Below are 72,089 nucleotides of genomic sequence, written 5' to 3' on the forward strand. Positions count from 1 at the left end.
CTATCAGGCTCAAAGTGGTAGGATTAATGTTGATGTCTTTAATCTATTTGGACCTGAGTTTTGTGCATGGTGATAGATATGGATCTATTTTCATTCTTCTACAGGTTGACATCCAGTTGTGCCAGCACCATTTGTTAAAGATGCTATCCTTCTTCCATTGTATACCTTTAGCTCCCTTGTCAAAAGTCAGGTGTTCATGTTTGTGGGTTAAAACCTGGGTCTTCTATTCGATTCCATAGGTCGACTTCTCTGTTGTTATGCCAATACTAAGCTGTTTTCAATACTGTTGCTCTGTAATAGAGTTTGAAGTCAGGGATAGAAATGCCTCCAGAAGTTCCGTTATTGTATAAGATTGTTTTGGCTATCCTAGGTTTTTTGTTTTTCCATATAAACTTGATTATTGTTCTCTCAAGGTCTGTGAAGAGTTTTGATGGGATTTTGATGAAGATTACATTGAATCTATAGATTGCTTTGGGTAGAATTGCCATTTTTACTATGTTGATCCTCCCAATCCAAGAGCAGGGGAGATCTTTCCATTTTCTGGTATCGTCTTCAATTTCTTTCTTCAAAGACTTAAAGTTCTTGTCAAATAGGTCTTTCACTTCCTTGGTTAGAGTTATCCCACGATATTTTATACTGAACCCTGCCCCCACCAAATATCCCATCACAGTTCCCAAAGCCTGGTTTGTGAGGTCAGAAGGATTGCACCTCTACCTCATCCCATGTCAGTCCTCTATCCATCTACAATCCTGCCACTGCCATGTGTCTCTAATCTGAGCTAAAGCAAGACACAAATGAGCCAAGAAGAACCCATCTGGGAACACCAAACAGCAATCCAAAACTTCATGAACACAAAGGTGTCAGAAACACTTCACCAGCAAACTAAATCCAGATGAATAAGCCCCATCACAAAAAGGACATTACATGGAAAACTCGGGAAAACAAAGTTCCCCCCAACATGGTCAATCTCACAGTAGTGGCAAACAGTAAGAGTGACATAAATAAAATTCAACACAAAAAATTCAAAAGAATGATTTTGAATATGTTCAGTAAATTCACCAGTGAATTTATCAGGGCAAAATAATTTTGGGATACACATAATTTTATGAAACAATTCAGAAAACAAAAACTTAAATAAAGAAATTCAAGACATAAAAACAGAACTTATTAGACAGACATAAAGAATTAAACAATCCTAGAATCTAGAGACACAACCCAAGAAATAAAAAATACATAAAGCTAACTAAAAACAGAATAAGAGCAACAAAATTAGAATGTGTTGTAGAGAAAACTGGGCTATAAGTTAAGAGAAATTCAATCATTCAAATAAAAGGCTTGTGATGATTTAATTTTTTTAGTGTGAAGAAAGCATGTGAGCTTTTTGGAAACCATGAAAAATATGCAACTACGAATTATGAGACCAGAAGAATGAGAAGAATCCTTCATGGAAAATATGCTCAGCAAAAAGCATAGAAGAAAATTTCCACAGACAAGGGAAAGAGATGTACATGCTCATGAGTGGCATACAAGAACACCAAAAAGAAAAGGACAGAAAAGCCACTTCCCCAATTACCTGTTTACAGGCCATTCCCCCAAATCACAGGACTGTCCTTAACTTAACCCAAGAAAGAGGCCCTTGTCTCTCATGCATGGAGACCTGATGTATATCATGCCCTCTTAAGGGCATGGTACTCCCCAAGGCAAGAACAGGAAACAAGGATACACAGAACTCATTTTGTCCCATGTGGCAGGACAGTCCCTCAGAATTACCTTAGCGTACCCCGCACATTCCTGTTTTTTTTTGTAAGGATCACAGTTGGAGTTTCCCTGTGGTGCCCCAATTCTTCCCTTGTGGGTGCTCATGGCTGAATTCTCATGGCTCCCATAAGGTACTATGGAGTGGCACTATTAGGAGGTGTGCTTTGTTGGAATAGAAATGTCCTTGTTGGACGAAATGTGTCACTGTGGAATATGGTTTTGAAATCTTATATATGCTCAAGCCACACCAGTGAGACAGACCACTTCCTGTTGGCTACACAAGATGTAGAACTCTCAGCTACCTCTCCAACACCATTTCTGCCTGCATGTTGCCATGTTCCACCATGAGAACAAGGGACTGAACCTCTGAAACTGGAAAGCCAGCCCATGAAATACTTTTCTTTACAAGGGTTGCTATAGTCATGGTATCTCTTCACAGCAAAAGAAACCCTAAGACAAAATGTAATAATATGCTTTTCCCACCAAACATGAAACAGCCCAATCGGTATTTTAAGAGTTTCTGGAGGACCCCTTTTCCAGGTGTGGCACCCCCATTCCTATTAGTTCAGACAATGGACCAGTTTCTACAGCATGGGTAATTCAGGGGCTAGCCCCCTCGGGGCAGATTGGAAATTACAGGCCCCAGAGTTCTGGCCAGGTAAAACATATTAATCAGACCCTAAAAGAGATCCTTACTAGATTGACTATAGAAACTGGCAGTGGACCTCTCTCCAAACTGGTGCATGGAGCAGAGCAGAACTTGGGGAAGCAGACTTGCTACTCTGGAATCACTGAGGGGTCCCCACTTGAACAATCTTTTAGGGGATTTGGGCATAGTCAACCTGTTTGGCTACTCCCTGCTGAGTGGGGGTGCTGCATTCATGGGGGTATTTTACAGCAACATTTCAGGAGGTCTCGCTGAATCAAACCACATGAATCTGGAATGATTCCACAGGTTCTCATCCTCTGTGGAGAAAAAAGCAGAACCTCTTTTCCAAAGCATCAAATCCTTAGGCCCATATTTTAAAGTCATAATACCTTTTTTAGCAGTTCCCAGAATCAAGTGTCTTTCTCCAGTCCAGGACACAAAAGACAACACAATCAACACAATAATATACATCTGTATACATTCTATCTTTTTGAGGTCCTCAATTCACCTTCCTGCCTCATCTTCATTTCTTTCCTACTGGCCAGTCTTCCAGAGGGCATCCCTCAGAACATCTCTGGGGATGAAAAAACACATACATAATCCAAGTTCTCTACACACATTCCATCTTTTCATGGCTTACTATGTCTTTATTCCTTTCAATCTGACTGTCTATACTCTGTCTCTTTTAAACTTACTCTTTCTCTTTTATTCTTTTTGAGGCCTTCAATTCACACTCCCACCTCCTGCTTATTACTTTCCTGTGAGCCAGTTATCATCTCATAGCACCCATGATAGGTGGCACACAACCACATGCAACTCCAGATCTAGAGGATCCAATGACATCTTCTGCCTTCCACAGGCAGGTACACATACAGGCATATCTTTTTCAAATAAGTAAATGCCAGGCATAGCAGCATTCACCTTTAATTCTAACAATCATGAGGCAGAGGTAGGCAGATCTCTGTGAGACAACTCTGGTTTTCCTAACAAGTTCCAGGCCAGTCAGCATTATATAGCAAGACACTGGCTCAAAAATCAATCAGTCCTTTTTTACAGGGTTTCTTTGTGTAGCCCTGTCTGCTGTCCTAGAACTCAATTAGTAGATCGGGCTGCCTCAAAGTCACAAACAGCCACCTTCCTTTGCCTCCCAAGTGCTGGAATTAAAGGCATGAGCCATGATGACCTGGATCATTTAGTCCTCTTAGTCGCCCCACTAACATTAAGTTTGAGTGGCAAGAGACTGGCTGGGGCTCCTCTGAGGAGCTCTGAATGTCTCTTCCTGACTCAACACCAAGGGACAACAGTTCCATTCATCAGATCATGGTGATCAATGCCCACAACGTAGCCCTCTGGAGATGAAGGATGATGAGACGAATGCTAGCCTGGGCTATGTAATGAGACTGTAATCTAAATTGGTTTTTATTTTAAAACAATTGCTAAACTCTTATAGACTTCCATGACACCTGAGACCCTTTCTCCAAAAACAAACAGCCTGACAAGCAAAACATAATTCCATTAAAAGAGATTAGATTAACATTTCCTTCATACTTTAGAACAATTAGTTGCCTACTTTATTTAAAAATTACATAGTTTGCTGGGTAGTAGTGGTCCATTCCTTTAATCCCAGCACTCAGGAGCCAGAGGCAGGGAGATGATGGAAATTTTTGTCCTGCCTGGTACTGCAGCAGTTCATTCCCAAAGAAACACAAACAAGCTTATATTAAATCATAAACTCTTTGGCCTATTAGCTCAGGTTTATTATTAACTAGCTCTTTACAATTTAAACTAGCCCATAATTTTTATTCATGTTTAGCCATGTGTCTTGTTACCTTTTGTCATTAAGGCACTCTCATCTTGTTTCCTCTGCATCGGGCTGGTGATTGACTCTCTGCCTTTCCTCTTCCCAGAATTCTTCTACTCCAGTCACTCCACCTATACTTCCTGACTGGCTACTGAACAATCAGCATATCATTAAAACAATACAAGCGACAAATCTTTATAGTGTACAAGGTGGAACTCTCTGAATTCAAAGAAAGCCTGGTCTACAGAATGAGTTCCAGGAGAACCACGGCTACACAGAGAAACCCTGTCTTAAAAAACTAAAATCTTGACAAACAAACAAAAATAAACCATACAGCTTAAGCCAGGGCTGATGTTAAAAGCTTGTAACTCCACCTCTTGAGAAGCAGAGGCAGGTGGATCACTGCAAATTGGAGATTAGCCTGTTACTATAGCAAATTATGGCTTTTGTTCTTTTTTTAAAGATATATGATGATGGGATGTCCCAGGCAGCTCGGGGAGCAGCTGCTAGTGGCTGTGAGTCCCCGGGCGGTGGCAGAGTCAGGTGGCGGCGGCAGAGTAAATGGACATAAGGCCATACATAAAGCTAGACATTTATTACTTAGAAAGGGAGACATAGACAAACACATACACCATACACACACATACACACACATACACACGCACACACACGCACGCATACACACAAGAGAGAGGAGAGAGGGAAGATGGCAGCAGGGGAGGGCCGAAGTGGCTAAGGTGGGCATGGTTAGTTCTTAAAGTGACCCAAAGTAATAACAACGGCAACCAGGCTAAGTAGGGAAACCACATCTAAAGGAGAAAAAAGATGGGGTTGGAGAATAAGATGGCTCAGGAGATAATAGTACTCACCATGTAAGCCTGGTGACCTTAGTTAGGTCCTGGAACCCCATAAAGGAGGAAGCAGAGAACCAACTACACACATACACAATAAAATTTTAAAAATATAGACAAGATATTCATCAGTGTGGCTATTAGGATAGGGACAGTTCAGGCTCCCTCTCCTCAGCTGTTCAAGGAACTAGCTAGCGACATGTCCATGGACACCTGGGAACTCCTCTAGAGTCAAGTCTCTTGCCAACCCTAAAATGGCTCCCTTAATTAAGATATCTTCTTCCCTGTTCCCGTATCCACCCTTCCTCCATCCCAACCATCCCATTCCCCCAGGGTCTCCCCATTCTCCCCTCCTCACTATTCTCTCCCCTTTCCCCCCACCCCAGCCCCACCCCCAAGATCTCATTTTTTTTCTGGCAATCTCGTCTATTTCCAATATCCACAAGGATAACTATATGTTTTTCTTTGGGTTCACCTTCTTATCTAGTTTCCCTAGTACCACGAATTATAGGCTCACTGACCTTTATTTATGGCTAGAATCCACTTATGAGTGAGTATATACCATATTCATCTTTTTGGGTCTGGGTTACCTCACTCAGGACAGTGTTTTCTATTTCTATCCATTTGCATGCAAAATTTAAGATGTCATTGTTATTTTACCACTGAGTAGTACTCTAATGTGTATATATTACACACTTTCTTCCATTGAAGGGCATCTAGGATATTTCTGGCTATTATGAATAATGCTGCTATTAACATAGTTGAACAAATATTTTTGTATTATGAATGGGCATCTCTTGGATATATTCCCAAGAGTGGTATTGCTGGATCCTGGGGTAAGTTGATCCCTAACTTCCTGAGAAACCATCACTCTGATTTCCAAAGTGGTTGCACAAGTTTTTATTCCCACCAGCAATGGATGTGTGCAGGCAATGGATGGAGATAGAGACAGAGACCCCCATTGGAACACTGAACTGAACTCCAAAGGCCCAAATGAGGAGCAGAAGGAGGGAGACCATGAGCAAGGAAGTCAGGACCGTGAGGGTTGCACCCACCCACTGAGACGGTTGGGCTGATCTAATGGGAGCTCAGCAAGGCCAGCTGGACTGGGACTAAAAAAGCATGGGATCAAACCGGACTCTCTGAACTTGACAGACAGTGAGGGCTGACTGAGAAGCCAAGGACAATGGCACTGGGATTTGATCCTACTGCATGTACTGGTTTTGTGGGAGCCTAGTTTGTTTGGTTGTGCACCTTCCTAGACCTGGATGAAGGGGGGAGGACCTTGGACTTCCCACAGGGCAGGGAACACTGACTGCTTTTTGGACTGGGGAGGGAGGATGAGGGGAGGGGAGAGGGGTAGGAAAATGGGAGGTAGGAAGGAGACGGAATTTTTTAATAATAAAATAATAACAATAATACTAAAAGAGAGAAAGTAAAATAAATAAAAGTAAAGACAAAAATGTAGTCTACTGACAGAGTCAGGTCTTCTTTCCCTTTCTTATTGACTTTGGAGAAGTAGTTCATTCATGACTCTCAGCACTCCTGCCTAGTGAAAGACAGCAGAGGCAAATACAGGCACCACCATGGAGAATACAACTCCATTTAGAGAACAGGGAAGACAAATCTATGGGGATAAAAACACAAATCAAGTTTTGCCATAAACTTGCGACCCCAGGAAAAAAACCAATTGCAAATGGCCACGAAGCTTTAGGGGGACAGAAACCATCTATAAATTAATGGGGGGACTGGAAGCAATGGTCAGTTCAAGGACACATGCACAGAAAATACATTATTTCTATGTAATAACAAAAATGCAGTGGGGAGAGAGCTCAGTGGCTAAAGTGCTTCCCATGCAAGGTAATCAGGTTAAATTGCCAGAACCTACATAAACTCTGGGTGAACACAGCAGCAGTAATTCGACCCTTGAAAGTTAGAGGACCCTGAGCAGGGTGCTGACAGGACTAACCATACAATGAGCTCTAGGTTTGACTTTAGAGAACTCGCCTCAAAAAGAAGGTAGAGAATGATCTAGGAAGATTTCTGACACCAACCCCTATTCTCTACAAACACACACACACACATACACACACACACACACACACACACACACACACACACATGTGCATGCATTTATAAACACACATATACACAGGTGCATCACATACTCACAAATACACACTTACCCAAACCACACACATACACATGAATAAAAAAAAAAAGGTAATCAAGTCCAGGAAGTTACCTGGTAAATTCTGATGATAAAAGCTAAAAATGACAACATTTTGATCTGTGTGGCAATGAAGTCAGCAATATGTATGTTGCCAGGGGAGGAACTGAGTAAAAGTCCAACATCAGTCCTTTAGTGACTTGAAATTAAGCACCTACAGAGACTACTGTGCCTTGAAGCTCCTTTATTTCCAAACAGACCAAAGCACATAAATACATCTACTTTTATGCAGTTTCTAGTCATAAGAAGGGGACTGGAGAAACGGCTCAGTGGTTAAGAGCAGGTGCTTTTTACAGTGAACCCACTTCCTGTGCCCAGCATCCATGATAGACAGCTAGGCACCTCCTGAAATCATAGCTCCAGGGGAACCTGATGCCCTCTTTTGTCCTCCATGGACACTGATCTCCTATGCACATACCCACACATAGACATGCTTTTTAAAAATGAAATAAAAAGCACATAATATAGAAGTTCTAAAGGCCCCAATATACCATATTCTTGTATATTGATACAAATTTAAATTATATTGAATATTGTATGTGCATATATATCAATACATAAACATTTAAAACATTTTATGTATTGACATATATGTTGTATTGATATATATATTTACCATATTGCAATGTATATTTCTACCTCTGATTAAGTAACATATATTATTTATGTAATGATATACATTGTTTACATTCGGAGGTCATTGTCCTCATTTTTTGCATGGTTGTTTATCCTCTTAGTCTTCAAGTTAGATAGGTATCAAGAATTATAAATCAATAGTCATATATGTTTGTCATATTGATATATAGGCTATTCAGGTTCTTTAGATACATAGTAAATTATATTTGGTATAGATAGTATAATCTTCAGCCTCTTCAAAGAGCTGTAGAAAATGGCCTTTAATCTAACCTAGAATTCTGTGGTGGTGAAACACAATCACTCCTAGCAACACTGCTCTACTCCTGAGAGAATATTGAGCACCAAAGATGCTCCAATTTGAGCTTGTCTTCTTCTTGGCAGAACTGGCCTGTGGGCAAAGAAAAGACCTGGACCACTGATAGAGATACAAAGTATCCATAAATGAATAAAAACAGGATTGTCTTATCCTGACAAGACAGGAAAGATAGTTCTAAAAAGTTTCTTGCCTTCGAAAATGGTATGTCAATTACGTTAGGCCTTAGCCAAAGTTGGTTGCCTCAACATTGCAAATGAGACTTTGGGTGATTGCCCAGGTAGTCAGCTGTCTCTCTCATTTATTATACATTTTGGAAGTTTCTCATTGATATTTCCTGGCTGCTCAAGTAATATTACTTCCCCTCTCAGATTTTTGATGGAATTGAAGATTAGATAATTGTAGTTACCCTCCTCATAATTTAGCTAAACTTAATTTCAATACATTATTTAGATTCCTTGAAATAGAATGCTTAGTAAAACTTTTGTTATTTGTTTCTTGCTTAATATTGTTTGTTGCTTGTAATTTGTATTTGGTATCTGTTTCTCTTGTATATAGTTGTATTGGGTTTGATTCAATCTTGTTTAGACATAAGGGGGAGATGATGGGGAAGATCTGCCAATCACATTTGGCTAGGGTGTGGCCGCCTGGGGATCCAGGTGCACTTGCTCTCTCTCTTACTCTCTCAGCTACATGTGGTGCTCTCTGGACCCCAGTCATGTAAGTTTCTCCATTTTCCAATTATTAAACTATATTCATTGTTTTTGAACTGGTCTGGTTAATTCTAACTACTGGGCAACCACAGCCATCACCATATCACAGCACTCCTAATGTGGACTACTTATCACCCATGCTGCATGATCTATGTTCCTCAGCCATAACATAAGCTGGTGTGCTTAACACAAGCTCTGGAAATGGCTGAAGAGGGTCATAACTCAGATTCTCCTCAAGGACCTCACAGCCATAGAGGTTGCTTGTCAACAGAGTGTGTCCTTTAGGAATGCTATTTGGTTTAAGACAAGGATGGATCAGTAGGTCTGTTCCTCCTCAGCAAGGAGCCCTGAAAGCCAAGCACACTGCCATTATTCTCAAGGAACAGTCAGAACAAGCAATGTTTAGGGACACTGGGGAACTTCTAAGATAGGAGAAAACAACCTACCAGAGGCCCATGACAAGGCTCAGCAGCTAAAGGTACCTGCTGCCAAGACTGACAAGCTGAGTTCAATGGCTGTGACTCACGAGATAGAAGAGGGGAACTGACTTCTGCAAGTTATCCTCTGACCTCCACAGCACAGCATGAGCATGCACACACTACATCCACAAAACAAAGATGGATAAAAACTTCACAAAAAATGGATAAAAAGCAACTAGAAAAATCATAGCCACCATTATATCAATAGGAGTTTAAAATTAGTCAGAGTGCACAGAGTTTGTCTGAGCACATTATAACACTCACAATTGTCACATCTCAAGGATGAGGCAATGGCAGTCACTGGTTGGAGAAAGCCCTGTGCCATCAGCTCTGTCTCTGCCTGAGGAATGCTTACACAACTTGTGCAGAGACCTGGGTGGCAATGGCCTTCATGATCAAGGGCAGAAACATGACTTTGTCTCTGAGTATGATGAGCAAGTGTTAGAATTAGAAGGAGAGATCAACAGGAGCATGTAGGTGAATGTGAAGAACTTAAGGCTTTACTCAGAGACTCTGAGCAGGAGAGAATTCTCTTAAGGAAAGAATTAGAAGAAGCTACTTCTACAAAGGGGCCCTGCAAGTTGATCCTCGAGATAATGTAGCGTGCTAATGAAACAGCAAGCCTTGAAAATCATACTCATCTAACTCCAGTTGGAGAATGATCTCAGATATTACACAGCAAAAATGAAGTCCATAATGAAAAGCTTCTTGTATTAGAACATAAAGACCTTAAGCTGTTGCTTGAACAAAGAGAATCTGAGCTATGTGATGTGAGGGCAGAGTTGACGCTGCTAAAGGTGGCACTACTTTGAGTTTTATTTGATTTGGTTTGATAGCTCTGGTTTGATGGCTTGGTTGTAGTGGGCTTCTAGAAAATCATGGAGAAGAGAAGTAAGAGATTATATGTCAGGGACCATTGCCCTAAGAATGATAGCAGGTACCATTGTCCTAAGAATGATAACAGATATATCAGGGACCATTGTCCTAAGGATGTTTGCAGAGAGCCCCACATCCCAACTATCTTCAGAACTGTTTGTTAATGGGACCACAAAAGAATGTTTCTGCTTACACAAAAAACACCAGGCGTGCTAACTGGTGACCTTTGCTACCCCAACAAGTTCCATCTTACCCCTACCCCCTCAGTCAAGGGCTATATAAGCTGTAACCATTACCCTAATAAATGAAGACCTTGACAATTGAATTCTGCTTGGTCTCATTCTTTTCTCTCATCCATGATATTTACAGGTAGAACCCCTTCAGGGTCCTGAATAACTGGACCTGCTGGACAGATCAATTATATGCAGGCAACTCTTTGAAGGTTTTACTGTTTCGTGAGTTACTGGGTGGGGGGGATCGCATTATCCTGAGGCTTGAGGGAGAGTCTTCCAATATCAGGGGTCTTTCAGACTACACTTTGACTTCTATAAACTGAGACTGGAGCCCACAATTTGGGGCCCATGGGCAGCTTAAAAACCCACTTTTCAGCAGGGAAGTAGGCAGCCACTTCTACTACAACACCATGGGAAATAGATTCTGTGCTATCCCCTTGAAGTTACAGCTGGAAGGAAGAAATGGTTTGTCTGTCTGTCTTGAATACATGAATTTGGCCACTGCATGTTTGTGTCTGATTGATCTTGAATATATGAGTTGGCTGTGTTCTGTGTCTTGGTTACAGCTCAACTGTTACTTTTGCAACTGTCAGAGCCCATAGGCCCCAACATAGAAACTATCTTTCCCTATCTTGACAAGTACGGAGGCCTGAGAAATTAGCAAGACACAGTTTACACAGTCATTATAGAAGGGCATTTTAGGCTTCTTCTATCCAGAAGATCTACCTGCATTTACTTTACAAAACGCCTTTTATCCCCCAGGTAAACCAAGGTGGAAGCTCATTAATATTCTCTTTCCAGGGGATCCAGGGCTAGGGAAACACCTGCAACTTAGTCACCAGCATTGGCAAACACCTCTCCCCAGGCAATCTTCATGTCTAACAAAGAAGAAAGGAGCAATACATCCCGGCCTTTGTTAGGTGACTGTCTTACTTGTTTGGCAGGGTTGCATCTGCCTAGTGGCCAGTGAGCCTGCCTGTAAATTATTTTATGTGAAATATGGGTACACAGCACCCAGATGCCCAGGCTCAGAATTTATATCTGGATATTCTGGCCACTGAAACTAATGTAATAGGAACTGAAATGTCAACTGGGTTTGAGTAATATTATAGTTGTTTTATTCTGTTCAGTTTAATTGAAAATCTGGGATTGGGTTATGGTCCACCCTTTTTCAGACCCAGACTTGCTTTTAATGTTTCTATGTGTGGGTCAAATATTGGCAGGCAGAAGAGGCAAGAGCACAGCAGCTGAGAAATGATTGGCTTATAAATTACTGGGTATGGTTAAAAATCTGCAGTATTTGTGACAAAAGTTAATTTAAAATTTGAACACGAAATTAATAATCAGAAGGCTACACAAGCAACTCTTAAAGCAAAGACATAATTCATCATCGTCTATAGATCTGGGCAATTATTCAAATGTGCTAACCTTTTATTAACCCCTTTAGTTCTGCTTATGACTAACCATACAAGTTAAATGAAATATGTCAGCTCACAACATGGCTTTGATGCTTAAAAGCTGACACTGAGGAAGGCTCAAAACTATACTGCAATGCCAGAGGCTCAGTGTAGTCACTGGCCAACTAAAGTTAGGGGCACAACAAATAAGCAACAGGAACTGGGATGTTTCTATCTTACGATGCAATAAGAAGTTGACCTGAAACAGTCTGACAAAGAACCTGGTGTTATGGATTAAGTCAAACTGCTACAGGTCCCCAAGTGGCTGCAGCTGACAACTGGACCTGAGACCATGTTGCATGTCCCAAAGTAACAGCTGGCAGTGGGTTGCTGGTCCAAAGAGCGGCCAGTCCCATGCAGGGATGGAGCAGTTCCTTTAGTAACAGTATGCATTTAATGGTGGTTAATGCTAAAAGAGGAGACAACCTGGCCCAGATTTTGCATTCCACATATGCTGTCATCCTTATGTCTTTTTTTTAGGTTCAGGCCTGAGGTTATACATTGAACAATTTAAATAGCGACAGGAGGATGCAAGTCTAGCCACTCAGGCAGATGGAGATTTACAGATCAAAACTCTCTTTTAGATTATGCATTAGAATTGAAATAAAAATATATCAGTACCTTATTGGAGATAAACCCATTCTTGTGGCTATAGTTAAATAGTCAACCATCATTAAAAGACTTTTATTGTCAGTCCTCTCCTGATCATTCACTGTACTTTCCCCTCATTTTTTGGAGATTTTGGCTTGAAAAAATTCTTTAAGCACCAAGTCTAAGTTAGTTTCTGATGCTATCAATCTTCTGAGTCATCAAGGCTGAGGTAAAGATGAACTTAGAACAACCAATCACACCTTACTGCTATTAATGACATTTTCATGGGGCTATGATAAAAAATAAATGAATGAAATATTTTTTTCTTGAAGCTAAAGACAACTGTGATGTCTAAAGTCTTTACAAAATCATTTTCAGATATAGAGTTCTCATCTGTGTGAGTTTCTCCCTAGTTCCTGACTTTGAATTGAAACACATAGGCTTTAAGATATTTAGAGCACTAGAAACATGGCTGGGCAGTTAAGAAATGCACAATCCCAGGACCAAGGTTTAATTGTTGACAACTTCCTGTAACTTCTGCTAGAAAATCCTAGGGTCTAACATTATCAGAAACCAGTATGCACACTCACAGAAAAACACTCTGATATCACATAATCACAATTAAAACAACTCCTTAAACATATTTTCACTCATGAATGTTTTTCTCTTGTAAGAATTCATTCCTATAATACAGGTGTTAAGGTATCCAATGGCTTACAGAGTTTTTCTTCACCATGAAGCAATCAGGTAGGCTTGAAGTCTGAGAACCTTCTAAGATAATGGAATAAATCATTTGGGAAAACTTATGAAATGAGTCTGGTTTCAGGGTCAGGTGTTTCTCTCATTGGCTCTGGATTCAGAAACAAAGTGTGTTTCTTGGTCTCAGTTTTAGAATCAGAATGTATTTCTTTGGCTCCAGTTTCACAGTCAAAAATCACGTAAATCACTGGCTCTGGTTTCAGGGTCTGGATGTGTTTTTTTGACTGGCCCATTTGCCCTACACATAGGGCTTCATAAATTCACAAATTCATTTTACCATGAGTTTGTAAGTACAAACAGTATAAAAAGGAAATGATAATGCTTGAAAAGATTGTTAACACTGTCAAATTTATTTCTACAGAAGAAATAATCTTGTGTTATAGGCAGAGGACTCTTGTTCATTCCTAGCTGCCCAGACCAGAAATAATCACAAAGAGACTATATTAATTAATTAAAACACTGCTTGCCCTAGAATTAGCTCAGGATTCTTTTTAGCTAACTCTAACATCTTAAATTAACCCATTCCTATTATTTTGTATTTTACCACAAAATTTGTGATTTACAAGTAAGGGCATCTGTCTCCTTCAGCAGATACATGGAGTCTGACTCCACTTTCTTTTCTGCACTATCTCTGCTTGGAATTCCTGCCTTTCTCTATGCTGCCCTGCCATAGCCCCAAAGCACCTTCTTTATTAAACAATGGTAACAAAATACATTCACAGCATACAGAAGAGAATCGCAAATCATTGTGCAGCTGATTATAAGTGTTTTGGCTAAAGATCTTACCAAATACTTTCTAATAAGAAGTCCTCAGTATCTTTTTCATGTAGTCAATGTCTATTGTAATATGCAAAGATTTTAACAGATTATTGCACACAAAAGTTTTACTCCTATATAAAGTAAAAAACTTTATCACACTGAATATATTCATAGGATTTCTCTGCAGTATGATTCTTTGCTCATGATTTAGATTATTCATACATGCAAATGCTTTACCACACTGATTACATTCATAGAGTTTATCTCCAGTGTGTAATCTTTTTTTATGCATTTGAAGAGAAATGTGAAGTGCAAAGCCTTTACCACACTCATTACATTCATAGTGCTTTTCTCCAGCATGTGTTAGTTTGTCTTTGAAGATGAGTATGATAAAAAAGACTTTACTACACTAATTACACACATAATGTTTCTCTCCAGTATGTGTTTTTGCATGCCTGTGAAGATGACTTTGCCATGCAAAGGCTTTAGCACACTAAATACGTTCATAGGGTTTCCCCCCAGTATGGGTTCTTTCATGACTTTGTAGAGTACTGTTACGTGCAAAGACTTTAGCACATTGATTACATTCATAGGGTTTCTCTCCAGTATGGATTCTTTCATGACTTTGAAGATGAATGTGCTGTGCGAAGGATTTACCACACTGATTGCATTCATAGGGTTTCTCTCCAGTATGGATTCTTTCATGACTTTGTAGAGTACTGTTACGTGCAAAGGCTTTACCACACTGATTACATTCATAGGGATTCTCACCAGTATGGATTCTTTATGTTTTCGAAGACTACTGTGAAATGCAAAGGCTTTAGCACACTGATTACATTCATAGGGTTTCTCTCCAGTATGAATTCTTTTATGTTTTCGAAGACTACTGTGACATGCAAAGGCTTTACCACACTGATTACATTCATAGGGTTTCTCTCCAGTATGGATTCTTTCATGACTTTGAAGATGACTGTGCTGTGCGAAGGCTTTACCACACTGATTACATTCATAGGGTTTCTCTCCAGTATGGCTTCTTTCATGCTTTTGTAGACTACTGTGATATGCAAAAGCTTTACCACACTGATTACATTCATAGGGTTTCTCCCCAGTATGGGTTCTTTCATGACTTTGTAGAGTACTGTTACATACAAAGGCTTTACCACACTGATTACATTCATAGGGTTTCTCTCCAGTATGAATTCTTTTATGTTTTCGAAGACTACTGTGACATGCAAAGGCTTTACCACACTGATTACATTCATAGGGTTTCTCTCCTGTATGAATTCTTTTATGTTTTCGAAGACTACTGTGACATGCAAAGGCTTTACCACACTGATTACACTCATAGGATTTCTCTCCAGTGCATGTTCTTTTATGCATTTGAAGATGACTGCGATGTGAAAAGGCATTATTAAACTCATTTCCTTCATAGGGTTTTAATGTAGTATGTGTTTTTTCATAACTGTGAAGATGACTGTCACGTGCAAAGGTTTTAACACATTGAGAATATGCAGAACTTTTCTTTCTAGTTTGACTTTTTTCATGCCTACAATGATAATGGTACATGTGAAAGCATTACTACATTTAATACATTGTTGAATATTTTTATCTGAATAAATTAATTTTAAAATTTAGTCCTATTTTAAAGAGGAATTATACGTTAAGGTTTTATCACCATATTTACAATCTTGTTTTTCCCTTTCATTAAGGTTTGCTTTGCATCTTTGAAGATAACTGATAACAGCCTTTAATACATGGTTCACATTTACAGAATCTTTTTTTTTGTATGAGAACATTGATGTATTTAAGAGAACTGAAAAAAACCAGAGCTTTACCACTCTTATTGTATTCATAACGTTTCCTATACTGTGAGTGATGCTACAATTGCTAAGTGAACTAGGACAACCAGAAGTATTTACACAGTCCTAGTACTCATTGTGGTTTTCTGAAATGTTACTTTGTTGATATATTAACAATGAGACTAGAAATCCAATTAACTTGTATATGTGTATATCAGATTCAACAAGTATACTCAACATGGGAACTACTACATATTTTCTATTTGTTCTGAGAGAGAGGTAAGTTATATCTTTTCACATCCTTTGCTCATGTGTCTTGTATCCAGAGTAATATATGATGTACCCAGTAAAGGAAATAACAAATATAAGGTTTCCACATTGAGTTCACCCAGTTTGACTTTCTGTCCTCATAGACTTGTGGTATATGGATTAAGTCCACTCCATAACGGCTGCCCCTTGATTCATAACCCTAAATGCCCCCTCACTAAGCTTAACACAGCCACAAGTATATGGGTTAAACTACCTTTTCTATGGACTATTAGTATAATAGATAGTTTTAGACATCAACATGTATATCTTTTATAATGTGAATAATATGAGATAAATGGATTGACAACTTTACAGTATAGCTCTCATTGTATTATGATTCAACTGGTAATATAGATTAAGATATTGTTTTCTTTCTTAAAAGAATGACTTGCAAATGTAGTTCACCTATCTGAAATTAAGGGATATGATTTTGTGAGAATTTAATATACATCAATACACTTTATTATTTACACTGTTGCTTTTGTTTAAAACATATAGGATTAATTACAAATTCTTCAGAGGTACATTTGTATCAGCTTATACATGAAAATTACCTGTCATGTCTTCTAGAATTTTGACAATGTTCTTTAATATTATGGTCTTCCCAACTGTATCCTAAAATATAATGCCAGAAATTGTATGTTTTATATTAAAAATTGTAAAAAATTTAGTTACCATTTGAAGCAAACCTTACAACCATGCCTGATTTATTTACCCCATTCTTCTTTCTCAATCATATTACAAAAGAGCATCAATAACCAATGAATAGTTGTCCCCTTATATAAAACATGAAAGATAATACAGTCTTACCTATAGTAGTGAGGTTTCTTTAGGTCTCTACCATTACATCTTTGTAGAGATTCTTCTGGGAAGGATTCAGCAAAGTCCATTCTTCCCAAGTGAATTCGACATGCACGTCATCATAGGTCACTGAATTCTAAAATATCCCATACAGGTGTACAACAGAAAGTATGATTTTGACAACACTGTAAATGTATACTTCTTTGACAGTATAGTCATAGAATTCTGGTACTCCCCAAACGTATTCCATGACAAAGACATCATAATTTAATCACCAAGTCACTTCAGAAGCAAACTGAATAGGAGGTTCACCTCTGTCATTTCTGAACCCTGTGATTGGGATATCACCTTGCAAGAGAAATGCCTACTAACCAACAATGAAAGATACATAAACAGATCAACAGTACAGAGTACAGATAAGAGAAATTGTGTGAATGATTAATTCCTAACTATAAAAAGAAAATAAAATGAAAAAGTTGGATGCATTGAATCATTCCTCTAATCTTTGTACTCAGCAGACAGACGCATGTATATCTATCTGCCTCTGAGTTGAATACCAGCCTAGTCCATACAATCACTTTTAGGGCAGCCAGAAATACATGTTAAATACCTGTTTCACATGGAAAAAAAAATCAATCAAACAAACATAAAAGCTAGAAATAACTCATAGGATTTGCTGAAGTTTCTACAAAGAGTTACACATTCACTTCAACTCTTTATTCATCTATAAGAAACCTACGATGCCCAATTCAAACTGCAACAAAAATTATATTTTACTAAAAGGCATTGTGTGTTTAAAAAATTACAAATGGACAGATGAAAACAATAGAAATTAATATGCTGATTACAAATAATCAACACAGAGCAGGAAATATGGCTCAACAGCAAAGAGTCCTCCTAGTCTTGCATACAGGTGGGCTCAAGGACTAACATGGGGGAATCATAACTATCTATTATTCCAAGTTCAAGGTTTCTAATACCATCTTTTGATCAATGTAAGGACCAGGTACTCACATGGTGCATATCCATGCATTCAGGTATAATACTCTTTTTAAAATAAAAATTCAAAACAAACAAAACAGGCAGGAAGTAGGTTATGCACCTACAATCCAATAACACAGAAGGCCAAGGCAGTATTAATGTCATGAGTACATGCTATCCTGGGAAACAATGATACCCTCTTTCAAATTTTAAAATTCAAGATATGGGTGAAGCTCAGTACAACAGCATATGCTTGATAGGAACAAAACCATCATACAGCAATATAAAAACAAAAAAGCCCACCTTTTACCCCAGCCCTTGGGAGTCAGAGTCAGAAGTTCTCTGAGTTTGAAGCCAGCCTGATATATAGAGCTACTGTAAGGACAGCTAGGGCTACACAGGCAAACCTTGTCTTCAAAATATAACAAACAAAAATGAAAACAGTAGGCTACCAAACCACCTTAGCACTACATAGCAGTTAATTCTACTGAGTCCTGTGTGATTTAGTGATAGAATTTCTGATGGTGGAAAGTTATAACAGCAAAAGAAAAAAGCTGACTGATTAGTTTCAACCACAACACAGCGGGCACAAAGAACAGGAAATGGGTTGAGGCTATAGAAACTCAAATTGTGGAATTCCTTTTTGTATGCTGTGATTATCATTAGTTAATAAAGAAACTGCTTTGGGCCTATAACAGAGCTATAGGACAGAACTTTGGTAGCTGGGGAAAACTAAACTGAATGCTAGAAGGAAGAAAGCTGAGTCAGAGAGAAGTCATGTAGCCCCACCAGAGACAGACACTGAGAAATTTATCTGGTAAGACAGAGCCACATGGCAATACACAGATTAATAGAAATTGATTAAATTAATATGTAAGAGTTACCCGCTGTATGCTGTGAATATGTTTTATTCTCATTCGATAATAAGGAAACAGCTTTGGGCCTATGGCAGCACAGAATAGTACAAGGTGGGAATGCCAAATGGAGATAGAGGAGAAAAGAAGGCAGAATCAGGGAGATGGCATGCAGCCACTGAAGGAGACAGATTCTGGATGGAACCTTACCAGTAGGTCACAGCCATGTGGTGATACAAAGATTAATATAAAATGGGTTAATTTAAGATGTAAAAGTTACTTAATAAGAAGTCTAAGCTATTGGGCATGCAGTCTTATAATTAATAAAAATTCTGTATAATTATTATGAGTCTGGGCAGTGGGGAAATGACCAAGCACCCTAGGTCTATACAAGGATATAATGAAGTTTGCAAGCTATACAGCACACACAAGATTAATATCTAAGTTCAATTGTCCTGTTAAGCATTCATGATTCCTTGACTACTAAGGGATCATACAAAGAAGCACAAATCAGCCTGAATGCTTCACTGCCTGAGGGAATGCAGCAGTCTGTCAGGAACTGGGAGGTATATAGTGACCCAGGAACCATGGACTTTCACCTGGTCTCTAAAGGGAGTTTGGCTGGGCCAGCACCATAATTCCTTGCAGAGCTTACTGCCCAGTAAAATCCTCTGACCTTGACCTCCACTGTCTGCCATTACTGGCAACATTCCCATCTTCTGGGTCCTACAAGAACAGATGATTAAGCTTTCTGTCCAGTTTTCTAATTTCTTAAGCATTCTTCTAAGAGTCAACATTCCCTGATCCTTTGCAGCAACAAAATCCTCTTTGAGTCCCATTTTTGTTCCAACTTTCTTCTCTGTGGCTGTTGTTAAATTATGCAATCAAAAGCAACTCAGGTAATGAACATGTTTATTTGGTTGTTAAGCCTATTTCACAATTCCTCCTTATGACAGTGTAGGATAGATACTCAAGCTAATAACTAAAGGCAAAACATGTGGAACCATTGTTTTCTGGCTTTCCCTTTTGCTTTGTCACTGCCTTGTGCTCAACTAGCTCTCCTATCTATCCCAGGGCTGCTTGCTCTCAGAGATATTGCCAACTCAACGGAAGAGCCTTCCTATATCAATCAAAATCAACAAATCTCTCTCAGATACTTTAATCAGGAATTCTGATCTAGGCATACTCTCAATTGGTATTTTCTCAGATGAGTCTAAGCTATGTCATGCTGATAGCTGAGGCTATCTAGAAAGAGACAATAGTATACAAGAAGGTTTTAAAGATCCAAAGGTAATGTATTAATCATATCAATCACTTAAGCAGCAAAAACACAAAGAAAGATAGATATGCCAGGAAATAGAAAGAGGCAAACATCTAAGACAAAGAAGAGAAAACTAAAACTGTCTCTCCACAGAAACTTCCCAAACCAACAAAAACTCAAGGAACTCGTAACATGAGAAATCTTCTGAATACAAAATTGGTGAGACCATTATTTTCCAAAAAATAAACAGTATACTTAGATAATAATGAATAAAATCAACAACATGGATGGGTAGCACTGACAAGGACATATTTTGCTCCTTTAAATTAAAACAAGATTCTAACCAAAATAAAAATCTAAGAATTACTAACAAGCACTCATCCTATACACTTCAGTTCTTTATCCTTTACCAAAAATAGAAAATGGCTTGAGTGTAGAAAGCTGTTTTACCAGTATTGGAGAGATTCACTTGAAACCTTCTTGTGTCTTAACTTCATAAAAAATAGTTTTGACTACTGAAAAAAATTTCATTAGCTTAGAGTAAAGAAAAGTATGTCTGTTAGGATCACTTAGACACCATTTTGCTCCCCCTGATTGATGATTGCCTGTAAGTCTGCAATCAGAGTGAGGAAATGAAAACATTTTAAAAGAAAATGCAAAATAACAGATTTTTAAAGAATCAGTGCACACCTAAAGCAACTTGTTTTACTCTGCTGCTTTATAAGTCACAAGCACTTTTGAAAATAAGTTTATTGCCATTTTTTGCATATGTTTGTGCAAGAGTGAAAATTTCTTCCACATATACAAGTAACAGAGAAAAGAGGGATTCAGATGCCATCAATCTGAAATGGTAGAATTATGAGCCTCACAACTTGATGGTAGGTATCTGAACTTAGGTCACCTCCAAAACTAATATGTGCTGAGCTACCTGCCAACATTCATAATACCCTTTATCCAATAAACCAAAAGTCTCTCACAGATTAACAAGAGCAACAAAACCTAAATAAATAAGGAAGTAAATAAATAATCCTTGGAAACAGGATGCATCAAAATTAAGATGATGTGTATGTTAAATTTGCACCATAAATGACTACAGTAAAATGATAATTCCCAACAATTTATAACAGGAAAGCTGGTTACAAAGCTACATTCATATTGGAAGCACAAAGAGTACTCAATGTGACTATGAAAAATAGTACACAGACTGACATAATATGACTTATTTCTGGGTGGTGGTGGCACATATTTTAAATTCCAACACTCAGGAAGCAGAGACAGGAGGACCTCTGTGAGTTTGAAGCCAGCCTGGTCTACAGAGAGAGTTCCAGAACAGGCTCCAAAACCGAGAGAGAAACCCTGTCTCGGGGGAAAAAATTACTACAAAGCTGATCAATCAAGAATGTGTATAATATTTGGGAAAGAATAAAGAGAATGGAGAGAAAAAGCCAAGAACAAAGGTAGAAAAATATAGTCAGCTTTTAATCAAAAGACCAAAGGAAACTTAGTCAGGAAACATGTGATCTTGACCAAAGTTATCCAGATACCCATGATTTTATGTGTATAGAAATTGAATAAAGACTTCACAATTTTAACAAAATTAACTCCAAGTGACCCTTAAACTGTTGTTACTGATGCCTCTGGTCTGTGGACAGCAAGAAATGACCATCAGGACATTTATGGAGCACCTAAAATTGATTACCTACTTTCACATTGCTAATCTCAACTACTGTTGATATAGAAAAGTTCTCAGCCACTTTCCTGTCTCTCCGTTCCTGCACTGTGAATCTACCAGCTTCAAGCTTGACCTATGTACTCATGCTTTTCATCTATAATCATACAGTGAAAGTCAGAGAGACTGGAGGTCACTCCTTAGCTGGTTTATTTTTCCTTCCCACTGAACTGTCACGGCCCAGTCCTGAAGAAATTGAAGGACTATCTACCCAGCACTGGGCAGCAGAGGCAGGATTAGGTTTTTAAAGCAATTCTCCATTGCATAGTGTGAGGCAACAATATTACAAGCTCATAGTCTCCCATGCCAGGATGGCAGAGCCTCCCCCACACTCAACAAAGATCAAAGGCCAAGGGCCACTACCCAGGTAACCACAAAGAACAATAGAACCTGTTTGGCTCATGGTTCATTCCTCTCCATGCAGCTCTGACAGCTCAGCCAACCTGTTCTTCCTGGTCTGAGGACAGTTACTTCTACATTCACCAAGGCATGGCTTGTGGTCCTCCTTACAGCTCTGTACAGCAGAATAAGAGAATCCTGGAAAGAACCTGTAAACTATCTCTGGTGCTCCTAATTGCCAACCAGAGTCCCTCTAGGAACACCCAGCTGGGCTTCAAGACATTAGCAGTTACCCTACTGGGTGAGCAGTGATCAAATGTCTCAGACAGCAAACATCCTCCAGTTTTGTCCTTACATGCTATAGTCAGACAAAACCCTAATCTGGGAAATTTATAGTTTAATAAAATCTCCCATTCTCCCAGAGCACTTCCTGTTCCTCCTCTAAGACACTAGGTCCTGTGTGTGGTGTGTGGACCCATGAAATTGCCAGACGGGACATTTATGGAACATCTAAAATTGATCACCTCACTACTCACAGCTAATGTCAACTACAGTCACAGCAGGAAAGATTTTACTCTCCTTCTTGCCCATCCTTTGTTGTGACTACACTGGCTTTACAGTTGGTCAGTGAACTCATTTCTTACACAGGTCCCACTTCACTTTTACATTCACAATAAAATCTACAGAAATTGGAAGATGCTCACTCACTGATCTTTCTCCATGACACAGACCAGTCAAGGTCTAGCCTGGTAGGATTTGCAGGACTGTCTTTCCAGCACTAGGTAGCAGAGGCACGATTAGGTGTTCACAACAATTCTCAGTTACATAGTATGATGCAAGCTTGAGCTACAGGAAACATTCATCTAAACCAGTTGTTCTCAATCTTCCTAGTGCTATGACCCTTTAATACAGTTACTCATGATGTAGTGACACCCCCCCACCTATAAAATTATTTTTACAACTACTCCATAACTATGTTTTTGCTACTGATATAAATTATTATATAAATATCTCTACTTTCTGAGGGTCTTAAGCCAGTGGTATGATAGGCTCATTTAATCGCCCAAAAGGAATCATGGCCCACAAGTTTGAGAATTATTGCTCTAAACTGATATAAATAAATAGACAAAGAAACAGCACTTAAAATATGGAATGAAATGCAAAAACTGGGAAACATTGGAAAATAGAAACAAAGAGATTATAGCACTTATGCCATTGGAGAAAATGAAATCTAAAAAATGATAACCAATAATTGACTTCTTAAAATTATAAAAAATAAGAGAACACTCAATTATACTGACTTTGAAACAGAGTAGGCACTTCACTGGTAGGGAGAATACCATTAATAATTTGTCCTATGTAAAATGTTAGCTGCTGAGTGCTGTAAGCTGACACCTGGAGTTACAGCCAATGGCCTATGTCTCAAACGTCTGAGCTGACTTCACTGTGTAAACCAGCATTGAACATATCTGCATGGGAGAGTTCACTAATTGGAAACTAAATACTTAGGAGTTCAAGCTCTCCTCCATAACTGTACACCCACCAGTGTCTGTCTTCATTCACAAGGAAAAAATTAATGTATGATGGGAATTACACAATAAGTCACTCACTGTGTCCCATCAGGTCCTTCTTTGTAATGGAGACCCCTGCAGCCCACGGCCTTAAACGTCAGACTAAGATCTAGCGATTCTCCAGTGTGTTTACCACCTCCAATGTACACAGTACACGGTTCCTACTTTTCTGTTCTGAAGGGAGAAGCCATGTTCCACATGCAAATCCTTTTATTGTTACTGCAATGGACAGTCCCACTGTATGACTCAAATTTGTACTTTTAGAGCTCCATGGTGCAGCATACATGTAATCCAAGAATTTATGGTGGTCAGCCAGGAGAATAGCAAGGGCAATGCCCTGTGGGGCTGCAGACAGGATTCAAGTCCACCTCAATCAGCACAGGGGACACTGAGTCACATCTCCTTTCCCAAGAGCTGAAAAAAACCAGCTGTTCTAGAATTATTATACTCTCCTGGCACACAAGGTTGTGACACCTTAACGGGCCCTGAGCAGCAGGTCAGAGGCCTTTGATGGGGAAGTGGGTCTTCTGGCTGCTTGTAAATCATGTTTGTCTCATTTGTTATAGGAATGTACCTTAATGGTTGATTAATCCTGCTAAACAAACATTTGCATCTCATCATACTAATTTCTAACAGGCATGGTGTGCATGCTACTCATCTTTGGATATTTGGGATGCAGCCCTCCCTCACTTTAATTCTACTTTGTGTGACTTAATGTCTCCTAAGTACTGGTAAATCCTTATACCATTAATTCTATTATCAACTATACTCGTCTACATCACAGTTTAGTAGCAGAGCGCTACTCTACACAGGAGACATCATATACAAGCCACACGAAATTAACTACAGACGGATCCCAAACCTAAATGTTAGAAGTGCAGAACTTCTAAAGACCCAGGAGAGACCAGGAGTCTCCGCGTTTGGAGAATGTGCTGATATCTCTCCACATGCGACGATATATGTACGACAGACACCACCATCTGTGGCTCCCAATGCTCTGCTCTGTGCATACACAGCCCAGGCAGTGAAGGGATTCAGAGGCTACCAACAGAAACCTGCAAATTTAGGACTACTGAAGCAGAAAACGCTAAACTCTGTGTCTGTCCGCTGGCTCCCACCCGGCCACCACACCGGCCGCGAGTCTCAGCGCCACTCCACATACTTTGGGGATAGCAACCCCTTACTCACCAAGCCCAGCCACTCCTCCCATCCTTGGTGAGCAACCCCTCACTCACCATGGTGTAGCTGCCAAGCTGACATGCTATCTGCCCCCACAAGAGAACCGAAGCTGCGGAAGTGGATCGGAAGTCTGGCTACCGTTAGGACCCTCCCATCTGACTGGCAGGTCTGCTGAAGGTTCTGATTGGCTGGTGCGGTCTGAGTGACAGAGCTGGGTGAGCAGAAGGGATTCAACACCCTGGTCCAAAACTGGCTTCTAATCTACAGACAGACCTATCCGAGATTGGCTGGAAATTTATGCCAAAATCAACAGCAAGTCTCTTGCTAATGTAAATCAATGGGTTCGGTTTTCAAAGGAAGCATACAATTTCAAAATTTTAACTAAAATTAAACTAAATAACCTGGCATTAAAAAAAAATAAATGAACTGGTTGTTGGAGTCTCAGGGATATAACCCCAAAACTACACAAAGAAGGCAGGCAGGTCTCTGTGTGTTCATGGCCAGACACCTAGGAATGCTACACAAAGAAACACTGTCTCGAGAAAAAAAAAAACCAAAAACATTTTTAGAAGTTGCTTTCAAGCTTCTGCTGGTGAGTATTTATGTATCTGACATATGTGAGTGGTGGGGAAGGGATTTCTAAAAGAAATGGTCTGTGTCCTGAAGGGGCTGCAGTATCTGAGAATGAATTCCAATGGCTGCCAGCAGAAGTGAACCTGGGTGTGGCTTCAGGTCCCTGGAGGAGGAGTGGAGCTAGCAATGACCTTGCCAATAGGCCCCAGTCAAATGTTAAAGTCAAGGCCTGAAATTCCTCAAGAGGGAGTGAATGGAGACCCTTTCTTATCTAAATGCCTGACTTTGGGGAAAGGACTTATGAGAAGCAGGCAGTGCTTGAAATTAAGGTTTCTTATCTTACTCTTGCCTTTCTGACCTGTTCCCCTCAGAATGCTCCCCCTCTATGAGGAAGGTCATGATGTCTTACCCTTTCTCCAGGATAACTTCCTACCTAGCATTCTGATGGATTGTTCTGTACTGATTCCTAACCCTAACAGAACTCTTCCACTGTAAATAAATAGAGCAAATATGTGAACAGATGAATGAATGAACAGACAAACAAACCAATAAACAAACAAATAAAAAGTTCACAGATGCTTATTGACTTTTGTTTTCATAATGAAAACTTTTGACATATGACCTAGAAAGCGTCTGGATTATAACTTTATACTAACCCCCCCTCTGTCTCTCTGTCTCTCTCTCTGTTTCTCTCTCTCTCTCTCTCTCTCTCTCTGTCTCTCACCATCTCTCTCTCTCTCTCTCTTTCTCACACACACACAGAAACACATGAATAAATTTAAAATTAAACTAAATATAGAAGAAAAGGAAGCAAACACCTTTACTATCATCATCCCATCACTTAGAAGGCAGAGTGAACTCTGTGAACTCTGAAAGTCATGGAGAATAGCACAAGTTCCTGCTGCATTTTGTCAAGTTTTTCCTCTTAAGATTTTCATCTTTTATGATCATATGAGAGTCTAGCTCTTTTTAATTTGATAGATGGGCACATGTTCCTTCTAGTTCTTCTGGCTGTACAGCTTTGACAATGGAAGCAGGTTGGATTTCATCAAAGAAATTTTTTGCCTTTTTTATTTCACCTTTGATTGCTATTAAGTGCAATCTAGTTGGTTCGTGGTGTTTCATGAGCACTTTTCTAACTCTTTTGTTTTTGTGTCTTGTTTTGTTTTGTTTTTTGAGGCAGGGTTTCTCTATGTACCATTCCTGGAACTTGCTTGGTAAATGAGGCAGGCCTTGAACTCACTGATATCCTCCTGCCTCAGCATCCCAAGTGCTAGGATTACAAGTATTATGTCACCACTGCTTGGCTTTTCCTAATTCTTTTTTGTTGTTGTGTTGGGTCCAGGGCGGTCATGCAAAGATGAGAACACCATCAAGTCTAATAAACCAGAAGCAAACTTTATTCCAGAAACCAGATCCTAGGAAAACTAGAAGCAAACTTAAAAATAAAAAATAAAAATAAAACACCGCGGGGCACAGAAGCTTATCAGCTAGCTGGAACCACAGCCAGAGATGGTGTTTGTTAGGCTGTGGCAAAAGGCTGGTTTCTGAACACACTTTTTATAGTAAGGGCACCAGGCATTATCTCTGAACAAAAATGAAGGGTCTGAAAACAAGAACAAAAATATAGAAATAGAAATATAGACACTAAAGATTAGAATGTAGAAGTTTAGGATATAGGAAGAAGGACACATAAAGCTGTGAACCTAAGTAAACTAATGAAGAGTCCAGGCATAAGAAAATAAAAATGTAGATTCCAAAAATAAGACTGTAGAAATAAAGAAATATAAAGTTATAAGTCTAGGAGAATGAGAACAGACTGTCAGCAGCTTTCTCAGCAGATCAAGGATCGTTCATTCACAGTGAGCTATTTTCTCAGATGCTTGGGAAGCATAGGTCATTTTACAGCTGGCTGTTTTATTTACGAGGCCAGAGTGTCTCTCTACAAATTGAGAGCACTGTCCTGACCATCCTTGATAAACAGCAGATGTGAACTGAGTTAACCTTTAGGAGACAGAGATATGTGACCTCTGGGTCAGACACTGTCTCTGTTATGGGAAACTGGCGCCACCAGAGGAGAGGCATAAGACCCCAGTTTATACCTGGAGGTACCAGTAGACAGTGGATAAATACAAAGGTTTAATTAATGAGCTCTGATAATGGAGGTTGTAATGTATGGCAGTCAGTATCTGAAGATTTACCTGGAAACAGTGTGAAAGGCTTTTCTTCTAAATTCTCAGCCCAGGAACCAGTTAATCCTAATTCCCCCTTGACATTAGCACTCACTCACCTCCCTAGGGTCTCAGCTGATCAACCCAAGGGTCAGGGCAAGGTTGTAAAAATTCCTTTACCCAGACCTAATGCTTGGTGTCCTAACTATAAAAGGTGGGGTCAGAAACTAGTGGATGCCACAGTGTCAGAAGCCTGAACTCTGCCTGTGGTCTCAGCTAGCTGATAAGTTTCCGCGCCCCACGGTGTTTTATTTTTTACTTTTTATTTTTGAGCTTGCTTCTGGTTTTCCTGGGATCCGGTTTCTGGAATAAAGTTTGCTTCTTGTTTACTAAACTTGGTGGTTTTCTCATCTTTGCACGACCCTACTGGACCCAACAAAAAGAATTTTTACAACCATGTCCTGACCCTTGGGTTGGTCAGCAGAGACCCTAAAGAGGGGAGTGAGTGCTAATGTCAATGGGTAATTAGGCAGGCATCATGAAATATGTTTTAGGGGAGATTACAACGAAAGCCAGTAATTGTGAGAAAACAGATATCTTTAGCAATTAGTCAGAAAAGGGGCTGCTTGTAATACTAGAAGGTTAATAAATTAAGATTAACTGGTTCTTAGACTGAGAACTTAGGAGATAGCAGAAAGCTTTTCACATTATCTCAACGTAAAATTCAGATACTGACTGCCATATTTTATAAACTCCATTATCAGAGCTCATTAATTAAACCATTGTATTTGTCCACTGTCTCCTCGTACCTCTGGGTGTAAAGTCTTATATTGTATGTCTTATGTCTTATGGAGTCTTATGTCTCTCCTCTGGTGGTGCCAGTTTTCCATAATGGAGACAGTGTCTAACCCAGAGGTCACATATCTCTGTCTCCTAAAGGTTAACTCAGTTCATATCTGTCATTTATCAGGGATGGCCAGGACACTACTCTCAATTTGTAGAGAGAGACGCTCTGGCCTTGTAAAAAAAACAGCCACTTGTAAATTGACCTAAGCTTTCCAAACATCTGAGAAAATAACTCACTGTGAGTGAATGATCCTTGATCTGCTGAGAAAGCTGCTGACAGTCTGTTCTCATTCTCCTAGACTTATAACTTTATATTTCTTTATTTCTACATTCTTATTTTTGGAATCTACATTTTTATTTTCGTATTCCTGGACTCTTCAATTGTTGGTGGTGGTATTTTGTTTTCTTGTTTTTAGAGACAGGGTTTCTCTGTAGCTTTAAAACCTGTCCTGGAACTAGCTCTTTTTTTGGTTTTTCAAGACATGGTTTCTCTCTAGCTTTAGAGCCTGTCCTGGAAATAGACCTTGTAGACCAGGCTGGTCTTGAACTCACAAAGATCCACCTGTCTCTGCCTCCCAAGTGCTAGGATTAAAGGTGTGTGCCACCAGCACCAGGCAGAACTAGCTCTTGTAGACCAGGCTGGCCTCAAACTTACAGAGATCTGCTTGCCTCAGCCTCCAAAATTCTGGGAAAATAGGTCCAGGCAAGAATTTTTCCTAATTCTTAAATGGGGTAACTATCAAAGGCATTTCTTCCTACTTGGTTTGTGTTTGATTGCTTGCTGTTTTGAGTTTTTAGATCATCTGTTCCCTGGGCCCTAAACTCCACACCTGTCCCCTGAGGGCACCCGGTAGGAGTGAGACTCAGACTACAAAGGTTCAAGGTCACCACCCCTTGCTACTGTCTTGAACTCTTGCTTGAACCATTAAAGGGTGAGGCTACAACTTGACTGGTCTGCTTAGATATGCTGGGTTTTTGGCACCTCCTATAAGTGCCACACCCTGTGGTTGTCAATTTCTATCAGACCACCACAATGACCAATCAATATGTCTAGAAGAATTTTGAGGAATTGGCAGAATGTTTTTAGAGCTGGTAATTTAACAAAATCACAAAAACAGGCCAACACAGGTCACATAGAAGGAACTCACCACACAGCTGCACACCAGCCATGCACAGGGAGGAATCCAGATGAGAGCATCAACTGGAAAGCACATCAACAGGAAAATACGCAGATACAGCCATTCAAACAGTCATCATTCTGTTACATGCCTTGTCCCTGCTCTCCACAGTGTACCTTATCTTTTCTCCAGAGAATTTTAAGGAAACATCTGCAATAGGTAAGACAGATAGCAGAAATCATAACATGTAGCTAAAAATGACAAGGGAAGTCAGTTGATGTAGAAATGGCAGGTTTGTGGATAAAGGACCAGACTTTTGAAATTGTCCACACAGGACTCAATCATCACATCCATTTTATTGCTACAGGCAGCAGTGGGAATGCTCATGTCACTGTCCCTATGCAGGTTTGATGGACCCTGAAAACAGTACAGATCAAAGGTAAGGAGATGGCCATCTGTGTGCTGCCTGCTGAGAAAGCATGGGGACCTAAAATGGAAACCCCGCATTCATATTTTTAAAAAATGGCACAGTTGAATGCATCTGTTACCCTATATGCTAGAAGTTTCTATCTTCCTTTCTTCCTCCCTCTATTCTTTTCATTCCTTTTTTCTTTCTCTCTTTCTTTCATTGTCTTCAGCTCAATACAAAGATCAGTTGAGAAGAGGGAACCTTAGTTGAGAAAATGTCTCCATCAGAGTGGCCTGAAGGGAAATATGTGGCGCGTTTTCTTGATCAGTGCTTGGTTTGGAAAGGACAGCCCTCTGTGGGTGGTGCCTACCTGCAATGGTCATTTTGGGTGATATAAGTAAGCAACCTGGGCAAGCCATGAGGAGCAATCCAGTATGCAGTGTTCCTCCATGACCTCTGCTGCTGTTCCTACTTCCAGTTTTCTTTCTGAGTTTCTGTCCTGGCTTCCCTTTATGGTAGACATTTATCTGCAATTTAAAAGAAATGTCTGCTTTTCTGAAGTCAGTATTCTATCACAGCAAGTAGAATGCAGGCAAAGACACCTGACAAGACAGCAGGGCACCAGAGTTCACTGGTCAGTTTTCCCAATTGGTGAGCTGTTCAGTGACAGAATGTGGTTCATTGAAAACTAAGAGCAGACAAAACAGCCAATTTTAGTCAGTGCTCACCACGGACAGAGCTACTGGAAATAATACCCATGCATAGACACAGAAACACATACAGACACCAACACAACGTGCATGCATACACATAGCCTACATCCACAAATGCAGAAACATATATATTAAGGGCTGTTTATATTAGTCGTTCACAAGCAGAGGTCCAGCTTACCATACACATGTGGTCTCCTGATGGAAAGGACAAGCACATTGCAGATCGTCAGTCTAGGAACCTGAATGTCTCAGCAGTCCTTGTCAGCTGCAGGACTCCCAAGAGAGTCCCAGAGAGCTACTGGAATTCAGTGTGCATTGAAATCCCAAAGCAGGGTCTAACACCAGTGAGGGAATGCCTCAGGAGAGATGGATTTGCTGAAGAGAGTGAGGACAAATAGACAAAAATTCAGAAGCTTCCCTCTTCCATGTTCTTTTCTGTGGGCTGACTCCAGAAGGTGTGTTCAAGATTTAGGGTGGGTCTTACCACATCAAGTCACCCAATCAATAAAATCCCTCACCAGTACCTGAATGCATGCATTAGAGATGTAGTGGAAATGACAACCAAGAATAGCCTCCACAAACCCACACATATGAAATAATAAGGAAATTTTAAATACAACTTCAAGGTTAAGCAAGAACTCTCCATCTAGGTGGAGACTTGCCCTGTCTCTGCCCTTAAGGATTGCTCCAGGGTGGCAGGTCAGGGAGTCAGCTAGGAGATTGCCTGTAGGAATGCTTGTTCACCTGCTGATCATGCACTTTTCTCTTTCAGGAGGCCACTAGCCACCTCCCCACCTCTATCCTTACCCAATATAGCCCCTACAAGCCAGCCTGTGACCATGAGGTTCTGTTTGGGTGTGTTGCCTTTCTGAGTGTTGACTTTGTAAGGCACAACTGTCTTCTCCTCCCATCTTCTTCTTTAGGTTGTTGGCCAGAGCTCAGTGAGCTCTTAAAGTCACCCAACTGTTTGGGCTTCCTCTTTTTCTAAAGGTCTATTCACCACCAAACAAACCCCTCCCTAGACAGGATGACAAGGATGTGGGAACTTGCCGAGCTCTCCTTTCCCTGCACTTCAGCCATGAGATGTTCCCCACAGCACAACAGGACCCACGGCTGCATCCCACCAGCAGGTGACCAATACTTAGGAATACACGAAAGCACAAAGGCAGGCACCTCTCTAGTGCATATCTATGTGTTTTCCAAAACAGCTGAAGCTGGAACATTAGCCACCTCACAGGGGTTTACCTGGATACTTCCTGAGAGAACCTGTCCAGCACACTGACTGTAATGCATGCTATGGTCAGCAGAGGGCACTGACACTCAAAGAACTTCTGAAAGTCATGCTAGTTAGACAGGAAGGAGTCTAATACACCTTCAAAACCACAGGAAGAAAAGAATTCCTAGTTGACTCACAAACCCACATACACAAATGACATGCGAATGGACTGGACAGAGGAGCCATTGAGAGGAGTGTCAGGCCAGCCTGCCAAGACAAGTGACAGGCAGACAACCACCTTATAGTGGGGACAGCACCCTGAGGACATCAGCAGAGATCACTAGCCAGACACCTGGGGGACAGCTGCTTATTTTCAAGGGTCGCACAGGTTTTCTGTGTGTCTCTTACTTAGTATTATTGTAATAACAGAAAAAGATACATCAGAGCCAGGACTGTATTAAAGATTGTGTGTTTCTATGGGTTGCATTCATCTCCTATGTCCCTCCCCTATTTATCTTAGACTCTTGTTGGGTGGAAGAACCAATGCATGGCCTGCTGTAAAAATTCTTATTGAGACTGATGAGTCATGTTCTTGCTAATTCTTTTCCTATGAGTGCCTTTTCTGGGCACCATCCACTTACAATAGTGGGCAGAGCTCTGTCAATCTCATCCTGAAGTTTCTTCTGCACATCATGGTGGGTTGCCAGTGTAACATAATAAAGGAAATAGACATTCCGGTGGGCTTACAGCCCGGGAAAATACAAAAAACTGATTGGGCTGTGGTCTCAATATCAGATTGAGATCAAAGGAAAAGATCATTGTAGATAATGAAGATCAAAGCAGAACATCCCAGTGGAGATGAGAAGAAATTCAAATGGTGCCCTCAGCTGTCTAGGGAAGAACAGAGGAAGGAGGTCCAGAGTCACTGGGACTGAATTCCACTTGGATGCCCAACTGTGACCCATCTGTCCTGTTAGATCAGACTCAACCACCACAAATGTGTAGCTCCTCCCACCACACCCTGTCCTCATACATACTTATAAACATAAAGAAATGCAGTGGTTAATACTGACTGACAGCTTGACAGGATCTAGGATGACCTAAGAGTCAAGACTGGACATTACCATGTGGGATTATATTCATTGATGTGGGAAGACCCACACCACTAGAAATGAATGAATATATTTTTAAATGACTGTTTTAAAATGTCATTTTTTTAAAAAAACAAATAAGTAAGGCTTGAAATACTTTCCCATACTGGATAATAACTAGAAATATGGAATAAATATGAGAATTTAAAAATCCTTCTGTAGTTATAATACTAATAATAGTTGTGTCACAGACCTAGAATGGATGATGTTATAAACCAGGGTCCGGAAAAATAAAGAAGAGCAGGGCATATAGTTTCCCAGATGCTATTTACACAGAGCAGAATAAATTGCAGACTAAACTGTTAATCACCGTTCAATCACTCACTCCCAGAGATCACCCCCACTGCTGGAGAGTGATCTTCCTCTTTGAAGCCCAGATGCAAATTCCCAGGTAGAAATCCAGAATCAGTGGGATTGGAAGGGACTGAGAATCAGACAGATGACCTAACACCACTGAAGACTCAGCATGAAATTGTCTCTGTGACTGTTCTAGAAGTTCTAGTTCATTTACACTAGTGGACATCTAGAAAGCTCCAGTGGACACCAAAGATATATCCATGTGCACATCTTTCTGGAATTTGGCAGAAGTACTTCCATCCTATAAACCCACCCCATACATATCTCCTGACAATCCCTTCTTCTGGACTCTTTTATGGTTGAAAATTGATTTTTAATAATGAAACCTTTCAGTCAGTACTCAAAATTAACATAAAAGAAATGATAAATTCTAGCTTCATTATTACCACCACTGTGTAAAAAGCCCTTTTTACAACACCCATCTATTGTCTCCAAAACATCCAATAGATGTGTTGTCATCTAATTAACTACCAACAGATGAACTTATAGGCAAATTTATACCAAAAAACTGTTACCAGGGATATGTCAATCATATAGCTGAAAATTTGGAGAAAGGACAGGTAAAAAAATATTAGCTGGTAGTAGTCTTTTTCCTCTTTTAAATTTTCTATAAAATATGCCAATTTGTAAAAGTAAAGAATATAATGACATGTTGGTGTCAACTCACACAGATGAAAGCTGATGTCAGCTGTTTTTCTAACTAAAGTCCATGTCTCCAAACATTATTATGTTATCTGGATATCCTAGTAAAGTATCTTTCAATTCAACAGAAAGTAATGTAACTTTCTGTTGTAATGTTGTAATTTAATGATGATTTTATATTAAAAATGGTTAGCAGGAATGATTCCTCTTCCAATCACATTATAGATCCTTTTAAGACAATAGAATTTCTTGCCTTTACTTGATTCTTTAATTCATGGGACTATTTTCCAGAAAAGGAAAAGGTATGTTGACTTCCTTACTTAACTTACCCACAGGAGAACCTTGGAACAGTCTCATGCACTCCCAGGCTGTTTTTCCTCCAGCTGTTCCTAGGACTACCCAGACCCTTGGCTGAGATGAAACCTGAAGAAGACTCCACCAGATGTCACAGGTTTTCTATAAAGAGATGGACTTGATTAGACCCTCCAGCAATTGCAAGGTGTGGGTACAGCCACTCCCAGCATGCCCTGCAGAGCTTCACCACAGTCACAGGAGCCAGTGGTCTCCTGGATAAACTCACCCAGCACATCAGTCTGCCTTTTAACTAACCACTGGTGTGCTGGCTAATGTTCAACTTCAGAGACAGAGCAAGCACACTCAGGATATCTTGGTCAGTAATGGTGCTGGAGTAGAGAAGAGAATGATATTTGTTTTTAAACCTCCTGTATCTATCAATTCTGAGTAGTAATGGCAATGGCATGTATACACTGTGCACAATACACATCACTGTGTAAATCTAGTAACACATGCAAGATGGCAGGGGACTCACAGTGGATGAATGGGAACTTCCCCTTGTTCCTTACAGCCTTTGACTTCAACACAGCTGCATCTCTTACCCCCACTGTCTCTCCAATTTTTACTGTGTTGTGAGCATGCAGATCACTTGAGGGTAAAATGGGAATTGCGTTTAAAAGTCATTCACACACAGCAGCTACAACTTCAATTTCTCTTCCTTCCCAACCAACGCACTGAGATGCTTATGTTAGCAAAGACATATTTTTAGTCAACGGTTGTGCTTAATTTTTCTTCTTACTTTACCCACTTCATTTTAGGAAAATGAAAAACCCACAACGTGAAATCGAAGATTGAGACTTTGGGTGGATTTCTGATAAAAACAGAATGGTGGGGCCACTGACCCCTCTCTCTAGGAGCCACTGTCTCCCTGCCCCAGATCCTTGTTGGTACCTATTCAGCTGTCTGTTTGGGAAACTTGAATTTTTGCCTAAAAGAAGCAAATTAAACCGGAGGAGGAGGGAAGTGAGAAGAGGAGGAGGAGCAGTTGATTCCCAAAAGAATCTCTTCACCCCAACAGGAGAAAATCTAACTTCTTAGCCATCATTTCATAAATTAGTAATTTTTAAAAATCGTAATTCAAAGAATTTGCTATTATAAGAAAGTTTAAGTTTTAAAAAGGCAAATGAATCAGTTAAGCCTTGTAAACAATTGTCTGCTTTAGTTAAACATCTTCAAAATATAGGCATTTGTCTGTATTATTCATTAGACAGTACAAGACATTCTTCACAAATCAGAATCCAGAGGGACAGAAACCACACAAAGTACCTCCTTCACTCTGCCCACAGGGGTAGCCAGGCCCGGGTTCTGGAGTCAGGTGCCCACCTCTGATCAGCTCCTAGAGAGCTGGAATTCCACATCTGTACTCTTTCTATGACCTTGCTCTGTGATGTGATGTTACCATTTCTTGACATGGAATCTTCTCATATATTTTTACAAAGCTCCCCACAAAAAGGCCAATCTTTCCAATTCTTTGTAATGTGCCTTTGAACCACTATACTCTCATTTTTATGAAAGAACACAGTATCTTCTTCAAGTTCAAGCTCTGCCTCACTCTGAGGATGGTAGAAAAACACCACTCTGTGCCTTTCACAGATAACAGGTCTGGCCTATTCGTGACAGGAGCCAGGGAGGAGCAGTCCTGCTGAGGTCCTGGAGCAGCGGGCACTGAGGAGTCCAGGGAACTTGCCTTGCTATGAAAGCATCTTGGGCTGAGGTCACTGAGACCACTGGGCCTGAGAGCATGGGGCCATCTCCATCTGTGGGGTAAGAGCCTGCCCAGCCGTGATTGCACATTAGCAGCAACTCAGGACCCAGTGCTCCCTGCAGGACACCTGACCTGCACCCAGCCCCAAGTCCAGACTAGGTGAGGCTTGCAGGGGGGCACACATTTGGTGGAGGCACCAGAGATGAGCTTCAGCAGGCCCTTCTTTTCTTTCTTAATGTCCTTATCTGGTTTCACAGCTGAACTCTTCCCACATGCTGCTACAGCCCTGTCAGGAGATGTATGGAGTCCAGGGAGGACGGCCACTGTTCAACCACCTGTTGTGGTGGTTCTCTGAGCTTCTTGATCCATACACCATGAAGCACCCTGGGTTACCTTTCAGGAATTCTTTGCCTTTGGAATCCTGAGTGTTCATCATCAGCTGAAGAAAATCATCTTATGTCTTGAAGCAAAAAGAGAAAACTCGATGGCGGACATTTAGAGAAAGGGCACAAATGACATGTTCACAGCCTGACACATGATCAAACCATGAGCATTCTGACATTCACACCGCATTTTACCTTCTGATTTGACTCAAGGTGATTTCCTTCATCTGTATTACTAATTCATAGAAAAAGGCCATTAGCCTGTTTGGAAAAACAGGGAAACTTAGCATCTCATATAGTGGAGTTAGTAATGAAATCATAACTTACAGAATAAAAAGAGAAAGAGTAATGAAAATGTTCACTGAATTTCTTCTCTCCTATTAGATATCAAGTACAACTTCTGCTAAGCCCAGGACCCACTTGTATTTTTATTCAACTCAAAGGAAGGTACCAAAGTAATAGCTGTCTTTATAATACATCAAAACGTAAACCACTCAAGATATGGGCTGGAGCAATGGTCAAGTGGTGGAGAGCATTTGCTGCTTACAAGAGACCCAAGTTCGGTGCCCAGTCCTTGGCATTGAATGGTTCATAACTGCAACTCCCTCTGCTGGACTCTAGAAGCATGGCACTCACATGGATACACACACATATGCATACATGATTAGAAATAAAACAAAATTAAAAATACGTAAAATAGGAAGAAACATTTATTATTCTTTGATTACTTCATAAATACATGCAATGAAATAACATTATTATCCCAATCCCGCTATTCCTGCTGCAGCTTCTACAGCATTCCCCTCAGACTTCCCTTTCACAATGTCATGTTGTTTAATAGTCCTCTTATGTCTTCAGTGCCGCCCTCATGTGCATGGGTGTGGGACCGTCCACTGCAGCATGGAAAACTGAACAATGACTCTCTTCCCTAAGTCCCTCAGAGTGGGGTGGGACCCAGAGAACATCTCTCGCATCTATAGTGGGAATATTGATTGGCTTGATCTAGAGTAGCTTATGTGAGATTGAGGGTGTGATAGCCATTCAAGTCCAGAAGATGATGTTCCTCCTCCCTTACCAGCATTTACATTCTCTGCATTCCTCTAAAGATAGGAATAAATTTGATAACAGTGCATACTAATTAAGTAAAAGGGTAACAAAGTTCTAGGTCTAAAACGGGCATGATGAGCACGTGCCTTCAATCCTAACATTCTGACGGGAGAGGCAGATGGATCTCAGTGAACGATTTCCAGAACAGCCAGGAAAACGTGGGCCCTGTGTCCCAAAAAATAAACAAATAAATAAAAGTTTTCAGGAATATAGTCCCCAAATAAAATGAAATTGGGTTAACGTTAAATGTTTATAACCCCAGCTCTCACCATGTGGTTAAGAGATGAAGTCACAGTACTTCATAAAATTGTACATTATAAAAGTTTAAAACATTTATAAATGTTAAATTTATTTTAAAAATAAAAAAATTTAAAAGTGTACTTCAAAGGATCCATACCATCAAGGACAGTAAAAACCATCTAAAAAGAGAAAGTATGCCAATAACATGCCTGGAAAGTGACGGCTACTCATGATACACACGCCAATCTTACAGCTCAATGACAAGTGCATACACAATTCAGCTACACAGGAACAAAGGGTAGATGTTTATCTAAGAAAGAGAAGAATGTCTTTGAGTGTGATTACCACTTTGAAAAAACACAGCCCAGCACTCATGGTGCTGTACTACTTAATGTCCAATCAGGGGAGGAATGAACATCATGAAACTACAATAACCCAAGGTGTCCAATGGGAGTCCTCTTGAACTTCTAACCAGAACATAAAATGCTGAGTCTCCCAAAGAAAAAACTTCTCAGTTGCTTGATAAGTCAAACCCGGATTCCTATGCAATTTGCTAATTTGGGGTGTAATTTACACCCCAAGTGCATACACGGAAAACATGAAAACAAGTTTCAACCATGTCAGATGCCAATGACAGCTTATTTACAACATTCTGAATCTGAAAATAAGTTGAATGACCATCAGATGGTACAGAATCTGATTTGTCTACAGAACATGGGAGTGGCAACAAATGCTTCTGTTTAATATATTCTGTTAAGTGAAAGAAGCTAGTCACTAAATTCTATACATTCTATGACATATTTATAGCATATTTTTATGGCATACCAGGAACAGACAGATCTATAGGAGCAGTGAACTGGTGTCTTTATTGCAAGGAGGAATGGAAGACAGGAATGAAAAGGTGCGGGTTTCTTGAATAAAAGGTTCCCTGGCTTGATACTGGTATAGATACACGTGCCTTGTATGAGCAAAAGCTGAATCACAAATTATAAGTGGCTACATTATTTTTATATATGAATTGTATCTCAGTAATGATGGATGATATTTTTTGATGGAAGTATGTGAGGAAGGAAGAAAAAGAGAGGAGGTAGCTACTTACATACACAGAGAAGAATAGGGCCAAGAAATTCCAAACTTGTTAAGATTTATTTGACTTTCTGTACAAAGGGATCCTCTGGGTTGTTGCAGGAATCAACGTTCACTTCATACATCCTGCCAGTGATCACATCCATGCTATAAACTCCAGGATGCTGAGCAGAGAGAGACATTGGAAGCAACATCTGCATCTGAGGCCTCTCTTAATTCTGAGCTACCCAGGCAGGGAGCCACACAGTCAGAACCACCTGCTGGACCATCGGTAGAGTCAAGGTTCTTATATCACTCACACGTGGGGTGTTTACCTGAGGTTACTAGACAGATGTCCTTTTCCTAGAGTGGAGGGGACACGATGGTATTTACAGTCCCATCGACGGCACCACCACTTACTCTTTCACAGTGATGGGCTACCCTTTCTATTCTTCTCATCTCAATTTTTTCATCAACATATCTCCATACTGTGCAATGATGGGGAACATCTAAGCACAAAGCACAGCATCTGTAGCTAAATGTGGAAACTCAGGTCCCAGAAGGACAAGTCATCCCCAGTAATGAAGTCATGAGCAGGATGTTGAATTTTGTAACGGGTCTATGGGTATGAAGACAAAAGACCAGCTTAGGGGAACTGTGATTCAGAGGACTGACCCTTGGAAAGGGACCACGGGCTTGTTTTCTACCTGTCCCCATATTTGTCCCATAAGAAGATGCCCTCACCAACATCACCTCCTGGAGTTTTCCACTGGTGAAATTTGGAGACAGCAGTGTTCCAAGCTTCTTCCATTCTTCATTCTCAGATATGGTACTGGCCTGTTTCATAGTCCCACTGGACCAAAAGTCTAGAGTTCAATTTGGCAACAATTTACCCTGCAGAAGTTATATGTATGTCCATAGCCACAGAAAATATATTAAACAAACATGACTTGTAAGTGTCTACTGATGTTCAGTGGCAGGTCCTTGCTTATACCCAATATATTTTCACTGAGAACACCTCACAAGCTTAATAAACCTGGATGTCACCTATCCACAGGGCATGGCTCCAAGTTTTCATTACAAAGTCTCTTCTTAAATGGAAACCCCAATTGCACAGGTAAAATCTGATCTTTGGTGCAGGCAATGGCACAAGGGGTATATTGAGTCTCTTTATCTCTCTCTCTCTCTCTCTCCCTCTCTCTCTTTCTGTGTGTGTGTGTGTGTGTGTGTGTCTGTCTGTCTCTTCCTCCCCTCCCCCACACAACTAGGAGCCTGGTACTTTTATGAATTCTGTTCTATATACTCAAAGGCAGACACCTGTCTATGTGTAAGTTCTACTAATTAACACAAAACCTCTAGCCAAACTATCTCAAACACATAAACACCTAAGTGTCTGGTCCTATAAAACATTTCCTACCCAACAGCAAAAGAATTTTATACACATACAGGGCTAGGTTTCAACTCTTGCTAGGTACGATCTCCCCCTACAGGCAAAACTACACATGTAAAAATAGATGTCAGTTCCTCTTGGCATCCCCACTTCCCCCACTGCTCTTTGCCTCTCCATGTTTTATTCTTGCCTCAGAAGTTTGGGAGATAGGAAAACCAGAATGAAAAATAAAACCCTAGCATAAGTCTTTCTGGATATGGGTTCTGTCACTTGATAGTGTTTCCACAAACATTCATTTACACAGAGAGATGACTCAAAACCACAGAGGTTTGATGTGCTGAGTGTCTGAAACTAGGCTGGTGACTTTACAGCTGCTTTTGGAAGGACGCTTAAAAGAAATCCAACAATAGCTCAGAATTATGAAATAGATGGTTATTTATTTAGCAGTCGACTGACAAATCAGAATCCTCTGCTTGAACGGAGATCAGAAACCAAAATCTGCAATCTGAACAGAGAGCCTGGAAAAGAAGTTGGCACATGCTCTACATGAGCATATATAGTATAAGAGGCCACACCCCAGTGGGAAGCTAACGACTGCCTGTAAGACTTCCTACAGCAGCTGCTGGGAGGAGGTTTCAGCAGCTCTCTCTACCGTCCCTCTTTAGTAATGACTAATATGGGAAATCTATGTCCACTTTGGGTGTCTCCACACCTGTAAGCTGGTCTTGAAATGTGTAACAAAGCAAGCTGAGGTAGCCAAGAAGAGAAAGTCAGTAAACATCTGTTATCTCCTCTTGACAGAGTTTCTGTGTGAACTTCCCATAAGATAGTCTTTGAATGGAACACGAGAGCCAAATAATACCTTCCACAGCAGTGGGTTTTGTCATGATTTTTATCAGCAATAGATAGTACTCTAGTGGTATATTATTTGAGTTTTAATAAATAAAGCTTGCTGAAGGTCAGAGGGCAAAGTAGTCATCCTAGTCAGTCATACAGGCCAGTGAGTGGTTGGCACACTCCTTTAGTTCCAGGACTCAGGAGACAGAAGCAAAAGGACCTCTGTGAGTTCAAGGCCACCATGGGTTATGCAATACTGAATCTGTCTAAATGAGAAAGAGAGCTCACATAAAGGTGATCCCATAAGCTGGGATCATACACCTTTATTCCCAAACTAGGAAGGTGGAGACAGAAGTGATATGACTAGGATGAGAGAGGAGTATAAAAGGGAAGAGACAGGAACTCACTCTGTGGAGTGTGGAGTCTAAGGTTGGTAGAGAGTAGTGCAGGATGGCCCCTTTGTTTGTCTGACCCTTGGTCAAGTGAAGATCTCTCTAGTGGCATAACTGCTTTACTTCTTTGATCTTCAATTTGAACCCCAATATCTGTCTCTGTGTTTTTATTAGTCATGCTACCTAATACAATAGGAAAGTACCCCAAGACTTGTTCTCAAAGGCAGGGTTTTCCTGCCTCTACCTCCTGAGTTATAGTGTGCACTGTAACACTATAGGAACAAACAGCAGTTTTAATAGTGGAGAGATGCATGAGAATAAACCAGAGCCAAAGAAAATACAGTTCCATGAGATGAGGCTAATTTTAATGAAGGAATCATAGGAAGTATCTCAAGCAGAAGGATTTAAGAAATCATACTGAATGAGGGTGGACACAACAAGCAAAACAATGACACCAAAATAAATGTGCACAAAGATGTATACAATCTCTACAGGAGGAATCTGAGTTTATTTTTAAAATGTTGAAGACTCATCAGAGGATACAAACAGAGGAGTGCAGTCATATGACTTAAGTTAGTTAAACATGGGACATGTGAGCAGCAACAGTGATTGCAGGAGCGTCAGTTTAGGAGGCTGGCAGAACTGTGGCAATGTCATGGATGGTTCACCATCTTGATCAAACCCTTAGAGAATATAGCCATAGCACTGTGTGTAAAGTGGTTCATGAGTGGTTCATATATGTGAACACATAGGGACACAACAGTGTAATATGTATTACCTGGCTCATGAGATTGGAGGTTGTGGGATATACTGAACCGTGCCACACCAAATATCCCATCACAGTTCCCAAAGCCTGATTTGTGAGGTCAGAAGGATTGCACCTTAGCTCATCCCATGTCATTCCTCTATCCATCTACAATCCTGCCAGAGCCATGTGTCTCCAATCTAAGCTAAAGTAAGACACAGATAAGCCAAGAAGAACCCAACTGGGAACACCAAACAGCAATCCAAAACTCCATGAACACAAAGGTATCAGAAACATTTCACCAGCAAACTAAATCCAGATGAACAAGCCCCATCACAAAAATGGAAGTTACATGGAAAACCCAGGAAAACATAGTTCCATCCAACATGGTCAATCTCACAGTAGTGGCAAACAGTAAGAGTGACATAAATAAAATTCAACACAATAAATACAAAAGAATGCTTTTGAATGTGTTCTGAAAATTCACCAATGAATTTATCAGGGCACAAATAATATTGGGATACACATAATTTTATGAATTATTTCAGAAAACAAAATCTTAAGTAAAAAATTAAAGATATGAAAACAGAACTTATTAGACAGACATAAAGAATTGAAAAATCCTAGAATCTAGATAAATAAAAAACCCAAGAAATGAAAAATACATAAACTTAATTAAACACAGAATGAGATAAAAAAATAGAATGTGTTGTACAGAAAACTGGGCTATAAGATAAGAGAAATTCAATCATTCAAATAAAAGGCTTGTGATAATTTCATTTTTTAGTATGAAGAAAGAAAGTGAGCTCTTTGGAAACCATGAAAAATATGCAACTATGAATTATGAGAACAGAAGAATGAAAAGAATCCTTCATGAAAAATATGCTCAGTAAAAAGCATAGAAGAAAATTTCCACAGACAAGGGATGTACATGCAGATGTACATGCACATGAGTGGCATACAAGAAAACCAAAGAGAAATGGACAGACAAGCCAATTCCCCCACTTCCCTGTTCATAGGTCATTCCCCAGAATCACAGGGCTGTCCTTAACCTAAACCAAGAAAGAGGCCCTTGTCCCCCACGCATGGAGGCCATATGTATACCATGTCCCCTCAAGGACCTGATACTCCCCAAGACAGGAACAGGGAATAAGGACACACAGAACTCATATTGTCCCATGTGGCAGGACAGTCCCTCAGAATTATCTTAGCATACCCCACACATCACTGTTTTGTAAGGATCACTTTTGGAGTTTTCCTGTGGTGCCCCATTTCTTCTCTTGTGGAGGATCATGGCTGAATTCCCATGGCTCCCATAAGCTCCTAGGGAGTGGCACTCTTAGGAGGTGTGCTTTGTTAGAATAGGAATGTTCTTGTTGGAGGAAGTGTGTCACTGTGGAAGATGGCTTTGGAGTCTTATATATGCTCAAGCCACACCAGTGAGACAGACCATTTAACAATCTTTTAGGGGATTTGGGCATAGTCAGCCTGTCTGGCTACTTCCTTCTGAGGGGGGTGATGCATTCTTGGGGGTATTTTACAGGAACATTTCAGGGGGTCTCAGTGAACCAAACCACATTAAACTGGAATCACTCCACAAGTTTTCATTCTCTCTGGAGAGAAAAGCAGAACCTCTTTTCCAAAGCATCAAATCATTAGGCCCATATTTTAAAGCCAAAATACCTTTCTTAGCAGTTCCCAGAATCAACTGTCTTTCTCCAGTCCAGGACACAAAAGACGACACAATCAACAGAATGATATACATGTGTATACATTCTATCTTTTTGAGGCCCCCAATTCAACCTCTCGCCTCCTATTTATTACTTTCCTACTGGCCAGTCTTCTGGAGGGCATTCCTCAGAGCATCTCTGGGGATTAAAAAACACATACATAATCCAAATTCTCTGCAAACATTCCATTATTTTATGGATTATTCTTTCTTTACTCCTTTTAATCTGACTGACTATACTATGTCTCTCTTAAACTTACTCTTTCTCTTTCATTCTTTTTGAGGCCTTCAATTCACACTCCCACCTCCTGTTTATTACTTTCCTGCTGGCCAGCTTTCATCTCATAGCACCCATGACAAGTGGCACAGAACCACATGTAACTCCAGATCTAGAGGATCCAATGACCTCTTCTGCCATCCACAGGCAGGTGCATACACGGGCATATTTTTTAAAATAAGTAAATGCCAGGCATGACAGCATTCACCTTTAATTCTAACACTCAGGAGGCAGAGGTTGGCAGATCTCTGTGAGACCACCCTGGTTTCCCTAACAAGTTCCAGGTCAGTCAACGTTACATAGCAAGACACTGACTCAAAAATCAATCAGTCCTTTTTTACAGGGTTTCTCTGTGTAGCCCTGTCTGCTGTCCTGGAACTCATTTAGTAGATCAGGCTGGCCTCAAACTCAAGCCAACTTCCTCTGCCTCCCAAGTGCTGCGATTAAAGGCATTAGCCTTCATCTCCTGGCTCATCCAGTCCTCTTAGTCATTCCATTAACATAAGGTGTAGTGGCAAGAAACTGGCTGGGGCTAATCTGAGGAGCTCTGAACATCTCTTCCTGACTCAACACCAAGGGACAACAGCTCCATTCATCAGGTCATGGTGGTCAATGTCCACAACGTAGCCTTCTGGAGATTAAGGACCATGATATGAATGCCAGCCTGGGCTATGTAATGAGACTGTAATCTAAATTGGTTTTAATTTTAAAACAATTTCTAAACTCTTACAGACTTCCATGCCAGCTGAGACCCTGCCTCCAAAAACAAAGAGCCAGACAAACAAAACACAATTTCATTACAGAGATAAGATTAACATTTCCTTAATACTTTAGAACAATTGTTAATTGCGTACACAAAAATTTTATTTAAAAATTACATAGCTTGCTGGGTGGTGGTGGTGGTGTACACCTTTAATCCCAGCACTCAGGAGCCAGAGGCAGGAAGATGATGGAAATTTTTGTCCTGCCTGGTTCTGCAGCATTTCAATCCCAAAGAAACACACAGAAGCTTATATTAATCATAAACCGTTTGGCCTATTAACGCAGGCTTATTATTAACTAACTCTTTACAATTTAAACTAGCCCATAATTCTTATTCATGTTTAGCCATGTGTCTTGGTACCTTTTGTCATTAAGGCACTCTCATCTTCTTTCCTCTGCATCGGGCTGGTGATTGACTTCTCTGTCTTTCCTCTTCCCAGAATTCTTCTAGTCCAGTCACCCCACCTATACTTCCAGGCTATTGGCCAATCAGCATATCATTAAACCAATACAAGTGGCAAATCATTACAGTGTACAAGAGAGTTATCCAAATACAGGTGGAACTCACTGAATTCAAAGAAAGCCTGGTCTACAAAATGAGTTCCAGGAGAACCAGAGAAACCCTGTCTTGAAAAACTAAAACCATGACAAACAAACAAAAATAAATCATACAGCTTAAGCCATGTCTGATGTTAAAAGCTTGTAATTCCACCCCTTGAGAGGCAGAGGCAGGTGAATCACTGCAAATTGGAGACTGGCCTGTTCCTATAGTAAATCATGGCAACCAGGCTCAGTAGAGAGACCACGTCTAAAGAAGAAAAAGATGGGGTTGGGGAATAAGATGGCTCAGGAGATAACAGTACTCACCATGTAAGCCTGGTGACCTGAGTTAGGTACTGAAATCCCATGAAGGAGGAAGCAGAGAACCAACTACACACACATACACAATAAAATTTTAAAAAGAAAAACAAAAATGTAGTCTACTGACAGAGTCGGTCCTCTTTCCCTTTCTTATTGACTTCGGGGAAGTAGTTCACTCATGACTCTCAGCACTCCTGCCTAGTGAAAGACAGCAGAGGCAAATACAGACACCACCCTGGAGAATACAACTCCATTTAGAGAACAGGGAAGGCAAATCTATGGGGACAAAAACACAGATCAAGTTTTGCCATAATCTTGCAAAACCAGGAAAAAACCAATTACAAATGGCCTTGAAGCTTTAGGGGGATAGAAAACATCTATAAATTAATGGGGTGGCCGAAAGCAAGGGTCAGTTCAAGGACACATGCACAGAAAATACATTTATTTCTATGTAATAGGGAAAACGGGGTGGGGAGAGAACTCAGTGGCTAAAGTGCTTCCCATGCAAGGCAATCAGTTCAGATTGCTAGAACCTACGTAAACTCTGGGTGAACATGGCAACAGTAGTTCCACCCTTGGAAGGTAGAGGACCCTGAGCAGGGTGCTGAGAGGAATTACCATACAATAAACTATAGGTGAGTTTAGAGAACTCACCTCAAAAAGAAGAAGGCAGAGAGTGATCTAGGAAGATTCCCAACACCAACCCCTATTCTCTACAAACACATACACACACACAGACATGTGCATGCATTTATAAACACACATATACAAACATGCATCACATACTCACAAATATACACTTACTCAAAGCAAACACATACACATGAATACAGAAGAAGAAAATTAAGTCCAGGAACTTACCTGGTAAATTCTAATGATATAAGCTAAAAATGACAACATTTTGATCTGAGCGGCAATGAAGTCAGCAAAGTGTATGCTACCTGGGGAGGAACTGAGTAAAAGTCCAACATCAGTCCTTTAATGACTTGAAATTAAACACCTTCAAAGACTACTAGGCCTTGAAGTTCATTCATTTCCAAACAGACCAAAGCACCACTCCAAGATAAATGCATTTACTTTTATGCAGTTTCTGGTCATGAGAAGGGGACTGGAGAAATGGCTCAGTCGTTAAGAGCAGGTGCTGTTTACAGGGAACCCATGTTCTGTGTTTAGCATCCATGATGGACAGCTAAGAACCTCCTGAAATCATAGCTCCAGGGGAACCTTATGCCCTCTTCTGGCCTCCATGGGCACTGAACTCTTATGCACATACCCACACATAGATACGCTTTTTAAAAATGAAATAAAAATCACATAAAACTGAAGTTCTAAAGGCCCCAATATACCATATCACAGCACTCCTATCACCCATGCTGCACGATCTATGATCCTCAGGGCTCCGGTGTGCTTACCACAAGCTCTGGAAATGACTGAAGAGGGTCACTCCTCAGATTTTCCTCAAGGACCTTACAGCCACAGAGACTGCTTGTCAACAGAGGGTGTCCTTTAGGAATGGTATTTGGTTTAAGACAAGGATGGATCAGTAGGCCTGTTCCTCCTCAGCAGGGAGCCCTGGAGGCCAAGCACACTGCCAGTATTCTCAAGGGACAGTCAGAACAAGCAATGCCTAATGACAATGGGGAACTACTAGGATGGGAGAAAACAACCTATCAGAGGCCCATGACATGGCTCAGCAGCTAAAGGTACCTGCTGCCAAGACTGACAAGCTGAGTTCAATGGCTGTGACTCATGAGATAGAAGAAGGGAACTGACTTCTGCAGGTTATCCTCTGACCTCCACAGCACAGCACGAGCATGCACACACTATGTCCACAGAACACAGATGGATAAAATCTCACAAAAATTGTAAAAAGGAACTAGAAAAATCATAGCCACCATTATATTAATAGAAGTTTAAAATTAGTCAAAGTGCACAGAGTTTGTCTAAGCACGTTATAACACTCACAGTTGTCACATTTCAAGGGTGAGGCAATGGCAATCACTGGTTGGAGAAAGCCCTGTGCCATCAGCTCTGTCTCTGCCTGAGGAATCCTTACATAACTTGTGCAGAGACCTGGGTGGCAATGGCCTTCATGATCAAGGGCAGAAACATGACTTTGTCTCTGAGTATGATGAGCAAGTGTTAGAATTTGAAGGAGAGATCAAGAAGAGCATGTAGGTGAATATGAAGAACTTAAGGCTTTCCTCAGAGACTCTGAGCAGGAGAAAATTCTCTTAAAGAAAGAAATAGAAAATGCCACATCTACAAAGGGGCCCTGCAAGTTGATACTCAAGATAATGTAGTGTGCTAATGAAACAGCAAGTCTTGATATCGGATATTACAAAGCAAAAATGAAGTCCATAATGAAAAGCTTCTTGTATTAGAACATAAAGACCTAAAGCTGTTGCTTGAATAAAGAGGATCTGAGCTACAAGATGTGAGGGCAAAGTTGATGCTGCTAAAGTTGGCACTACTTTGAGTTTTATTTGATTTGGTTTGATAGTTCTGGTTACTGGTTGTACAAGGTGTATGCATTAACATTTTTACGGTCTGAAATCAGAGGTAAAATTTTAGCAGTTAGGCTCAGATGGCAGATTTCTGGCACATGAAGTAAGCACTCTGGTGTGGTGTTTCTCAGTCAAATGTGACTAGTCATCAGCAGACTGATCTACAAAATGTCAGAATTCCTCTCAGGACACAGACAGTGATTTTCTTTCTTAAGAAGAATGTTGATCAAGAAAGTGAGCTATAAATTTATTCCTATTTAGTTAAATATTTAATGCTCTCTTAAAAATAGTGTTGTGAAGTTATGATAAGTGATGGCCATGCAGCCATTTGTCTATTACATATGTATTTAGCATGTGTCATATTATGCTGCTTGGCCTTGGAATTATTTTAGTAAAGGCCATATACATAATAAAGTTAGTATTGCTTGCTCTATCAAAAGAAAACAAAAATAATCAAATCACTATTTATATGATTTCTCTTGATAAAGATTTTCTTCTGATCAAAATGATGACAATTTTATTGTGATAAATGAAATGAATTCTGGTCTAGTTTTTTTTTTGTTTTCACAATAAAATCTAGGATTCCTTAGAGAAATTGACTTCTTTACAAATTGATCACTCTCATTGGTAAAAGAGCTGGAAGAGAAAATAGATAACTATGGTTGTATACATGCTACCACCGTGAATTAAACCAATATTTCATTACGGTTTAGATAGATTGAGAACAAGTGTTTCAATAAATGAGTTATTAAATACTCAGTAATTAGCTTTCTTTTCCTCATTCTCCAGTTGTCCTCTGCCATCTGTTTGCCTTTCTTATCTGTCATTCAATCCAAAGAAAAATGCTGGTGTAACACTGTTCATAATTGATTGTGTGATTTACTTTTTGATTTTCTTTCAACGACTTAGACATTTTGAGTTATCAACTGTTCCCTGAAATTTCAATAGCAAGGCAAGTGAGGTCCAGAAGGTATACTCAATGAACTTATTAGCAAGAAGAGGTTATGTTGGGTGGTTAGGTATGGAGAGAAGACAGTGCTGATGTCATGGAAATCTGCCTGTTTTAAGAAAAGCATAAATTCCAATGGGGAAGTATGATGCAATAAGAAAACTCATTGTAGCAAGAAGGAAGAGCAGGTGCTTGTCTGTTGATTTTTTTGTACCATCAGGTAGCACCAGAAAGTTCCCGAGGAGGTGGATGGTCACAAACTCACTAGTGCAATGCACAGAGGAGCTATGCCTTCCTATGTGTCCATTTGTTCCTTTTAGTAACTTTGTGCACTAGTTCGGTTCTTGTTGTTGAAAGCTGAAGAAATAAAGAATTAAGTATATGATGTGTCCACGATTCCTCCATTTAGTGCCCAATTAGACTTGGGTAAGGAGGTTGGAAAAGAGTTCAGAATGACTCCTTATTTTCTGTCAAAGATGGTTGAAGTGAAGTAGAATGCTCAGTTTTATACTAAATTTAAACACCAATTCAATTGAGTTATCACAAAGAATGCTCCATAAATGTGGACTTGGAATAATTAGTGCAAAGGTAGGAAAATGCACAGTCAAATTACAGACATAAAGGGCAAAGGTTAAGATCCCCTAAGAAATATAGGAGGAAGACAAGGACCAGAGACACTTTCAACCCTTAAATGTCAGACACAACCAAGGATGTTGGGAAGAAACAGCTAGTGGGTAGGGAATCATTTAAGAAATGTGCAAGTTAAGTTATGTGTAAGTGACAGACAAGGCCAAACTTTCAGTCAGGCAGATGCTGCAGATGTGCTATGTGCTGACAGGTATCCATTGAGTTAAGCACACAAAGACATTTTACCAGTGTTCTGGGACAAGGCTTGGTTGTAGTGGACTTCTAGAAAATAATGGAGAAGAAAAGTTAGAGATTATATGCAGGCAGCTCTTTGAAGGGTTTTACTGTGTAAGAAGAGCACTGTGGATTTTGTTGCTTTGTTTTAATGGGAAAACAAATATATTTCTAATATTTAACCTCCAATTATGGTCTCTCCCCTGCCCTCTTTAGATTCTATTATTTTTCCCTGATATATTGATGATATGTTCCTTATTCCTTTTTTCTTTGGTTTCTTGAGACAGGGTTTCTTTGTAGTTTTGGAGCCTGTCCTGGAACTAGCTCTTTGTAGATCAGGCTGGCCTTGAACTCACAGAGATCCAATGACCTCTGCCCCCAAGTGCTGGGATTAAAGGTGTGCACCACCACCACCTGGCTTATTTTATTGTTAGTGTATGTGTATAATGTATATGACTGAGCCTGACACACCATGTGTGGAGGTCGGAGGTCAACTGTCAGGAGTCAACTCTTTCCTTCCACTGTGAGTGCCAGTGATAAAACACAGGACCTCAGGCCTGCATGAAAAGTAGTTTTACCTGCTAAGCCATTTCATCACCATGATGATATAATCTTGTTGCATTTTTAAACTGGTGAGTAAAACAAATCCATGAGAGAGGAGGATCTGCTATTCTGATGCTTGAACAGCAGCAGAGACATGTGACATACATGAAACATGAAAGTGTGACAGGGGCTTTGCTACACAGTTCCTGATACGTGGGTGCCCCCAGACTAATAGGTATGAGCAGAACTCTTAACAATAGTTAAGAAAAAATCAAAAAAGGAAAGTCATGAAGTTGACTTTAACTAGACTTTCACTAGGGTGAAAGGTGGGAGGTTTACAAGCTTGATCTAGAGGAGAACTACACATGGTTATTTCTGTGTGTCTTACATCTTTCCTACTACTCCTGAATCACAAATCATCTAAAACCTTCTCATACTCAGCATTAAGAGACTTAAGAACTCCATGTCCTAGGTATTTGAGAAATGTCTGTGTAAAGCTGAACTATGCACAGAGACTTAAAGTTCAAAATAATTGAACTCTTGGCCAATGAATAATTAATGTTTCTCTTTACAAAAGTGAAGTTCTAGCTTCCTAACAAATAAGATAAGTAATTTCACTATTTTTTTCTTTTGATTTCATAGATAGTTCTTTCATTTCTATTTTAGAATGTCTGGAAAAAAATCCAATGACAACGATGAGGAAAAAAGTAAGATAAAAACTAGCTGCTGTGAGAGCAAAGAAAGAACTGATTCTAAGAGGAAAGAGGTAATCCAATGTAAAGCACAGGTTTTAGAATCCTGTGTTGAGGAAAATCAAGTGTTTCTGTGCATGAAAACCCCTCTCCATATTTACAGCAGGCCCAGAGAATAGGGGAAAAACTTGAATCTGTCTGATCAGAAAAGGACGCCTGTCTGCTTCTGTGAAGGAGTTCATCCAAGGAACAGAAAAGAATAAGGTATGTTAGCAACAAAGGTTCATGGTTTGTGTGTTTCTTCATTCACCCCACTACAGCTCCTGCTCAGGGCTGTCAGGATAATCAAGGCTCCTGTGTCTTTGTCCTGAAGCCCTGATCAATCAGTGACCCGTTTATGCAGCGATATTAAGAGCTTTGAACTCTGAAGTGTCTCCCTTCTTCCTGTGGCATATAACAGGCTAGGTTAACAGTTGGAAGCTGCAAAAGATGCCCCATTGAGGATCAGAATCAAGATGTCCAATAGGTGAAGTCAGAGTCCTCTGGAGGTTGTTAAGGTTTCAGTGCCAGGGTTTGGACTCAATATGGAGGCCAGACAGGGTAGCGCTCCTTGAGTCCAGGGAAAAGGAGGGACACCTCTCTTGCCCCAGGAGGTCCTAGTTGTGGTTGTGTGAGAGACTACTTCTGTCCAAGGAGGTGCAGTGTCCAGGGATCAGTGTCCCAGGTGGAGCAGGATCTCAGGGCTCCCTGGCTTAGACCTGGATCCCAGGTCACAGGAACAGGGATCCTGTCTTTATTGAATGATGTCTTATTTGTCTTATTTGTCAGTCTTTTCTCTTTGTCTTGTTGTCTCATCTGTCTTATTTGTTCAGTTGCAACTCTGTTGTCTGCATTCAGTTTCTCTTTCTCATTGTTCTGTTGATGTTGCTTTTCTCTGTTGGTCTCTGTCTTGTATTATAGTTTGAGATTATGGGGCAAACCACCTAAACTTCTCTTATGCCCCTAGATCTCATACTACTGCACTTCAAAAATTTAAAAAAGAAAGGAAGACAGAGAGAGAGAGAGAGAGAGAATGTGCTACACTTGGAGGACTACACTTTGACTTCTGTAAACTGAGACTGGAGCCCACTATTTGGGGCCCATGGGCAGCTTAAAAACCCAGTTTTCAGCAGGGAAGTAGGCAGCCAGCCACTTCTACTACTGAAAAGGAAAAAAAGAAAAGAATACCACCCTGGATGCTGAAATATAAGGCCTTAGAGACTAACAAGTCAAGCCTTTGCGTAAGATAAGGAGGAGGAGGAGGTCTTTGGTCCTATGGCAGGATATGAGTCAGGGTATTTACAGCCAACCATCGGGTCTCCAGCTAGGAAAGGAGGAAGAGATAAAAAAAAAACAGGAGGCCCCTGAGCAATCCCCCCTCCTTGGTATCTAGGTGAAAGGTCAAGAATTTGCCACCCAGCGTGCGCTCTTAGCCTTGTTTGAATGGACCAATAGAATGAATCCCCATAACCAAGCATCTCGCTTCTGTTCCCGCGCTTTTGCTCTCCTATAAAAACCCCTCGCCCCGGCCTGATGGCTCACAAGTCTTCCAGAGACCTTGTCGCCCCAGGTAACTGTGTATTCGAATAAACCTCTTGCTGTTTGCATCCGTAAGAGTGGTTTCGTCTCTTACGTTAGGGGCACATCTAATAAGCAACAAAAACTGGAATGTTTCTATCTTATGATGCAATAAGAAGTTGACCTGAAAGTCTGACAAAGAACCTGGTGTTATGGATTAAGTAAAACTGCTACAGGTCCCAGAGTGGCTGCAGCTGGCAGCTGGACTTGAGACCATGTTGCATGTCCCAAAGTAACAGCAGGCGGTGGGTTGCTGGTCCAAAGAGCTGCCAGTTCCAGGCAGGGATGGAGCAGTTCCCCAAGTGGCTGCTGTGGGCCACAAGGGGCAGCAAGTCCCAGGCAGGGAGCCACGTGTTAGGTGAGAGAGCCCGATTGGGCAGACAGTCCCACAAGGAGAGGCAGAGAGAGATGGGCATGCCATGAGACCACTCTGCAGGTCTCTAAAGGTGACTGGTCCTGGGCAGGTAGCCACGTGGCAAGTGAGAGACAGATGGATAGGAACACCATGAATAGTGAGGTTGGATATTTATTTAATGGGTATGGAGCAGAAAGTGGAGAAGGGGAGAAGAACAAAGAGAAAGGCTGAGAGAAAGAGAGGGGGGAATGGGAGAAGTAGAGAAGGAAGAGACAGAAAATGCCTCTTCAAGAGAGAGAAAGGACCCTGGATGGAAGCTGAAGATCAGCTTGCCTCAGAGGATATGGGGGGGGGTGGACATGGCTTGTCTCTTAAAAAGACAGAGCAGACCATTACACTTGGAACAATTTCTCATCCTATGGGCCTTGAATCACCTGAATGTCAGACATTACATAACCATGCACCACAAGAAAAGAAACCATTTGTTTAGAAAATGTCTCTCCTTACTTAAAGCCCATTCAAGTTAACAAAAATGGGTTTAAAGATGTGTCTAACTTCCTTGTTTTTGCTAACATTGTTAAGCTGTAACTATTTTGGTAAATTGAGTCATACAAAAACTTATATCCTATAATTATACACTCTAGAAGGATCAGGAAAAAAATTCCCAGTCCCTTTGTAGACTATGTTTATCAATTCAAAGTCTTATCTTGATACAGAAAGAGCTTTAATTCAGAAATTGTCACTTTATTTATAAACAGTTTAAGATGATTAAGCCTTGAGATGACCAAAACTATAATTATAAATCATGCTAAATACTAATGTAATCAAGTACAGGAAAAATTTATCTAATCTCTCAAATGTTTTCAAGGTATAGCTTATAACAAATAACTAAGAATAAATGAAGGTGTTTTGACTCAGGTCCTCAAACTGTCAGAGATTTGCTGAATGTGGAATTTGGATATTTACATTTATGTAACAGACAGACTCTCAGATCCTAGCAGTGACCCAGAAGATCTCCAAAGAGACAATGGACACACAACTGGACAATGTACCTGGGCGATCGCAAACTAACCACTGGGAAAGACTGCTCCAATCTTTGCCTTCAACCAGGGCTTGGCCCAAACCATGGACAAGCAGGCACTGGAAAGCTGATGGCCCACTTTACCTAGACAAGTTGAGACACACAAGAAAACCTCTCATCCTCTGGGGCTGGCAGACAAGACTATAGTGCTGCTACTGCTAGGACATGGGGTTGCACAAATAATGGGAATCAGACTACCAAAGTCTATTAACCAGAAGCAAACTTCATTCAAACACTGTGGGTAGAAAACTTATAACTAGTTAGGGCCACAGGCAAATATCAGGCTTGTAACCCAGGGAAGGGGCCATAAGCATCCTTTTATAGCAAAAGATTATGTGTGGGGTGGGTGGGAGTGCATTCCTGGGGTCAGAAGTTACTGTTTCTGATGTTGCACTGCTACTGTCAGGATTCATGTCCCCTGGGGAGTGCATCTTCCTGTAAGGATTTACAACCTACAATACATTGTGTTAGTACAAGATGTTTATAGAATTCAAGATGTAACTAAGTGTAGCCTCCTTTACAGGTGATGTCAACACCTACAGCAAGCCCGACCCCCAAGTCTACAGAAGACTCATCATTGAGTGCTCCTCCTTGGGGATGGAAGGCAAGTTCTCCACCAGCTTCCCAGAGTTCCAGAGTAACTTCCCGAAGGGTCATCCACCCAAGCTCAAGAATCTCATCTGCCTGGTCATGCACTGGTACCAACTGGTATGGCATCTAGTCCAGCCACTGTGGGTCCTGTTTATATATGAGTGAAAACCGTGCCAAAGAAAAGCAGGGATATTCTTTTTTTTTTTTTGCTTTATATTGACACAATATTTTATCACATGGCCAAATGTCTCTTGGTAAGAAAGTTCTTATTAGGTTGCACATCCCAGTCACAATCCATCACTGAGGAAGTCAGGGCAGTAACTGAAGCAGAGACCATGGAGGAATTCTGCTCACTGGCTTGCTCTCCATGACCCATGCAGCTTACATTTATGTACACTCCAGGGTCATCTGCACAGACATGGCACCAGTCACAGTGGGCTGTCCCTCTCTTGTTAATCATTGATCAATAAAATGCCCCACAGGGCAGTTTGATAGAAGCATTTTCTCATTTGTGAGTCCATCTTCTCAAGATGACTCTACCTTATGTCATGTTCACAAAAAGAAAAAAAGAAACACAAGGGGTGAGGAAATAGAAAATGAGAAGGAAAAGAGGGGAAAGAGAAGCAGGAGAGGGTTTGACAGGAGCGAAGATAACAGAAGACAGCAAGGAAAGGTGATGCTGTAGGAGGGAGAAGGGAGGGGAAAGGGAGCTGGAGGAAGGAGGACTTTCCATGCTTGTTCCAGTAGGTGTCTTCTAGTCCACTTTCCAGTTAGCCTACTCTTTCTTCAGCCATGTCTGGTTAACTGCTTCCTGGTTGCTACATCATTTGTGTCTAGATTTTTTGCTTTTTTCTGGGGTTAAGCTTGTCACATTCTCTGGTTTCTATTTTCTTGACAGTTTAAGTGATTACCTCTTTAAACAGGGAATCTCTTTTTTTTTTCTGGGCCTTTTTAAATGTTTGGATGATGTTTTTTGTCTATATACCTGTTCTGGGGAGTACATGTGTCTGTGTTTATATGTGTGTACACATACATGTGGAGGCCAGGGAGTAAATCACTCTCCATTTTGTAAATCCACTCAGGGCCTCACACTTGAGCCCACAGAGTGCTAAATCAACAGTTCTAAACAGTCATAGAGCCCTGGGAACCCCATCCCCTCTGGCTAAAGCTGGGATTATGAGTCACTCCTCTCATCAGCCTGTGTGTGCTGGGATCTGAACTCCCTGACTTGACTAGGGGCACTTTACTGACTGGGCCCTCTCCCTATCTCCTCCCCTGTTATTTCAGAGCATGTGATTAAGCCATAAATAGTGAGCATCATTACTATCCTGCTCTGACACTCACTTCCTGACTGCAATTCCTCCTATGCCTGCTACTAAATGCTCAGTGTGGACCACACAGTCTTCATCTCAACCACTCAGTCCTTGGCTATAGCAAGGGAGCATCCATAGACTAAATCTACATGAATAGGTCCCCACACAACAGCTGACAACCCTGTTTTTCTCATTGCCATTCTCTTCACAGTGTAAGGAGAAGCTGGGTGAGCCACTGCCCCCACACTATGCCCTGGAGCTGCTGACAGTCTATGCCTGGGAACGTGGGAATGGAGTCACTGAGTTCAGCACAGCCCAGGGCTTCCGGGCAGTTTTGGAACTGATCACAAAATACAAGGAGCTTCAAGTCCATTGGACAGATTTTTATGACTTTCAAGACCAGGAGATCTCAACTTACTTGCTGAGTCGGCTCACAAGAGCCAGGTAGCCTGTCTCCTCATGACTCAACCTCCCCACCAGGGAAGACCATGCTGTAGCAGTGTGGAAATGGGGAGGTGGGAGTTCCGTGTCAATGGAGCATTTTCTGTCCTGTCACTGTGTTGGACACTGTTCACTTGTCACATGATTGACATGAAGACCTGCAGCCCTGGGAGGCAGAGGTGAACTTTCCTGTCTGCAGATGAGGAGACCAAGACTCTAACCTTGTCTAAACCCAAACAGCAGAGGGACAATGCTTGCTTTACAGTCATTCTTGGTCTCAGAGATTGTCACATCACCCCTGCAGAGTTTCTGTCACTCATCCTCCTAAGAAATGACAGCCTCTGCTCTGAGTGTCTGCTTTGTGTTCAGGCTCCATCCTGCATTCTTTATCATACAGTAGCTCACAGGATCCCCACTAGGGTTCTATACATTGTGCTTAATAGAATCTTTCTCTCTCTGATGATATGAGGAGGCTCGGTCAATAACACACTTGTCACATAAGCAAGGATAAGGAGCCCAATATCATCACCAGAACCACATAAATGAGTCAGACAAGGAGATGTGCACTTGCCATTCCAATGTGTGGACAATGAGGTCCCTGCACTGGCCAGCAAGGGAGCATAGTCTCCTTGGTGAGTTCCAATGCAATGCAACCCAAAGGTCAAGAAGACAGCACTTGAGGAGTATACATTCTGTGTTGATTTACACACACACACAAAATGTATACATACACAAACATATATGTGCATTCAAATACACATGTACACAGAAACACGAACAAGGTCATACATGCACACACACACACACACACACACACACACACACACACACACACACACACACAAAAAGAGACCAGTAGGATGAGAGAGCTGAAGTCACTGACTCAAGGATGGTCAGCTAATGAGATGTGGGGCTGGGATACCGATGGACTCAGAAGTAAGTGCTCAGGTCCATGAAGTGGCTCATATTACCTATCTCATTATCATGAGACCCATGGGACTCAGCAGGCCTGTGCCACAGACACAACATGACACAGAGGGACCTACACGTGAACCTTTCCTCTCCTGGGGCAGGGTTTTTCTGATGCTAGGGAACAGATGATGTCATGCATGGTCTCAGGACTGAGCTTAGAATGGGTGCAGGGATGTGAGAAGCAAACCTCAGAAGGTCAGGAAGGAAAGGAGAATAGATGCAGGAGGGAGACACCTGTGGCTGTTGTGACCTTTAGGACTGTCACACAGCAGAAAGGTGGCTTGGCTCTCTCTCCCATTTTGGCAGATCTGTTACTGAATGAGGGGAACTCAAGTAGGGCTATGTACACGTTCAACGGGCTAAGTTCCCACATCCCCAAAACTCCTAACTGCCATCTTCACAACTTGGGGATATGCTGTCCCTTCTTCTGAGGAGCTCCAGGTAGCCAGTCATGGTGCCCTACCCCCAGGCTCATTTGCATACCCTTCCAAGTATCAGTGCAGGCTAATGACATGATCATGTGTTTTCTGTTACAGACCAAAGCTCCTGTGCTACAATAACAGGTTAGCTATTTTTCTTTGTTGTTTTGGTTTGTCTTGAAGTGGCCTCCTGCTGTGTAGTCCTAGGTGGCTTGGTCATTGCCATCCTCCTGCCTTAGTGCTGAGATAATTGTAGACCTGATGGTCTCTGCCTTCCCTCCATCCTCAGGTAGACAAGAACTGGAATTGTCTTCCTGTGAGCGCAGCAGTATCTGCCCAGAAGGGTCCATAGTCAGGGGATGTGCTCCTCTGCTGCAGGCCTTGACCAGAGAGGGCAGGATGCTGCCCAAAGCCCAGAATGGGGAGTGTCCAAGCTGGGATCAGACTCCAGGCTTATGACCCCTGCCCGCCCACCCTTCCATCCTGTCCCATCACAGACAGCCTTCCTCATGGCCTGCTTCATCTGTCTTATGCTCTACCAGTGTCCTCTGTGGAACAAGAGATTCAGAATGGGAGGGAGAGCTCAAGCTTGACGTCTGTCTGTATATGTAATGGAAATATATGTCCAATGTCTGATCAATGACAATAAACCACAGAAGATGCCATGAGTGTGTGAGATGTACCAAAGAGGTGTAGGTGTGTGTGTGTGTGTATGTGTGTGTGTGTGTGTGTGTGTAGATGTGTGGATGTGTGTGTGCATGTATGTGTGCATGCATGTGTATGTGTGTGCATGTATGTGTGTTTCTTTATAGTTAACTAGATGCATTTATTGAGCACTTGCTACATGCTACCCATGAGTCCCGGCACTGAGTACTCAGCCCTAGACAGAGCAGAATCAACCCACTACAGCTATGATGTCACATGGTGTGGGTTCCCCAGGAATCCTTCATTCCTTCTGTTCATGTCCCCAAGAAAAGACTCAAGACATGCCCCATCTGACTCTGCAGCTGCACACGGCTAAGGGGACGTGGGAGTGCGAGCAGTGCACTTGAAGATGTATGGTGGCTGCAACATGCAGGCTGGGGTTTGAAGAGGTGCATGGCAAAAATGAACTGAGTCTGTGAGACTGGTGGTCACAAAAACAGACACATGGTTATCTGTGGTGATGATGAACTTTTGATGCACTGAGTTAAATCACAGTGGGTGTCTACTTCCTTTTTCCCATTTTGAGACAAGACCTCATTATGTGGCACAGTCTGACCTGGAACTCATAGGCATCCTCCTGCCTGAGTCTCCCGAGCTCTGGAATCACACACACACACACACACACACACACACACACACACACACACCCTCCACACAGAGACCTAATGGTTCCATAGTTCAGTGTTGTTAACCAGTGGCTCATTTGTCAGACACCAAAACACACATGTGACCTCAACTCTTGTACCCAGCTTACTTAAGAGTTCAGTGCATTGCACACGGCACATGCTCCCAAAGTCTGCTCCCGTCCCCAGTGCTCAGTTTTTTAATAACTTTGTGTGTGTGTGTGTGTGTGTGAGAGAGAGAGAGAGAGAGAGAGAGAGAGAGCGAGAGAGAGAGAGAGCTTCCAGCCATCATTCATTCAGTTCTTACTCAAATAGCCCTGAGAACCAGGAGCCCCAGTGTCCTGGAGTGTGAGAAGATGCATGTTCCCTAGACCTAAGAACAAATCACACTTTACAGGGTCATCAGGGGCTCAGATAGAGCACACTGCATACTTTCAAAGACTACAGTATATGGCATTTAAAATGTTTTAAGAACTTAGGATTTTTCATGACAATGAGACACATATGATCCTGGCAACTACAATTACTTGAAGAGGAAGATGGGCATTGAAGAGGCTCCTTATTGAGTTTGTGAGACATTTGGGCAAGAAATCGCTCTTGCCTGGACTGCTTGATGAACTAGACATTCAGGACCCCCAGAGAAATGACTGCTGAACTCCCTAAAGGTGAGATGATCCTTCAAGGTTCCTGCTTCATGAAAGAGTCTGCCAGACGTTCTGCAGGGCACAGAAGAACGACACTGACCAATATAGGTGGAACTGTCTTTGACATTTCCTGCCTCATTGAAAAGTCTGCTGGATACTATGGGCCTGTGGACTGAAGATGGATGCTCCAATGAAACAGAAGAACTTGTGGTGACTGTCCATGCAGAGAGATGTCTCTGTCAATTCTAGAGTTTTGGAAGTTGCTTGCACTGCACTTCATGTTAACTTAGGTAATATTACACTTCTGGAGACTTGGATGGAGTTGAAGAATAGGTAGTTATCATGATAGTTTTCCTTGGTTTTGCGAAAAGATAAAGTAGATATAAATGTTGTAACTATAATTCTTGTCTGGTACCTGTTTTTGTTTTTAAATATTTATTTATTAAGTATACAGTATTCTGCCTGTATGCATGCCTGCAGGCCAGAAGAGAACACCAGATCTCATGACAGATGGTTTTGAGCCACCATGTGGTTGCTAGGAATTGAACTCAGGACCTTTGGGAGACCAGGCAGTGCTCTTAAGCATTGAGCCATCTCTCCAGTCCGATGTCTGTTTTTTTATATGCAATTTTACTATGTTAAAGTTAAAACCTTCCTATTTATTTAAACAGAAAATGGAAGGTGATGTGGGATTCCCCTCTCTATGCTGTGAATACCATTGGTTAATAAAGAAACTGTCTTTGGCCTATACAGGGAATAGAGGCAGGCAGGGAAAACGAAACTGAATGCTGGGAGAAAGAAAGGCAGAATTTAGAGAGAAGCCATGTAGCCCCTGCTGGAGACAGCCACTGGCTGGAACTTTATCTGGTAAGCCACAGCCTTGTGGTGATACACAGATTAATGGGGATGGGTTAAATTAAGATGTTAAATTAAAATTAACCCAATAAGAAGCTAGAGTTAATGGACCAAGCAGAGATTTACATAATATGGTTTCTGTATGATTATTTCAGGAGTCTGGGCAGCCGGAAAACAAACAAGTGGTCTCCTACTACAGTGGCCCTACTTCCCTATTCCAGTTTGAGCTGACTCAAGCTGGGCAAGTCCATGACCAATACAGGCTTCTGGGAACGCCCTCCCAGCTAATTTCTGGGTCACCCCTTCTAAGCCCCCTCCATTCAGCAGGGGTCTAAGCACCTTGCAGCTTCTCACAGCATGCTGCCCTGCTCCTACTCCTAGGCTGGCCTCTCATTCCCTGCTGCCTGAGACTCTGTGTTGTTTCATGGCTCTCCTAAAGGGCAGGTGGTCATGTCTGAAAGTTAATAGTAGCAGTTCACACAGTGGCCATGAGGGGGAGCTGTGTCTCCCAAAATGTAATACCTCCACCATTCTCTAAGCCTCCCTGTGCATGGCTGGTGTGCAGCTGTGTGTCGAGTTCCTTCCATGTGACCTCCTTTGGCCTTCCTTTTCTGACTTTGTTGAATTATTTACTAGTTCTAAAAACCTTCTGTCAATTCCTCCAAAATTTTCACCACATATTGATTGGTCATTGGGGTGGTTTGATAGAAAATGGCACCCACAGGGTGTGGCACTATTAGCAGGGGTGGCTTTGTTGGAATAGGTGTGGCCTTGCTGAAGGTGTGTGTGAGTGTGGAGGTGGATTTTAAGGAGGTTGTTGCTAAAGCTACACAAATGTGTAACAAACAGTTGTTTATGTCCCCTGCTTATCAAGATGTGGAACTCTCACCTCCTTCTTCAGTGCGGTGTTTAAATGAAGGAGGACTGGAATCACACACACATACACACCCTCCACACAGCAAACTAATCGTTCAGTAGTTCAGTGTTGTGAACCAGTGGCTCATTTGTCAGACACAAATAAAACCACGCATGTGACATCAACTCTTGTACCCTGCTTACTTAATAGTTCAGGGCATTTCAAAGGGCATCTGCTCCCAAAGCCTGTTCCTGTCCCTGGTACCCACTCTCTTAATAACTGGTGGTGTGTGTGTGTCCTTTCAGTAATCATTTATTTAGTTTTTACTCTAATAGCCCTGAAAACCAGGAGCCCCAGTGTCCCGGAGTGTGAGAAGATGCATGTCCCCTAGACCTCAGAATACATAACACTCTGCATTGTGCTCTAGCTGAGCCCCTGGTGACCCTGATGATGCTGGTCTACTATTCCAGTCTTGCCTCTTCTGAAACACCCCTAGATAGACAGAGTAGGTTTTAACAACCAATGGCCAGGGATCCCTCATGTATCCTGCTAACCTGAGGGGACCCATCATGTACCTCACACTATAAAGCAAGTCTACACGTGATATATAATGGCCACATCCCCTGTCTCTATGAAGGAGTGACCCTTTCCAGTGATAAGGACCATGGAGGCTAACAGCAGGCTACAGGAATGAGTGATGAGCTACCTTTGGGAGGAGCCATAAGGTGCCTGGGTCAGGTTTCCATGACAACAGGATGACTGAAGATCATCTCTCAGATGGATTAAGATGACCACAACAGACACTTTCATACCACCGTGACAGCCATGTTGAGCTGTATCATACTGGGTCCAGACTGGACCTGCCCAAGAGCGCTTTGGCCCTCGGCACAGTGCTCATCCAAGTTCTTCCTTGGGTGCCATCTTGGTTCTGATTTAGTATTCACCCTGGCCAGGTGAATGGCAAGGCGTGATGAGAGATACTTTGGGTTTTCAAGCCCAGTATTCAACTTTAATATTCTGCCTAAGGTTGGAAACTCCCTTCTCTCCAGATCCCATTCATTAAGTAAGGAGTATATGTCCATTGGGGGAAGCATGGCTCTGTCCACCATTTGAACACAGGATTCAGTTCCCCAGAAAGCCACTTCATCTACACTTAATGGGTTCAATTCTAAAACTCAGTTCATGTCAGGAACCAGGGGTGTGGGAAGGAAGCTGCTGTGACAGGCACTGCCTTCACCCTCTAGCTATCTCTTGTGGTTCCTTCTAATGGCCCACAATGGCTCATCTTCATGACCAACTTCACAAATCTTAGACCCTCTGGGGAAACACCTCTGGGCATGTCAAGGGCATGTATAGAAATGTCTGCTTACCACTTCCTTTACTACAGAGCCTGCCATCAGCACTCCTCCCCATCTGTGGAGTGTCCTCTGGAATCACATCGCCTGAACAATGTTTGAGACGACCAACTATAAAAATGGTTAAATGGCTTCTGACCAGGTTACCAAGAACACATAACTGGGAAGAAGGGTTCTTCTGCAAATGGAATTGAGAAAGTTGGATCTCCATTGAGAGGAATAAATCCCACCCTCATCTTGGGCATGTATGGAAGGCCATCCAAAATGGAAGCAGAGAATCCCTAGAAAACACAGAACAGCTTAGCCACAATGACCTCATCTGTTTTCTTGCTTCTGACATCAAAACCACAGACAACTCAGGATGATTCTTTTATTTCAGGCCACGTGAGTGCTGGGTAAGCACTCTGCCACTGAGCCACACTCAGTCTCTCACTGGAACAATCTAGACAAGTCCTTCCCAGCTGAGACTAATCCCTGTTACCTTTCTGCACTCACACAAGGAAGACATTCCTTCATGGAGACATGTCTCCTGTGGACTTGCTTTAGTATGGAGTACATGATGAGTTATATATAATATGGGAGCTCTCAGCTTGGTAGGAGGACATGGGAGACCCCTGGGCATTGTTTATTTAAACATTTGTGTATCTGGGGGTGGTTAAGAAGGGGCAGGACTGGAATCACAGGCAGCGTTATCTAATTGTGACCATGTCTTGGTTCTTCCATTTCTTCCATTTTGGAATAAAGAAGTATTTAACTTGTTTTTAATGTAATAGGAGCCCACAATTAAGAGACTAATCCTTATAAGTGTTGAAATTAAAAAGAATAAAACATTTTGGGATTTTTAAAGCTATGTCGTGTTTTATGATATGATACTGACTTGAGAGCTTAGGGATAAGTAAGAAAGGTTATGGCTTAGTAGTCATGTGTTTGAGTATCAAAGTGAAAGGAGCTTATTTGTGAAGATTAATACTTATATCTTTGAGTCTCAAATTGAAAGGGGATTATTTGTGAGGGTGAGTTTTTTCAATTAGACATCTATTAGGAGGGAACCTTAATCAAGAAAATGACTCTATTATACTTGGTATGGGTAGTCTGTGTGGGTATGTTCCTGAATAGTGATTGATGTAGCTAGTGCTATGCCAGGGCAGGATGCCATAGGTTGTATAAAAGAGCAGGTTCAGTGACCATGGAGAGCAATCCAATGAGAAGAATTCCTCCAAGGCCTCTGCTTCAGGTACTGACTGTTTTTCCCTAGGTGAAGGACTGTGACTAGGATGTGTAATCTAATAAGACATTTTCTACCCAGGAGATTTGAATTGGTATGGATCTTAGTTTATTGATCAAAACTCAAGTTCAATTTTGTTATATATGTATATTAATGCTCTTGATTAAGGTATTGTACTTCTGAATCTCATTTTTAAATGTAATGTATAACTGGGCGGTGGTGGCTCATAACTTTAATCCCAATACATGGGAGGCAGAGGCGGGTAGATTTTTATGAGTTTGAGGCCAGCCTGATCTACAAGAGCTGGTTCCTGGAAAGACTACAAATCTACAGAGAAAATCTGTCTCAAAAATCCACAAAGGATACAATGTATAATTAAGAAACATAGGTTAATAGATAATTACATATAATAGTCATCTTTTAGTTATATGGCTTTTGGGTATCTTAGAGTTTCTATTGCTGTGAAGAGACACCATGACCATAGCAAAACTTATAAAGGAAAATATTTGATTGAGGCTGGCTTACAGTTTCAGGGGGTTTAGTCCATTATCATCATGACAGAAAACATGGTGGATACAGGCAGACCAGTGCTGGAGAAAGAACTGAGAGTTCTACATCCAGATCAACAGGCAGCAGAAAGTGACTATGACATAGTTCCTCCAACAAGGCCACACCTCCTAATAGTGCCACTCTCCATGGGACATTAAGTGTCATTTTGACTAAAACTACTACTGTATCAAAATCTTTGTAAGTATCTTTTCACCCATGCTCAGTAAGTAAGCTCAACAAACTCCTTGGTTCCTCATGACAGACGTTGGTGAAATTATATTTTGCATCTTCACTGGGACTAACAGTTGGGACTTACATTGCTTCCTCCCCCACCATAAGGGAGAAATATATCACAACAGATCATAAACATATTTGTCAATGTTTCTATTTCTCATATTAGAAAAAGGAAGCAGTACATAAAAGAACATGTTAGAAGAATATAAATGTGTAAATGCTCTTAAGGCAAAAAAAGACTTAAATATAAGAAAATGATGATGACTGGGTGGCTCCAGAATAAACAAGACAGGAAAGGTTTTGCAAGCTATGAGGGTCTGAGTAATTTGTTTAAGATATATAAAGGATGAGGTTTAGAGATCATATATTTATTGATGTTGGCAAGGTCAGATATCAACTATTTCAATGACTGGCTAAAATGTATGTCAAACAAAGTTTATTAAGTTGTATCTGAATATTGAAATATTATAACGTAGTTAAAAGTACAAGACTGGTATAAAAATGACCTTCTAGCTGTTTAATAATCATTCTTAGAGGCTATTCTAATGTGGTTAGAAGGACTAAAAAGGGGAGTTTTTCTCCCCTTTCCATACAAGGTCAGTGAGGTTCCTAGGAACAAAAGGCCATTGATCATGTATTGTCCAGTTCATGGAGGCCATGGAGAACCCACTCAATGAATCTGAAACATTATCCAGTCTAAAATGGAGAATCACTGTGGGAAATAGTCCCTCAAGGCTTCAAAGAAAGCCACAGTACATAAAGCAAAGCCTTTGCATTATTCTCACATTGATGGACACACAATAAAAGTGAGACTTGAAGAACCTAAGATCCCTTCCAAGCCCAAGTGACCTCTGAGGACTAGTTGGTAACCTGACCTTGACAACTCAGAAAAAAGATTAATTTTGGCAACCTGCATTCTTCTTCAGTACTTAAGGAGAAAATTTAGTCAAGGACTAAGAGAACTGGTAACAATAGAAGGGACCTCACCCAACAGACATTAATATAAGTCTACATGAGATGTTATTTAAATAGCAAATCTCACTAATATTTTTCTCCTTGATAAAATGATGTTGCCCAGATGTGAGACATCACACCTTGGTTCCTGGAACACCTTCCCACAGCAAAGAAGGACAGGACATTTTTTGTTTTAACATTCAAATTAAATGATCTTAAATACCTTTTACTCTCTCTATTCAAAAGCTACATGGGAAGGGAATCATGCCAACTTTGAACTGATAAAACAGCTATAAATGGATGTGAAAGTTGGTTGTGGGTTCATCATTCTGGAGACCAACTGTAGAGATTAAAGGAAAACATCTAATAGACAGGGACTATTATGAGCTCATCAAGAATGTCTTATGAAATTTGGACATTTTAGTTCTTCCCAGACAACAGTAAAGGAATTCCTTTTCTGTCTACATCTGAGAGTTTGGTCTTTACAAGAGTCTCTCTGGTATCACAATACTGCCACCTGATATCCTAAAATCAACTGGAAGAAACCAGATCAGTCATTGCCCCAACCCCACAATGGTAGTGTTATCTTATCAGAGGAAGGTGGGATAAGAACTGGAGGTAAAATTAAACAATTTAGGGTTAAAAAAACCCTCATGACTCCCTATTGGCTCCATCATGGCTCACAATCTACTTCCCACTGAAGCCTCTTATTGCTAGGCTTGCCCAGATTCCCTCAATAGCTACTATTACCCAGCTGGGCTGCAAGGCTGTAGCAGCTCCCCTAGAGGATGAGCAGAAACCAATGACTAAACCAGCACAGCCCTTTCCAGCTTTGCCATTCCACTCTAGGGTAAGAGAGGGTCCTAGTCTGGTAAATAGGTATTTCAGTAGAAAGTCTTCCAGATTCCTATTCCTCTACCAAGAAACAGGGTCCCTTGTGTATGTATTCCATTACAGAGTCACTGACCAGTGTAACCAACCCATTTCCTCAGAGCTTAGAAGTCCTGAAGCCAAACAAAGGTCGCATTAAAACAGTAACTCTTGTTCAATCAAGATGAGGCCATGAATTAGAAAACAATGAAGTGTCTATGGAAGGGATTAGAGGCAAGAAAGAGATGATGGAAATGATGTAACTATAATCCACAAAATTATTCTAGAAAAATTATTCATAAAAAGGCTTTATGATCACATGCTACAGAGACTAGGGATTTGTATTAGAGAGCACAAAATATTAGTCACACATTTTATTTCAGGCTGTGTATCTTAAATATGTAAAATAACAGTTCTTTTAGGCAGGGCCACACAATTTTATTCATTTCTACTTTGGTCAAACTAGTGTAACTATTGTAATTTGGTTTCATGATAAGTTCTGTCTTGATTCCTTGTACGAAATGACTAGTAAAGACATTTAATAATCACCTAAAATTGATTACCTATTTCTTATTTCTAATGTGACCTATGGTCTAGGGAGGGAAACTTTAATGCTCCTTCTTTCCCATCCCTTTCTGTGCTGGGACTACACCTGCTTTACAGTTTGTCAGTGAACTCAATTCTTACATGGGTTCCTCTTCATTTGAAAATTCACAGTAAAAGCCAGAGAAGTTGGAGGACACTCATTTACTCATCTAATTTCCTCCTCACTGAACACTTAAGATCCAGTCCTGAAACAGTTGCAGGACTTTCTTTCTGGACTGCAGAAGCAGGATTATGTGTTCAAAGCAATTCTCAGCTACATAGTGAGGGATAAGCCAAAGCTACAGAAGATAGAAATAAATAATCAACAGCATTTGAGAAAGATGGAAAGAAATTCTTAATGACCTGGAAACAATGGGGAATAGAAACAAATGGATTAAAGCAGTGATGCATTTAAAGTAAATATATTTAAAAAGTAAAAATAGCAATTATTTTTCAAAATACATAAATATAATTTTTAAAAAATCACAGTTGAAAAAGAAAAAAAAACATTCACTGGTAGAGATATTGACATTAAAAAGATATCACTTCACTGTCCCTAAGTGCACTGTCAGTTGCTGAGACCTGTGACCTCAAACACACAGCTACAGCTAATGGATATAATCATGACAGACAGGATTGAACATATAAGCATAGGAGAGTTCCCTTGTTAGAAATTCAATACTTATTGACTCAAGCTAACCTTCCTGAATTGTACACTCAATATCTATCCTGTCTTCATTTGCATGACATAATGAATATATGCTGAAAAATTACAAAACCACTGATCCTGTCACAATCAGGTTCTATGTCATAATGGTGACTCCAGAAGCTATTTGCCTAACTACAGTATATGCAATAAACTATTCCTCCTATTCTGGTCTGAAGATGGAAGCCATGCTCCACATACAAATCTTTACCCTGTAATTGAAATGAACAGTTGACTACATGACTCAAATTTTTAATTTTAGAGTTCTTTAATCTAAGAATTTAGATAATTTAATTACAAAGACAAGGTCATTGATCTGGAGAGCAATGGTGTGGGATCAAGGCTACCTGATCCAACATAAAAATTTTGTCTCAGAAACACTTTTTCTATAATGCTGGAGGTACTCCCATTCTAGAATTAATATGCCTTCCCAGAGATAAATCATTCACAAACTTAAAGTTTAATAGACAAAACTTCCATTAATAACAGTATGCATTAAGAGGTGGCTAATGCTAAAATAGGAGACAACCTGGCCCAGATCTTGCATTCCATATATGCTGTCATCCTTAAGTTTTTTTTAGGTTCAGGCCTGAGGTTATACATTGAACAGTTTAAATAGGGACAGGAGAATGCAAGTTAAGCCACTAAGGCAGGTGGAGATTTAACAGAGCAAAATTATCTTTTAGATTATGCATTATGATCAAAGTAAAAATATATCATAATGTATGATTTAAAAGATAAATAGATCTTAATATATGATCTAAGAATACATTTAAAAGATGTATTGATGCCACAATCCTCAAACATACAAAGGACATAGAAAACAAATTTTAAAAGAAGTTACAGGAAAGACACCTATCCACACTGTGATTGTTCTTAAATCAACAGCTGTTCTGAGCCATTCTAACCTCAGAATAAGGCTTCTTTTGCCTTTAAGCAAGCTGGCTCAGAGACCACAGATGCTTCTTTGATGGACAGCCCTGACTGATGTTTATTTCAAGTCTGTGATATTACTGTACAGAATCTCATTTTTTTAAGATTTACTTTATGTATATGGGTGTTTGCCCACAGGTGTCTGTGTGCAGTATCTGCAGAGGCCAAATTAGTGAATCAGATCCCTTGGAGCTGGAGCTACAGGAGACAGTTAGCAACCATGGTTTCTGGCAATGTAACCTGTGTCCTCTGCAACAACACCAGTGCTCTTAATTGTTAAGCTATCTCAAAAGCTGCCTTTTTATTTAAAATTTATTTTTCTAATTTTAAATAAAACATATTGCATCCCTTTCTCCTTCCTTGTCCTCTCCATCTGTTCCCAAATTTTCCCCTTCTAATTTCTTCCTTGTTAAGTCTATGTGAATAAGTATGTGCAAATATATAAATGTATCCCGCTGGGTCCATTTCTGTTTGCTTGGTATTATGGTTTCAGAATTGAACATGCTGTTTCCGATACACAAATAGAGATCACATCCTTGCCTGAGGCTAATTCACCCAATTTTAGGAGAATTTTAATCTTTATTGAGCAACATGAGTCTGACCCTTAATGACCTACACTGACTTGGACAGAAAACATTTTCAACAATAGAAAACTTGGATTGCTAAATACCTCAACTAACATTGACTGTTGCCACAGTCGTGAAGATATAGGGCTGCAGGAAAGACAATAGAAACTGTACTGAGCAAATCACAGACTTCTTAGGTTCAATGGACCTCCCACCATACCCCACTGACCATTCTCATTTTGGATGACTTTGAAATCTTGAAACTCCTACCTCCAATTTCTAAGGATCATGGGTATACATCTGTGCCACCATGCTTGGCATAGTTGGCTTCAACTTCATTTAATCAGTCATTAGAATTATGGGATGAGTAAGATGAGCAGTTATGCTTAATTATATTAAAATTCCACTGGTGTACACAAGCCGGGGTTTCAACCATATGTATAATAAAGACAGTACTGTGCTCTAGTCCCTTGATGAATTATAATACAAAGATAAAGGAAAACAATATTGCTCATAGTTGGAAGACAGTGAACTTTAAGACAGAAAGGCTGCATTTGATGGGAGTCTTCTGTTATTGGAGTTAGGAACATAGCCTGTGTTTTTGCTATTCCAACAAGTCAGGCTCAGTCACTCACTCTTTTTAAACCAATGAAAAGACAAAAATTATATTAGTACATTACCGTTAGTGGTGGTACATATTTTTAATCCTAACACCTGGGAGGCAGAGGCATATGAATCTCTATAAATTCAAAGCCTGGAATAGAGAGCTATTTTCAGGACTGCAAAGGCTACACAAAGAAACCCTTCTTGAAAAACCAAAAATAAGTTACTTGCCTGTGATGTATCTATCTACAATTCAGGTAAACTGGAGACAATGTGGGCAAATTTCTCTAATATCTAGAAGAGCCTAGTCTATATAGTGAGTTCCAGGCCACCTAGAGTTTCACAGTAAGAGTATTTTTTAAATAAAACAAGCAATAAAAAGAAGGAGTACATCATAAAAAAATTTTAAACATTACTTTTTTTCATTGTGACTAACTTATAACGGTGATGAAGATATAAGGCAATTAATTCATCCTTGGGATCCTAACAGGTTTAGATAAATAGCAAGACATATGCATGTTAGAAATTCAATATTTATTGACTCAAGCTAACATTCCCAAATTGAACATCCAAAATCTATCCTGCCTTCATTCACATGACATAGATCAACACACGCTGGGAAATTACAAAATCACTGATCCTGTCACATTTAGAAGCTATTTCATAATGGTGACACCAGCAGCTGTTTGCTTACTGACAGTGTATGCAGTAAACTATTCCTCCTCTTCTGGTCTGAAGGTGGAGGCCATGCTCCACATACAAATCCTTTTCCTATTAATAAAATGGACAGTTGACTACATGACTCAAATTGTTAATTTTAGAGCTCAGTGGAGGTTGAGTTCTTTAATCTAAGAATTTAATTTAATCACAAGGGAAACAAGGTCACTGCTCTGGGTAGCAATGGCATGGGATCAAGGCTACCTTATCCAACAAACAAAAGTTTGTCTCAGAAACATTTTTCTACAATGCTGGAGGTACTGCTATTCTAGAATTAATATGCCTTCCCAGGAATAAATCATTCACACACTTAAAGTTAATAGACATGAATTCCTTTAATAACAGTATGAATTCAATGGTGGTTAATGCTAAAAGAGAAGACAACCTGGTCCAGATTTTGCATTCCACATACACTGCTATCCTTATGTCTTTTTTTTAGGTTCAGGCCTGAGGTTATGCATTGAAAAGTTTAAATAGGGACAGGAGGATGCAAGTCTAGCCACTCAGGCAGATGGAGATTTACAGATCAAAACTATCTTTTAGATTATGCATTAGAATTGAAATAAAAATATATCAGTACTTTATTGGAGATAAACCCATTCTTATGGCTATAGTTAAATAGTCAACCATCATTAAAAGACTTTTATTGTCAGTTCTCTCCTGATCATTCACTGTACTTTCCCCTCATTTTGTGGAGATTTTGGCTTGGAAAAATTCTTTAAGCACCAAGTCTAAGTTAGTTTCTGATGCTATCAATCTTCTGAGTCATCAAGGCTGAAGTAAAGATGAACTTAGAA

The 72,089-nt window shown here is 40.6% G+C and overlaps 1 protein-coding gene and 1 long non-coding RNA gene across 2 annotated transcripts; one reads left to right on the forward strand and one right to left on the reverse strand.

Annotated features, from left to right (window-relative positions):
- Nucleotides 1–29,734: 29,734 nt before the first annotated feature.
- LOC148117926 (uncharacterized) lies at nt 29,735–36,595 on the reverse strand. Its single transcript, XR_015736644.1, has 3 exons — nt 35,745–36,595; nt 34,454–34,547; nt 29,735–29,846 (listed from the first exon to the last, which is right to left on the reverse strand). It is a non-coding gene; the product is annotated as an uncharacterized LOC148117926 (long non-coding RNA).
- Nucleotides 36,596–53,095: 16,500 nt separating this feature from the next.
- On the forward strand, nt 53,096–56,928 carry LOC148117927 (2'-5'-oligoadenylate synthase 1A-like). The gene is made up of 3 exons (XM_087901754.1): nt 53,096–53,132; nt 55,100–55,284; nt 56,692–56,928. Exons 1-3 carry the CDS (start codon nt 53,096–53,098, stop codon nt 56,926–56,928), a joined length of 459 nt encoding a protein of 152 aa, XP_087757880.1.
- Nucleotides 56,929–72,089: the final 15,161 nt, after the last annotated feature.

The sequence above is a fragment of the Myodes glareolus genome, chromosome 25 (genome assembly GCF_982192425.1).
Source record: "Myodes glareolus chromosome 25, mMyoGla1.1, whole genome shotgun sequence".
NCBI classification, from domain to species: Eukaryota; Metazoa; Chordata; class Mammalia; order Rodentia; family Cricetidae; genus Myodes; species Myodes glareolus.

Bases quoted from the DNA above. Each gene is read 5' to 3' on its own strand.
- LOC148117927 (XM_087901754.1), top strand. From the start codon at position 53,096: ATGGCTCACAAGTCTTCCAGAGACCTTGTCGCCCCAG. The intron at 53,133-55,099 runs GTAACTGTGTAT...CCTCCTTTACAG, and splicing joins CAGAGACCTTGTCGCCCCAG to GTGATGTCAACACCTACAGC. The intron at 55,285-56,691 runs GTATGGCATCTA...TTCTCTTCACAG, and splicing joins TCATGCACTGGTACCAACTG to TGTAAGGAGAAGCTGGGTGA.